This window comes from Hevea brasiliensis, chromosome 16 (assembly GCF_030052815.1).
Source record: "Hevea brasiliensis isolate MT/VB/25A 57/8 chromosome 16, ASM3005281v1, whole genome shotgun sequence".
Taxonomy (NCBI): Eukaryota; Viridiplantae; Streptophyta; class Magnoliopsida; order Malpighiales; family Euphorbiaceae; genus Hevea; species Hevea brasiliensis.
Window position 1 is genome coordinate 39,683,571 of NC_079508.1, and position 72,089 is coordinate 39,755,659.

Consider the following 72,089-nt stretch of genomic DNA (forward strand, 5'->3'; position numbering starts at 1 on the left):
ACACAATTTCATTTATGGCCTAAAATGTACACTGCCCTCAATAAACACAACCTGCAGAAAATTGACACTTCCAAAACTCAATCTCCTCCAACTTCCTTACTTCAATTTGCATGCAATACACTTCTATAAGCAATAATCTCATCCCAATTAGGTCAAATTTCAAGTATTTAAACAAAATCTCCAAGTCATGTACACAAACCCTAATTTCCAAGTTTCAAACTCAATCAATTCAATCCCTTTTCACTTCTCATACATATAATCATATCAATCATCATCTCTAAACTCATTTACATTATTTGAATACAATAAAGCCCAACACATTTCATGGCTGCCAAAATTTAGGGACATCATGGGTTCATGAATTTCTTGTTAATTTCTTGAAATTTCCACTTATCTCAAGTCACTTTCAAGTATTAAAGAAGAAGGAAGGGAGAAAAGCACTAACCTCTTGTGACCCAACTTGAAAATTTTCCCAAAACTTCAACTTTTCTTCTTCTTTTCACTATCAATGGCTTCCTTATGGAGTGGGCTAAATTTTTAATGAAGGAGACTATGGGTTTTGGAGAGTGAAAGCTTGGGAAATCAAGCTTTAAGCTTGATAACAACGGTGGGGAGGGAGAGACCAAGGGAGACGGCAAGGAGGGAGAGAGAAGAGGAAGAAGAAGATGGTTGGTGGGGTTTTGTCTCTTGTGGGTATTTATATATATACATTTATGTGTACTTTATTGTTTTTAAATTTCATAAATCTATTTTCTTTCTTTTCTTTTCTTTCCTTTCTTTTCTTTTCTTTTCTTCTTCTTTCTCTTCTCATTTTTCAATTTCAAATTCATAAAATTAATTTATGTTAATTATTCTATTTCCAAATTTTAATTTGACATTTAAGTCAAAATTCACCTCTAGGGGTGAAATGACCAAAATGCCTTCATGGTGCCCATCGGATTATTTTTATTTTTTTATACCAATTAATAAATTTTCTAAATTTTATTTTATTTCTTAAAATTTTTCCTATATTTTTTTAATATTTATTTAATTAATTTATGCCTCCTCACTATAGTTTAAGTGTAGTTCAGACATCACAGTGGTCAGCAGGACATTAGTCGTCGGAACAGTAAAATGTACGGACTACCTACGGTGAGGGCGTTACAATTCTTCCCCTCTAAATAAAATTTCATCCTCGAAATTTACACAGTGTAATTAATCGAGGGACCGCTATCTCCTTGTCTTTTCACCTTTTTTTGTTATAATACTTTACTTTTTCTTTAGTCTGTCTTATTAATCCTATTTTTACAATATTATCCTTATCTCTATTTACTATTGGAAATACGTAGCTCTACACAATAGTCCCAAGTTGGTACTGTAATCTGCAGCTTACAGCACAAACATGAAGAGCATTGCATAGTTACTACGGTATATTCCAATAAACTAACTCTTTTTTTTTTTTTTTTCAACCAGTTCTGTACTCATCTTCTTTCATCTCATATACAACCTCCTTCTCATTTCCATTTATTATCTTTGATACGATCCTTTTCGGTTGATAATCTACCATAACCTTATGGTTCAAAGGGTTGGTGACAAACATGTCATCTTCTAACTCATCTCTCGGTATCCTCTTTTTAATAGGAGGTACAATGCATATATAGGGGTGAACATAGTTAGGGTCCATCAATACATACTTAAAGGTATTATAATTAGGAAATATACCTCTGATAACGTCTACTGGATTTGGCTCCTCTCTAGCCATAGCGTACACGCGGGATGCTACTTTAGCCTCAGGGTGTTCTATAGTCTTAGAAGCTCTCTGTGATGTACCAGCTATCTCTGGTCTCATCGGTCTTCTACCCCTCTGTACTGTCGGGGCAGACTTCTAAGTCTGTGGTGGAGCTGTGGGAGCACTCCTCCATGGGCAATCTCTCAAAAAAAAAAAAAAAAATGCTCTATGGACCCACATCTGAAACATCCACCCGTTAGTAATCTACACTTTCCTCTGTGGTTCTTCCTATAATGTGTACAAACTGGCATCGGGATTGATCTCCGTGCTATAGGACCCACAGAATTGTCAATTGATACACTCATCTGACCTGCTCTCCTCGGGGCAAATAGGAACCTCTGCCTCTGTTCTCTGCTCTGAATCTAACCCAGAGACCCCCTGGGTCTCTTGCTCTCTGTAGCAGCTGCGCTGGACTGGCCAGGTCCAGACCCTCTCTTGCACTGCCTGTCTCTCCTAAACTGCTCATCATTTCTAACTCTCTCTACTGGGGTCCTATATACTAGCTGGGGAGGTGGTGGCATAGCTCGATGACTGTGAGTAATTGAGTCATTTGCTCTAGGAAGGCCTGTTGTGTCCTTACTAAAGTACCCAATGATGGTTTTGCTCTACTGCTACTGCTCCCCCGACTAGGAGCAGGTGAGTGACTCTCTACTTCCTCCTCTATCGGTCCTGGAATTTCATGCTCTGAAGGATCAGATGCCATCGATCCTATAAAACAGATAAAGAACAGATCTGCATTAGTGTCACCTCGACTCTATCTACAGGCCCATGCATGTGATGCAACTATTTCTTTCTATCTATCTAGGTCTAGGACTGCCAAAACCTTTGCTCTGATACCACAAATGTAATGGCCCAGCCCACTAGTGATATTGTCCGCTATAGGCTGAAGCCCTCACGGTTTTTAAAACGCGTCACTAGGGGTTACGGACCTCCAACTTATAAACCCAGCATCTCTCCCGTGTTTTGCCGATGTGGGATTTGCCTAGGGTGTTACAAAAAATTAGATGTGATAAAAAAATATTTCTACAGATAAGATAATATAATTAAATTAATATTGTACATTACAAGATAGAATGGGGTACTCCTGCACTGTAGACGGATAAGGGGTGTCACAAAACTGATAGATAAAAAAGAAAGCACTAGAAAAAAAAAAAGAAGCAAAACAAGGCAAAACAAATCGTAGATGACTTCAAGTAATTTATAATGATAACATATCTTTGGTAGTACATATATACAAGGAAAAATATTGATTCAGTAGGAGAAAAGTTCAATGCTTGACATGGGTTAATGCTCTCTTTCATTTTGGTTTTTTCACAATAAAAACAGGGCACTTGGCATTATTCAGGCAATAGTTTCTTACACTACCTAGACAAGCCCTGCATCGACAATTGTTACTTTGCAAGAAAAAGATCAATCAACACTAAAACTTGTACAATCATCCTGTTAGAAATGCAGATTACCTAATGGATTTTCTTGAAATTAGTCATATATATTGTTCATTAAGGAGAAAATGTACCAAATACTAGCCTTTTTAAAGCTCCACCTTCATTTCCCAGACCAAGCAGATTAATTTTCCAATTTTTAACAGGATTGTATATCAACTCTATGGCTCCCTAGTTTCTATAATTGTCTCCACTTTTATTTTTTGGAGTTTGAAAACAAAAATCCCTCATTATTGAATACAAAATTGAAAAAATAAAAAATCAATATACATATATAAAGTAGAGAGGTTTTTCCTTACTACTGTCATGTGACATTCTAAATTTTGATACTGCCACGTGACATTATAAAGTGATAAGATTTTCCTTTCCTACTGCTACATGGCATTATAGATTTTGATATTGTCATGTGACACTTACCATATAGAAATTATTATATTTAATAATTATAGTAATTAATGTAAGTATTATTACCATTATTATTACCATTAAATATAGATACTATTACTATTGTTACTATAATTTTTATGGCTAACTAATTGAAAATATTAGATATATTTCAATAATTTTAAAAATTTCTCATTTAATAATTCTTAAATTTTTAATTATTTCATTTAATTATATATCTTAAAATTAATAAAATAATTTAAAATTATACAATAAAAGTAGTCACATGAAGTTAAATACTTTGCTCTCTCTCTTTTTTTTATATATTTAATAAATTTTAATTTACTTTAATGTTGTTTTATTTTTATTTATCTTATTCTAGTACATATTTAATGAAGACATATTTTCAATTATATATTGAATGCTATATATATAATGAATTATGAAAAAATAAAATAAAATTTTATTTTCATAATTATGGTAAGCAAGAAATTTATATTAATATTTAATTTTCATTATTTTTGATATTTTTATAGTATAATCAATAAATAAATAATATTATTACTTTGGTTAATATTAATTTTTTAAATTATATATATGTCCCAAGTAATTTCATTAAATTTCCTTTTTTTTATTAATTAATTATATAATTTCTTTAAATTATGATTAAGTTATTAATTCCCTAATTATCTACATGTAAGTTATAAATTATTTAATTATTACACTTTAATATTACAATAAGTAATTATTATTATTATTATTATTATTATTATTATTATTATTATTATTATTATTATTATTATTATTATTATTATTATAAAGTAGGAACATATTCTAGGGAATATCACATTCCACAAATAACTCTCTTTTATATTAATTATTATTTAATTTTTTTTTATTTCTTTTTTAATTATCATTATTATTTATAATACTACTTTAACATTTATTATTTAAATTATTATTTTCTTTAAAATTTGATTTTAAAAAATTAAAACCTGTGATTGAATGCAATATTTATAAATTATTTATATTATTTTTTTATAAATTTATTTATGTAAAAGTATTATTTACCGCATGTCATCCTTAGTAATAATAATAATAATAATAATAATAATAATAATAATAATAATAATAATAATAATAATAATAATAATAATAATAATAGGTCACTCATGGCCACCAATTTAAAGAAATTTGACCATTATTTTATGATCTCATAATCAACTATCATATAATTTAATCAACCTTAAATTATTCATATCTTTAATAAATATTTGTATTATATTGCTATATTTATTTATTTTTATTATGAAATTTTTTAAAAAAATTTTGAGAGACAAAAATTGTGGTCCAGATAAAAGTTATAAATATAAAATATAAAAATTTGACTTATTTATAATTTGTATGTATTATTTTTTGTGTTAACAGTTTAATATTCTTTTTATTTCACTTTCTTAGTTAAATTGAAACAGTTAAGTAAATAGGAAATATTTTACTGTTAAAAAAATAAATTTGAATATTTTTACTAACTTTTTCAATTAAATAATATTTAGTTATAAAATTAAATTTTTATTTCAGTGGTTTTCATTTGTTTGTTAATATATAGTATGTCATATGATACATTTGATACATATTAACCACTCTCCTCTCACTAAGTATTTTCATTCCGCCTAAGTGCTCTCAAATCTTTTTTTAATTTATTCTATTTTTTATTATTTTCAATTTTAATTAAATATCTAAATTTTTTATGTATAAATTATCTCTCAACTATCTTTTTATATAGAAGTAAAATTTCAAAATTAGATTGTAAATATAATTATATTAAAAATTTAGCTACAAGTAAAGATGATTAAAACAAGAAATTAAAATTACAATATCAAAATTATGGGATCGGTCTTTTTAATTAATAATAATGTTATATATTTTCACTATTATTAAAATTAAATAATTTAATTCATTATTAGTAATTTAATATATTTTTTATTATATTAATAACAAAAAATATTATATTTATATATTTTTAAAGTAATATTATTTTTTCATTAATCTAATATATTTTCTGTAATCTATAAAAAATAAATATCAATTTACATAAATTATGAGATAAAATATAAAAATTTTATGAAATTTAAATTATTTTTTGAATAAAGTAATTTTATTACATTTAAAACAAAGTAATCATGTAAACTACTATATATATATATATAAAGAATTAAATATGTATTTTAATTAATTACACCATAAATTAATTAAAAATTTATTATTATAACATGTAAAAATTTATTCAAATTAAATTAAATAAGAGAGAAATTTTAGTTGAAAATTAATTTAATAGTAATAATATATCTTATTTAGACTGTAATTAAAAATTAAATTAAAAAAATAGAAATTATAAATTATTCATGCATAGCATTGGCATTATGCTAGTAAGATTGAAAGTGAAAATAAGGTAGAGATAGCAAAGATAAATGAGCCCTCAACTAGCACACATGTTCTTAGCTTTCTCCAAAAAGACCTAATATGACTTTCTTATTTCGTTCTTGAACATTGCTAATAATGTCCATGGACTTGCTTTCAATCTATGGCCACCATCACTTTACTATCACACCCCTTTTATTCTTTCTCCATTTTGAGAAAGAGAGGAAGCAAGTTAGCCTTGAGTTTATAATTTAAACAGAATTTGTTGTTGGAGAAAGCAATCTTAACCTAAAGTTGACATTTTATCTATGTTTTGAAGAACTTCCAACATGACACCATAAAATTATAGCACTTATAATTTTACCACATAAATATGAAATTGATTCCAAATGAATTTACTTTTTCATCTATGACTTGGTTTATTTCTCACAAAGCATGCATAATCAACACCAATTATGGTGGTAAAATAAAAATGGATTAAAGCTCAATTACACAGGAAGTTCAATTTAGTCTATTTTAAGTTTTTATCCAATTTAGTGTAGAAGTTTCAATTTATGGTCAATTTAGCCCAAAACTAAAGAAAATCAAGAAATTGAGCTCCTTAATTTTTGGGTTAAATCAAGAAATATCAAGAAATTTAGTCCCATAATTAAGAAATTAAACTTCTTGATTTTTTATTTAAATCAAAAAATTAAGAAACTTAGCCTATAAATTTAAATTTTTGACCTAAATTGAGCTTAAATTGAAACTTTTGGACTAATTTGGGCAAAAAGTTAAAATGAACTAAATTGAACTTGCCCAATAAGTACAGGAGCTAAATTGAACATTTTACCAAATAAAAATGCATTAAACAAAGAGTTAATCAAACATTAATTTCAATTTAGATAAGAATAGAAAAATATTTTTCATATACGAGTTACTTTCCACAAACGAAATGAATCCTAAACCTTAGAACTTTTTACTATTACACTTGCAAGGAATTTCATGCATAGTTTGGTTTGCCTTTTACTCCAATTTCAAACATCAATGTTGAATTCTTCTCCATTCCTCTTCCCACTAAACCTTTCACTCTTCTAATCTTAAATTGAAGACATTATCTCCATTTGCAAGTATCTTTTTAAAAGCTAAAGAGCTTTACAATATGATAGAAATTTTATAGCTAAAATTCATTTGATTTAAATTTTATAATTTCAAATCTTTTATAAATATAAAACCAAAAAAAACTTTTTAAGCCCTTGACAATTACTCTAAGAGTCAAATAATTCTTTATCAATTTAGTTGATCCATTTAAGCCCTTGACAATTATTCTAGAGTCAAATAAACCATCTTCAATTTATTTAATCCATTTAAGCCTCTTGACAATTACTATTTGTCACGACCCAACCTATGGGCCGGACCGGCACTAAGACCTGGGCCAGCCTAAAGCCCCCGAGGCCCGTAGTAAACCTAACTATTCCTTAACCTAACTCTAAGGCCCATTTGGGCCCAATTTCAAGAATTCAACCGGACAGAGGCCGGCCATAAAATGGACATTTCAACGGGGAGTTTTTGACTCACCCAACTTGTAAACACAATATATATCAATTGGGGAGCTCAGCTCACCCTCCATATACTCATAACAACATAAAATAAATGGGAGCTCAGCTCCCTCATCTAGTCCATCAACATGCATAAAATAATAAGTTTACAGGTCCAAAATAACAGTTTACATTACAGACCCAAATCAAATAAATATTTCTAACACATGCGGAAATTCTAGATGTTTATAGAATTACACAAATATGAGTAGACGACCTGCGGTTGAGAAAAGCAGGTAAACCTAAAAAATATCCTCCTGTGGCCTGGAAAAATATTGAACAAGAGTGAGCGTTCGACTTAGAGAGTAAAATATCAATTTTAACCATAATCTCTATAACTATCTAAAGCTAATGCATCATGTAGAGTGAAATGCAACATCAGCAATAAATTCACATCATAATAGCAAAAAGGTAATTTGGAGCACTCACACACCCAGTAATATCAATTATAATATATGGGAGCTGATCCCCTATACAGCTCTCTTAAATCCAACCTGTGCCAGCGAAGAACTCAAGCCGGACTTTCGCTTAATAAACCAAATCGGGGTCCCAGCGAAGAACTCAAGCCGTGTCTACCTCGAAGGACTGGGTCCCAGCGAAGATCTCAAGTCGTGTCTACCCGTCCTATCCATAGTCCACACCACATCACACGCACGCCAACGCACGCACACTGCTCCAAATTACCACAACAACATCCATGGCACTTTAACAATTATGAATGCAACATAAAACATGCCTAGAGTTTAACTACATAGATATATACGTATAAGTGATGCATGGGCATGCTTAAACATGTAATAATATCGAAATTACAATTAAAATTAATATTTTACTCACAGACTTGATAAAGAATCACTTTGTGGGCGGCGGAGGAAGAAGGCATCGCTCACGACAATTACATTACAATTATTTAATACAAATGACTCAATACAAATCAAGAAAAGACCAAATACGTCCTAAGTCGTGCCGAAAATCCGGCAGAGTCTCCCCTATACCTAGGACCTGCCCAACCTTCAAAAGGGCTCAAAACACACTTCTATATTCACAACCCATATATTCACAACTCAATCACATCACACAGCCCCTCCTGGGCCTATCAAATCAGTCATCCATCACAATATGTAAAATTTCAATTTAGTCCTTATAATTGATCATTTTTGCAAAAACTGTCCAAATAAGCTCTAAAAATTCTAAAAATTTGCCCCGCGGTCCTTAGCAATATTACTAGGCTATTGCAAAAAGAATCATAATTTTCTGAGCTACCACGAATATTTTATGGATTTTTAATCCTATTTAAGCACTAGAAAATTACGAAAAGCAAGGTTCGGGTTTACCTTTGCCGATTCCGACTCCGGGGATGCACTCGGGACGTCTGAAAATGGTGGGGTAGCCAAAACCTCGATTCAATTTGGAGACTTTTTTCCGGTAGCCTGTCTGTCTTGTCAGAAATTCACAAACTCGGACAACTGTCGAATTTCCGCGAATTGAAGATACCTACACGAAGCCCACAATACAGGGGTTAGTACATAAATTTTACGAAATTTTCTAAGCTTATTAAATGCTCGGAAAAACACTGCGAAGTTCCGTGGGACCCAATAAAAAACGGTGTCAGAAAATTTCAAAATTTATATTGCCGCGAAGCTCTTGACGAGTGGAGCGCTCTTGTACTCTCGGTTTTCTCGTGGGGTTCACGGTTTGCGAGAAATCTAGCCCAAAAGTCAAAATAGGCTAAAACTTTCGGGATAAAAATTGGACAAACCGCTTGATGGATTTCGGTGTTCTTGGTGTCTATGGAAAGCTCTCGACGAGTAGATGAATTTAGACACAAGACCCGGTTCAATTGGTGGCCGGATCGGCCAAAATTCGGCCTGGAAGACGAAGCGGCGCGCTTGCGCGTCGCGTCGCTTCAAGCGCCTTTTTTCGGCGTTTCAGGCGGCGGCCGGCAAGGGGAGGTGGTTGGGGAGGCACGCCGGCGGATTGGCGTAGCAGGGGAGGCGGCGGCACGGCAAGGGGAGGAGGGAGGAGAGAGAAAACGGAGAGGAAGAGAAGAAGAAAAACGCGCGCGGGAGAGGAAGAAAAAGGAAGAAGAAAGGCCGGTCCGATCCGACCGGTCCGGTTCGATTCGACCGGTTTCAGAATACAAAATTTTAAATTTTTACTCTGCCTTGGGACCGAAAACGAGGTCTAAAAATCCCGAAAAAATTCTAGAAAACTCAGAAAAATTCGTAGACTCCAAATATATTTTTAGTTTTGCCACGTGGTCTTTAAATTAATTTTTAAAAATCATCAAAGTTTATATTTTCGGAAAATCAAACCCGATTTCGAAAATCAGAAAAATTTCAAATAATTTCCTAAAATTTAAATAAAATTAAAACATCCATATTTGCCCAAAAATAATAAATTTAAAAATTAGGGGTATTACATTCTTCTCCCCTTACAAAAAATTCGCCCTCGAATTTTACACAAGGCAGAATAAAGTACAGGATTACACATTGAACAGATAAGGGTACTTGCTACGCATGTCCCGTTCTGACTTCCAGGTGCACTCTTCCACTGACTAGCTCCTCCACAAAACCTTAACCATAGGGATTTGTTTTGATCTTAGCTGTCTCACTTGGTAGTCCACTATGGCTATAGGTTGCTCCTCAAATGTCAAGTTTTCTTTTAGCTCTATTACATCCGGCTGTAGTACATGAGAAGGATCAGGAATGTATTTCCTGAGCATAGAGATGTGAAACACAGGATGAACTTGAGAAAGGTTGGGTGGTAGCTCCAACCGGTAGGCAACTGTTCTAACTCTATCAGTAACCTCAAAAGGTCCAATATACCGAAGTGCCAACTTGCCCTTCTTTCCAAATCTCATGACTCCCTTCATCGGAGAAACTTTCAGGAATACATAGTCGCTTACTGCAAACTCCACATCCCTCCGTCTGGGGTCTGCATAACTCTTTTACCTACTGAAAGCTGTTTTCAATCGTTCCCTGATTAAAGGAACTATCTCTGAGGTGTACTACACTAGGTCTACATCATGCACCTTCGCTTCTCCCACTTCCATCCAACACAGAGGAGACCTACACTTTCTTTCATATAGTGCCTCATAGGGTGCCATCCCTATGCTGGAATGGTAACTGTTATTGTAGGCAAACTCCACCAAAGCTAGCTGATCATCCCATTGACCTCCAAAATCCAAAACACTCATGCGAAGCATGTCTTCCAGTGTTTGGATTGTCCTTCTGACCGTCCGTGCATGCGAGGTGGAAAGCCATACTGATGTTCAACTGTGTGCCAAGTGCCTCCTGCAACTTTCTCCAAAATCGAGAAGTGAACTGGGGCCCCCTGTCAGATATTATGGAAGCCAGAACTCCATACAATCTGACTATCTCTCGAATGTAGAGTCGGGTGTACTGTGCAACAAAATATGTAGTCTTCACAGGCAAGAAGTGAGCTGATTTGGTTAGGCGGTCTATAATTGCCCATATTGAATCATATCCTCACGTGGTACGAGGTAACCCAGTCACAAAATCCATAGTAATCATCTCCCACTTCCATTCTGGGATAGGGAGCTCTTGCAGCTTCCCTGACGGTCTCTGGTTTTTAAACTTCACTTTCTGACAAGTCAAGCACTTGGACACAAAATCTGCTATGTCTCTCTTCATGCCATTCCACCAATAGCTATCTTTCACATCATGGTACATTTTAGTGGAGCCTGGGTGGACATTGTACAGTGTATAGTGTGCCTTTCACATGATTTCATTTATGAGATTGTCCACATCGGGCACACATATCCTAGAACCTTGCATAAGGGCGCCATCATTGGTGAATCTAAACTCACCACCTTCACCTTGCTGTACTCTTTCCATGATCTTCATCAATTGTTGGTCTCTGTGCTGGGAAACTTTGACCCTATATCGTAAGTCTGGCCTCACTGAAAAATGAGCCAATAATACCCCCTCATCTGAAAGATCTAGGATTAAACCTTGATCCATCAACTCATGTACTTCCTGAATCAACGGTCTCTTCTCTGCTGAAATGTGCACCAAGCTACTAGAAGATTTTCTGCTCAAAGCATCTACTACTACATTGGCCTTCCCAGGGTGGTACTAGATGGTGCAATCATAGTCTTTCAGAAGCTCCATCCATCTTCTCTGTCTCAAGTTTAAATCCCTCTATTGGAAAATGTACTTCAAACTCTTGTGGTCGGTGCATATCTCGCACACTTCACCGTACAAGTAGTGTCTCTAGATTTTTAGTGCAAAGACTACAGCCGCCATTTCCAAATCATAGGTGGGGTAGTTCTGTTCATGCCTCTTTAGCTGCCTTGAAGCATAAGCCACTACTTTTCCATTCTGCATCAAAACACACCCTAGGCCAACTCTGGAGGCGTCACAGTACACGGTGTATCCTTCACCACTCATAGGTAGTGTCAACACAGGGGCAGTGGTTAGACACTCCTTAAGCTTCTGGAAACTCTCCTTACAGTCATCTATCCAAATGAATGGAACATTCTTCCGAGTCAACTTAGTTAGGGGAGCCGCTATCTTGGAAAAATCTTGCACAAAATGCCTATAGTAGCCAGCTAGGCCTAGAAAACTTCGCACCTCAGTGACTGTTGTAGGCCTAAGCCAATCAGTTACAGCTTCAATTTTCTTGGGATCCACTTGAATACCTTCACTAGAAACCACGTGTCCCAAGAATGAGATGCTTTCTAGCCAAAATTCACATTTTGAAAATTTGGCATATAGCTGGTGCTCCCTTAAAGTCTGCAACACCATCCTCAAGTGCCACACGTGCTCTTCCTCGGTTCGAGAGTATACCAAAATATCATCTATGAATATGATGACAAAACGGTCAAAAAATGGCTTGAACACCCTGTTCATCAAGTCCATGAAGGCTGCTGGTGCATTAGTGAATCCAAAAGACATCACTAAGAACTCATAATGACCATATCTTGTCCTGAATGCCGTTTTGGACACGTCCTCATTCCTGATTCTCAACTGATGGTAGCCTGATCGCAGGTCTATCTTGGAAAAGAATCTAGCCCCTTGGAGTTCATCAAACAGATAATCGATCCGAGGAAGTGGATACTTGTTTTTTACAGTCACCTTGTTCAGCTATCTGTAGTCAATACACAACCTCAATGACTCATCTTTCTTTCTCACAAATAGAACAGGAGCATCCCAGGGTGAAGTGCTCGGACGTATGAAACCTTTGTCTAAAAGCTCCTGTAGTTGCTCCTTTAACTCTTTCAATTCTGCTAGTGCCATCTTGTAAGGCGGCATTGATATGGGGTTTGTACCCGGCACAATATCAATGCATAACTCTATTTCCCTTCCCGGTGGCAACCCTGGAAGCTCCACAGGGAAGACATCCATGAATTCTCTGACAACAGGAACATTTTCCATGTTGACACCTTCTACAGATGTATCTCTCACTAATGCCAAATACCCTTGACATCCACGCCTCAACATTTTTCTAGCACTAATTGCTGACACCAAATTATATGGAGCCACGCTCCTGTCACCATCAAAACTAAATTCTTCCACACCCGGTATGTGGAAATACACCTTTTTGTTCCTGCAGTCTAAAGTGGCATAATGAGTTGCCAACCAATCCATTCCCAAGATTACATCGAAATCCATTACTGGTAGAGGAACCAAGTCTGCTGGGAGGATCCTTCCATCCACTACTACTGGGCTACCTGGAAAAACCATATCTACATCTATGTTGTCACTAAGTGGGGTAGCTACTGACAAAGGATATTCTAAAGTGGTAGGGTGTCTACCCAATCTCATAGCAAATACAGGGGAGACAAATGAGTGTGTAGCACCCGGATCTATCAAAACACGAGCCTCATAGGAACAGACTAAAAGAATACCTGCCACAATTGCATTGGAAGCCTGAGCATCCTGGTGGGTCAGGGTGATAACCCAAGCTTGACCCCTACCCTGGGTGGCAGAACCCTGATACTGACTTCTACCTCCTGATCTGCCTCTAAATCCACGTCCCCCTTTGTCCTCGGCCCTGTTGGCCTCTGAACTAACTGCCTGCCATGCTGGAAGCACCAGGATACAACTGACGAGGAACATTTGCAATAGAACCTTGTGACCCCATCTGTGGCTCGCTGAACACGGGGCATTCCCTAGCAACGTGACTTGGTTGGCGACACTCGAAACATACTCCTGAACCCATCATACAAGGTCCTAAATGTCCTCTTCCACACTGTGCACAAGGTGCCAAGGAGGATCCTGAACCAGACCTAGAACTGTTGTACCCCGAACTGTGACCACTGCTAGATCCGTACCCTGGTCTGAACCCTCGAGGTTTGTGTCTAAAACCACTCTTCTTGTTCCTACTTCTTCCTCTGTAATTACTCTGGCCACCACTATCTAGAGTACCCATATGGGGAACACCTGAAGAACACTCTGCTCTATTTTTCTTTGCTCTTCCGTTGTCATCTGCAGCATAGCTAATCTCAATCTGTCTGGCTTGATCAACCACCACATCAAAAGACTGATCCGACATCATGGCCAGGTTTGCATACCTCCTGTCAAGCCCCTTTAGGAATCTCTTCACCTTCATAGTTTCTGTAGCTACTGCTGTAGGGGCATACCTGCTCAATTCCAGAAATTCTGTAGCATATTCATCTACAGACCTGCCATTCTATCTTAAGGCCTCAAAGGCCCACTGCTTTTGATCTCTGAAGCTTTCTGGCACAAACTGATTGATGAACAGTTCCACAAATTGAGTCCACGACAAACCCTCCATCCGAGGTAATATTTAGTCATTCATCCATTGTTTAGGCATAGGCCCCATGACATGCTGCATACACTCTATAAGTCTTCTATCAGTCAACTGCAACTCTCTTCCTGCTTGTCTGCAGGAATCCAAAAATCGATATGCATCGTCTAACACATCATAAGTACCAAGCACCAACTTCTTGAAATTGATGATCTGTTTGTAAGGTTCCCCTCTTGGTGTGGTGGACTGCTGCTGCTGTGGAGGGTGGACCATATACTGCGCCATCATATCGATGGTTCTCTGCAACCTAGCTAGAGTAGCTGCCATTGGGTCCATGGGACCCTGTGCCATAAAAGACTGATCCTGTACTGGTGGCAGCTGCTCTTTTACTTGAGTAGCTCTAGGCCTCCTACCCCGCCTCCTCGGGGCAGGCGCCTCATCCTGTGCTGACACCTCGTCAAGCACATCTGGTTCTGGTGCAGTGGCAGCTCTCCTGCTTCTACGCATTTTCCTGAAATTCAGCAGCATTAGCTCACAACATTCAAAACAGCATGTTACACAGCTCTATAGACTCATATTACACACAATTATATGCAGCAGAAACTAGAAGCAAAGACGACAATGCAAGACGAATGTGGACCCTATTTTTCGCATGTGACTCCTATTAGACTCTTTCCAACATTTTAGACAAACATTCCCTAAGAATCTGGAGCCTAAGCTCTGATACCACATTTGTCACGACCCAACCTATGGGCCGGATCGGCACTAGGACCTGGGCCAGCCTAAAGCCCCCGAGGCCCGTAGTAAGCCTAACTATTCCTTAACCCAACTCTAAGGCCCATTTGGGCCCAATTTCAAGAATTCAACCGGACAGAGTCCGGCCATAAAATGGACATTTCAATGGGGATTTTTTGACTCACCTGACCTGTAAACACAATATATATCAATTGGGGAGCTCAACTCACCCTCCATATACTCATAACAACATAAAATAAATGGGAGCTCAGCTCCCTCATCCAGTCCATCAACATGCATAAAATAATAAGTGTACAAGTCCAAAATAACAGTTTACATTACAGACCCAAATCAAATAAATATTTCTAACACATGTAAAAATTCTAGATGTTTATAGAATTACACAAACATGAATAGATGACCTGCGAGGGAGAAAGACAGGTTAACCTTAAAAATATCCTCCTGTGGCCTGGAAAAATATTGAACAGGAGTGAGCGTTCGACTCAGAGAGTAAAATATCAATTTTAACCATAATCTCTATAACTATCTAAAGCTAATGCATCCTGTAGAGTGAAATGCAACATCAGCAATAAATTCACATCATAACAGCAAAAAGGTAATTTGGAGCACTCACACACCCAGTAATATCAATTATAATATATGGGAGCTGATCCCCTATACAGCTCTCTTAAATCCAACCTGTGCCAGTGAAGAACTCAAGTCAGACTTTCGCTTAATAAACCAAATCGGGGTCCCATCGAAGAACTCAAGCCGTGTCTACCCCGAAGGACCGGGTCCCAGCGAAGATCTCAAGCCGTGTCTACCCGTCCTATCCATAGTCCACACCACATCACACGGACGCCAACACACGCACACTGCTCCAAATTACCACAATAACATCCATGGCACTTTAACAGTTATGAATGCAACATAAAACGTGCCTAGAGTTTAACTACATAGATATATACGTATAAGTGATGCATGGGCATACTTAAACATATAATAATATCGAAATTACAATTAAAATTAATATTTTACTCACAGACTTGACAGCAATCACTGTGGTGGCTGGGCGGAGGAAGAAGGCTGTCCCGGCTCACCTGACAATTACATTATAATTATTTAATACAAATGACTCAATACAAATCAAGAAAAGACTAAATACGTCCTAAGTCGTGCCGAAAATTCCTCAGAGTCTCCCCTATACCTAGGACCTACCCAACCTGCAAAAGAGCTCAAAACACACTTCTATATTCACAACCCATATATCCACAACTCAATCACATCACACAGCCCCTCCTGGGCCCATCAAATCAGTCATCCATCACAATATGTAAAATTTCAATTTAGTCCTTATAATTGATCATTTTTGCAAAAACTGCCCAAATAAGCTCTAAAAATTTTGAAACTTTGCCCCGCGGTCCTTAGCAATATTACTAGGCTATTGGAAAAAGAATCATAATTTTTTGAGCTACCACGAATATTTTATAGATTTTTAATCCTATTTAAGCACTAAAAATTACGAAAAAGCAAGGTTCAGGTTTATCTTTGTCGATTCCGACTCCGGGGACGCACTCGGGAAGTCTGACAATGGTGGGGTAGCCAAAACCTCGATTCAATTCGAAGACTTTTTTCCAGTAGCCGGTCTGTCTGGTCGGAAATTCACAGACCCGAACAACTGTCGAATTTCTGCGAATTGAAGATACATACACGAAGCCCACAACACAGGGGTTAGTACATAAATTTTACGGAATTTTCTAAGCTCATTAAATGTTCGGAAAAACACTGCAAAGTTCCGTGGGACCCACCAAAAAATGGTGTCGGAAAATTTTGAAATTTATATTGTCGCGAAGCTCTTGATGAGTGGAGCGCTCTGGTACTCTCGGTTTTCTCGTGGGGTTCACGGTTTGTGAGAAATCTAGCCCAAAAGTCAAAATAGGCTAAAACTTTCCGGACAAAATTTGGACAAACCGCTAGATGGATTTTGGTGTTCTTGGTGTCTATGGAAAGCTCTCGACGAGTAGATGGATTTAGACACAAGACCGGGTCTAATTGGTGGCCCGATCGGCCGAAATTCGACCGGGAAGACGAAGCGGAGCGCTTGCACGTCGCTTCGCTTCAGGCGCCTTTTTCCGGTGTTCCAGGTGGTGGCAGGCGAGGGGAGGTGGCTGGGGAGGCACGCCGACGGGCTGGGGTGGCAAGGGAGGTGGCGGCGCGGCAAGGGGATGAGGGAGGAGAGAGAAAACGAGAGAGGAAGAGAAGAAGAAAAACGCGCGCAGGAGAGGAGGAAAAAGGAAGAAGAAAGGCCGGTCCAATTCGACCGGTCCGATCCGATCCGGTTCGATTTGGCCAGTTCGATTCAGAATATAAAATTTTGAATTTTTACTCTGCCTTGGGACCAAAAACGAAGTCCAAAAATTTCGAAAAAATTTCAGAAAACTCAGAAAAATTCGTAGACTCCAAATATATTTTTAGTTTTGCCACATGGTCTTTAAATTAATTTTTAAAAATCATCAAAGTTTATATTTTTGAAAAATCAAACCCGATTTCGAAAATCAGAAAAATTTCAAATAATTTCCTAAAATTTAAATAAAATTAAAACATCAATATTTGCCCAAAAATAATAAATTTAAAAATTAGGGGTGTTACACTATTAGAGTCAAATAAGTATTTGTCTACTTGGTTGATCCATTTAAGCCCATAACAATTATTCATAGAGTTACAATGTTGAAAATTTAGGTTAAAGAGGCCTAATCTCTATCACTTGACTTAAATGTGATAGACAAACATTTAGTTGACATCCACTTTTATTGCATAACCTAAGAGCTAAACTCTTTACTGCTCTCTCACTCTTTCTTTCTATAACTTAATTTTATCAATAAGAGAAAATTATTGAAAATATGGGTGTTGTGTATTGTTATCATCATTTAGCATGTCTAGTGCTGAATTCAATGCTCATACTAGATATAGAAGAGGAGCTTTAGGTGCTGCATGACCTAGTAACACTGGATAGCTGGACTCAGGTTTAACGGAGCAGATATCGTGTCAAAGAGGGGGCTTGCAAAAGCGAATTTTTTATTCATAGTGGCTTAAATGAATCAATTAAATCTACAAAAGCTTATTTGACTGAAAGAATAATTATCAGGGACTTAAAAGAATTAACTAAATTGACAAAAACTTATTTGACTTTAAGAGTAATTATTAGAGCCTTAAAAGGACTTTTTGCCTAAACATAATTCTATCAAGAGTCCCATTCGATCCTTATTGGGATTTCATTAATTAAAATTTTTACTAGCATTCCCATGCCTCTACAACCTCTACTATGAGTAACGAGGTTGACCTCTATAAATGGAAGTTGACCATATGGCCCATGCCTTCATTGTAAGACCTACTAACATTTAATAACCTGTAGAGAGCATTAAATACCTCGGGATTTCATAAAAAGCCTCAGAGGTCTCTTCTAGCAAAATTACTCCTTTTAAGTCTAAATCATTGCCATTAATGAGCATTTTGTCAAAAATGTGTGTTAATTAAAACTAAAAGGACCAACAAGAGCTCGAGCTCATATGAGAGTAAACTCATTAACCGTTAAATTAAATATTTACATAGAGATTTGTGCAACCTATATACACATTTTAATTAATTTTGAACACACCTCAATATAATATTTAATCTAATAGATGTTAAACTTGTTCTCATATAAACTTGAGTTTATATTAGATGCACAAAAAAAAAAAGACACTTTTATGTGTGAGTGAGAAATAAATTTCTAAATTAAGGTGGATTTATTGGTAAGGTCAAGTCACATACTGCCATTCATACTAGCGTATGTATGATAAGGGAATTTTTACCTAGATTTGGTCCATCATGAAATTAAGACACAAACTTGCTAGTGAGAACCTAAGACACAAACATGTGAGATCCATGTATTTAATAGATGAGTCTCATCATACATCTTGTGTCTTGGTCTACGGTGGACTGGGTGTAAATAAGAAAAATCATGTATGACATAGTATGGAAGCAACCACTATGACACCTTATTCTTTGTCCAAATCAAATTAAAGCAGCTCAATTTCAACAAATACCACAACTTAGGTAAGGTCTTTCTTTCAAAACCATCATGATCAGGGCACTTTTGAGATTTTGAGTAAGATATGGAGTTCCACTAATAAAATTGGTGTTGAAAATGGTAATTTGAATCCAAGGTGACAACAATGCAAGCCAGCATGGCAACAACAAAGCCGTGAGAGGAGGTGGTGGGGGACTTGGATGAGGTTCTTGTTGTTGTTGAAATGTAAAAGGAAGGTGCTAGCCAAGACACTTGTTCTTAATTTTTGGATTATAAAGATTTTTCTTATTTTTACTGTAATTTTTTTTCCATTTTGAGTTATGTTGATTTTTCGGTCTCAAATTGTTAGATATTTGATTTTTGGTCATGTTGAATTTGGATTTATTGTTTTGAAGTTTCAATTCTTTGATCGAATGATGTTTGTGAATTAGGATTGAATTTTGTTTTCTTTGATATGATTTTTGGTTTAGAGGTTTCTCTCAGATTTTTTTTTTTAATTTATGACTATTCCTTAAAATCTGAATATTTATTAGTCATTGAGTAATGCTTGAGATTAAATGATTATAATTAGTGTTTTTTTTTAACTGCAAATTAAATTTCCATTGCGTGGTCCAGTGTTACAAAAATTAGGCTCAAAGTCTAAGAAGCTATACCTAATCACCCACCTACAAAATAAGTCCAAAAAAGCAAGCTCGGCCACTAAACTAACAAATTAAAGGTAACATCTATTGTTAATTTTTTTTTACAACTCATTATTATCTATATTGGTTAGAAACCTAGCAAACTACAATACTTTTTATATATTAATTCAGAAAAAAAAATTCTATTTAATATAAGCCATAAAATCAATAGAAAAAAAAGACAATTATTATATATTATATTATAAAAAATAATTGTAATTAATATAAGCCATATAATCAATAAGAATTAATTATTTTAATATATTAAAAATATCAAATAAATTATGCAATCGCACGAGGATAATACTCTACTTGGAGAAGAATTGCTATTCACATAGCTATGCTTTAGTGCAAGATTTATCTATCTCTATATTTATAATTCAATAAAAATAAATAACATCAATAAAAGTGGAAAAAGGAGAAATAATGGCATAGCCAAAAATACTCATTAACAATAAAAAACTAATTTTATTTTATTTTAATTGGCTAATAAAATTTAAATTAATCAATATATTTAGTGTAATTTTATAATTATAATTCTAAATTTTTAAAAGTTCATAATTTAATATAACATATTAATAATTTTAGATTTAAGGTTCGTGAATTATCTTCCTTCTACCTTAGCTACTATAGCATAATTGAGCCGTGTAATCAAGTGGAATATTAAATGATAATTGGTCTTTGGAATAGATATTTTTGAATGAACATATTGTTTCTGATTAAGCAGGTTCCTTTTCATGTGTGTGAGCCTGCCTTAATTTTGAGCTTGTATCCCTTTGCACCTTTGTGCAGATTAATAATTTTTTTTTTTGTCTTAAAAAATAAAAAACTGCATAAACTGGCATAATAAAATATGCTGATGGGAGGTAGGCTTTGTCATTTCATTCTAGAATTTGCACAATTATGGGTGTCATATTCCTTTATTAGCTGTTTATGTGTATATTGCAGCAATGTAAGAGAGAAGGTGTTAGAACAAAAGAGGGTATCTATTAGGTACATACAAGTATTGAAAGATATGTATGAAGGAACAACTACTATTGTGCGCACAGTGGGAGGGGATACAAGAGATTTTCCGATCTCAATTGGATTACACCAAGGATCAGCCATAAGCCCTTACCTTTTTACATTAGTTTTAGATGAACTGACGAAACATATATAAGATAGTATTCCTTGGTGCATGATGTTTGCAGATGATATTGTTCTGATAGATGAGACACGAGAAGGAGTCAATAGGAAGCTAGAACTTTAGAAAAGTACTCTAGAGTCAAAGGGTTTTAAGTTAAGTAGAACGAAGACAGAATACATGCATTGCAAGTTCAGTGAAAGCCAAACTGGTGATAGGGAAGGAGTTAGTTTGAATGGAGTGGTACTGTTCCAAAGTAATCACTTTAAATATCTAGGCTCAGTCCTTCAAGTAGATGGGGGATGTGAGGAGGATGTTAGTCATAGGATTAAAGCCGGATGGTTGAAGTGGAGACGTGCCACGGGAGTTTTATGTGATCGTAAGATTCCCAATAAATTAAAAGGAAAATTTTACCGCATGACCATACGACCGACTATGTTATATGGTAGTGAGTGTTGGGCACTGAAAGAGTCATATGCATCTAAGATAAGAGTTGCAGAGATGAGAATGTTAAGGTGGATGAGTGGCCATACTAGACTAGATAAAGTCCGTAATGAAAGTATTAGAGAAAAGGTAGGAGTGGTGCCAATTGAAGATAAGTTGAGAGAATGGAGATTAAGGTGGTTTGGTCATGTGAAGCGTAGACATACGGAGGCTCCAGTTAGACAAGTAGAGCACATTAGGTTAGAGGATAGAAAGAAAAAAAGGGGTAGACCTAAATTGACTTGGAGGAGAGTAGTACAACATGACTTAGAAGCATTACACATTTCTGAGGATTTAACCCAAAATCGTTCAGAGTGGAAAAAGCGAATCCATATAGCCGACCCCAAATTTTTGGGATAAAGGCTTAGTTGAGTTGAGTTGAGTTGAGTTGTAAGAGAGAAGGAAAAAGAATGACATTGCTAAGTAATCGATATTTTCTTCTTCATGGCATGCTTTACCAGGGGTGGGTTTCCAAAGTCCATATCATATCTCTCTGTCTCTCAATTATATTTTATTCCTTGCAGCTAGTGACACATTCAATTTTGCCTCGTGTCCATGGATTAGCACTAAAAACAACCGTAGCTGCAGTATGCTTGTTTCTGTATTTATTTATCATTCATATTCAATTATTTTGTTTTGATCTTTCTGCTAATGTAGCTGATTCTAAGGAGTTGGTCTGTTCATGTGAACACCTAAAGAGAAAACTTGCACCTGTGAGAGATTTTTGATGCATCCATGCTTTTTGGGTGAATTGCATATATTAATCAGAAGCTTGGAATTTGTTTCTATTATAAGTAAGAGTCAATGCTCTGTTATGCTTTGGGGTTTTTGTTCATACACTCGATAAATATGATGTTCTAGAAATCTTGCAAACAATTCAATGTTGTACAGCTGTTGACTGTCGTGCTCCTACCCTTATGTGTACCCCTGAAGTTGCAAATTCAATTTTTAAGCAGGTAATAGAGTTTCCTTACACGAGTATTAGTTTCCCTTCATTGGTTATATGTAGAAGAATCTGAGTCATTGTCCTTTTGCTTAATTCTTGTCAGTATGGAGTAGAATTTGTGGCAGAGTATGTCCTTCCTCTACTTGTCCTTCTTCTCACTTTCCAACAATTAAATCTTCAGCAGTTTGCCAAATATATGCTCTTTGTAAAGGATATCCTCAGGTACAACAATAATTTTTTTTTTACCATGAATTCGAAAAATTCTTTCCTCTCTGCTTATATCCACATGCAAGTTAAATCGCCATTTTAATCAACTCAACTCAACTAAAACTTTATTTCAAAAATTTGGGGCCGGTTATATGGATTCTCTTTTTCCACTCTAAACCATTTTGGGTTAAATTCTCGGAAATGTGTAATAATTCTAGGTTATGTTTTACTACTCTCCTCCAAGTCAGTTTAGGTCTATCCTTTTTTTTCTTTCTATCATCTACCCTAATGTGCTCTACTTGTCTAACTGGAGCCTCCGTATGTCTACGCTTCACATGACCCGACCACCTCAATCTCCCTTCTCTCAATTTATCCTCAATTGGTACCACTCCTACCTTTTCTCTAATACTCTCATTACGGACTTTATCTAGTCTAGTATGGCCACTCATCCACCTTAACATTCTCATCTCCGCAACTCTTATTTTAGACACATACGATTCCTTCAGTGCCCAACACTCACTACCATATAATATGGCCCGTCGTATGGCTGGTTGTATGGCACGTCTCCACTTCAACCATCCAGTTTTAATCTTATGACTAACATCCTCCTTACATCCCCATCTACTTGAAGTACTGAGCCGAGATATTTAAAGTGATTACTTTGGCACAATATCACTCCATTCAAATTAACTCCTTCCCTATCTCCAATTCGGCATTTACTGAACTTGCAATGAATTTATTCTGTCTTCGTTCTACTTAACTTAAAGTCCTTTAACTCTAAAGTACTCCTCCAAAGCTCTAATTTTCTATTGACTCCTTCTTGCGTCTCATTTGTCAAAACTATATCATCTTTAAACATCATGTACCAAGGGATACTCTCTTGTATATGTTTCGTTAATTGATCTAAAACTAATGTAAAAAGGTGCTTACAGCTGTAAATCACCATTTAATCGTTTTTTTTATTTAAATGTTAGTAATATCTTTATGTCTATTTGCATATACTAATGACATTATCATTTTTATTTTATTAATTTTTATAATGGTTTGAGCTTATTATAGGATAATAGAAAAAATAAAAAAAGGAGTTACAGTTACTGATTCTGGAATTCCAGAGGTAAAGACGGCTCCTTTTCCCAATGGGCTTCAGTCTCAAGCCTTGAGTAAAACAAGTGGAACTGTTGCTCCGGCTTCAAAAAGTAGCTCTTCATAGGATGAGGATTGGGGTCCTGTCTCAAAAGGACCTATCGCTGGAAACCAGCCTTCAACAAGCAAGCCATTGTAAACTACCTCTGTTTTGAGTAATCAGCCAAGTCAATTAACTTCTTTGCAATCAGAATCTTCCTTGATCTCTGCTGTACCTGGTCAGCAAACAACTGCATCATGCCCTCCAGTTGACATAGAATGGCCTCCTCAGGCATCTTCAGGTGTAACCCCTCAGTTACGTGATGCTGATAAGCAATTGAACATGGGAGCATCATCTTCTTCAAGTTTTGATGGTCTAGATCCTTTTGCTAATTGGCCTCCAAGACCTAGTGGTACTTCCAGTGCATCTGGAACTTCTAATAATGTTTCGTTGGGATCAATGGGAAACAATTACAGTACCAGCTTGAATGCGAGCACGCCCAACAGTATGAACTTCCAAGCTAATGGAAATAATAGCTGGGCCTTCAGCAACCAAAGTTCATCTGAGCTGTTGAAATCAAACCAAGGGATTTCTACAATGAGTGCTTGTAGTTTGAGTAGTGGTCATAATCCTCAGAATTCAATTGGTTTCATGAAACAAAATCAAGGTATATCTACTTTGGGTCCATATAATGATAAGAAATCAACAGATCTTGGATCAATATTTGGTTCCAGCAAAAACGAGCAGCTTGCACCTAAACTTGCTCCGCCACCATAAACTGCTGTGGGCAGAGGAAGAGGAATAGGAAGAGGGGCCACTTCTACTTCAAGATCTACCCATGCCAAACCACAGTCGGAACAGCCATCCCTTTTGGACTTGCTGTAATGGACTGGATTGCCTCTACCACATGCAAGGAGGGGTAAGAAAAGAAAGGAGAGGTTCAAGTAGCCATGAGCCATTCTATGCAGTGAGGCAGTTGGATTTTATGTTAAAAACGATGGATTCTAAGTTCATTTGGGGCGAGAATTGTCGATGGCCATAGTGAATGGATGGCATGGTGTGTCGAGTGATTTTTGTGAGTTTGTAGCTTATTCTGACTGACCCTTTTCTTTTCTTTTTTTGTTAGTCTTTTTTTTTTTTTTTATAAATTATGTTATGCTGTTTAGTTGGAACAGTTTGGCTTTTTGATGTTTGGAAATAGTTTTTGCTGGAAATTTATTTTTCAAAACAATTCCAGTTGGTTTAGAAATGATAAAATGAACAATGAAATATTTCTTTATTCAACTAATAATTTCTAGCTTATATAAAAGTTGATAATATCAAATTACTTTTCTCCATATTTTTAAGGCAAAATGTTCAATTTTTTTCCTTTTAACTTTTTGTCTAAATTAATTGATAATTTTTAATTTAAGTTTAATTTTTTTTTTAAATTAACGCAGAAATTTAATTTAATAAAAAGTTAAAATTTATAAGTAAATTTTTTTATTTCTTATTTAAATTTAAAAAGTTTAATTTGATTTAAATTTAAAAATAAAAACTTAATTTTTGAATTAAATTGAGTTTCAAACCTTTAAATTAATTTAAATAAAAAAATTAAAAATAAATTAAATTAAACTTAAAAATACTTTTAATATATATATATATGGACTCTCTTGAATATCAAATATGAAATAAATTATCATTACAAACAGAGAATAATAGAATTAGCTGATTTTAAATGAAATCCTATCAAAATCCTATCAAGATAGGAGATAGGTCTCTAAAGTGATTTGACAACTCTTTAAATCTTTTATGCAAAAGAAAAGATACAAAAGGATTGACTCGCTAATTTCGCAGAGGAACATACCGCACTATGTAAATTAAAATTTGTAAAACAATACAGGCGGCGTAACTATCAAAAATAATAATAATAATAAATACTGCATACAGTAACAGGCCTCCACTAGGGAGGGGCAGCATTTGGGCCCCTGGAATTTCATATACAAGGGTATGTTAGTAATTTGGCAAACTCATTAAGTTTCTCTAGTCCACCGGCATAATTGCAGAGTTAATTTCCTCAACAAAACCCAGGGACTTTGCCTCTCCAAAGTATAAAGAAATTCTATTTTTTTGAGATGATTAATGACTTGGGTACAATTGCATACTTGTTTATGAGCTTTCTTACTTCAATTACACAGCTATATATTTGAGTGTGTGTGTATATATATATATATATATATATATATATATATATATATATATATATATATATATATATATATATATATAATTTCTATTAAAGATTTAAGAAATTTGTTGCTTAAGCCCGATACTCTTTAAATTAAAATATAAAATATATAATAAAATATATCTCTTTGTTGTTTCAGATATTCAATTTTGAGCATTAGAGATTGTGTTAAGATTTCATAATAGTTTAGGATAGAAGTAGTGTATCTCTTATATAGTCTTGGACACTCTTCTCTTTTATAGCTTTTTAGAGATGAGTTAGTCAAGCACACTCCTCTCTTATATGCTCGTTTTTTTTTTAATTGCCTAACAATATTATTAACTAATTTTTGTCATTCTAGTTCGATCATGCTGAAATTATGAAATATATAGTAATAGTTTTATGAAATGTTTAGTTTACTTTGTAATAAAATGAGAAATGAGCTACTGAATGATTATTTGGTAAGTCATATTAAAATAGATGTATTTAAAAGTATTGATAATAAAGTTATTATGAATAAATTTTATTTAACAAAATTATAATTCAATTAATTGTAACAATTTATTAATTTTTTATTAAAAATTCTCTTATTAACTTATATTTATTTTATGTGTATTATTTTTATAGATAATATATTTTAATTAGACCTTTAACTAAATTTATATGTCTGTCATTGACTCTATATAAGATAAAAAAAATATTAAAAATTAATAAATTAATAAAATTAATAATTAATAAAATGTCTCTCAATCAAGGATCTTCAAATCTTTTTATATAACTCGAATCAGATTATTGTGAAAGAGAAGCAATTATTCATTGAAAATATATATAAAAAAAAGATAATAATAACTTGACGAAAATATGAGAGCTTTCCGAACGAGACTGTGTTACATATTCAATAAAAAATATTGAATATAATAATGAAGTGTACGGTGATCCTTCGTATAGATACTTGCTGTCAGTTTTTAGCCATATATAATCCTTGGGTTTTATTGTTCCTTTCAGTACTTCAACTACCTGTATCACAAAACATGCAATCACTGATTGATTAATATATAAATTTATAATATATGATACCGTATACTTACCGGGCTCATTTTTGGCCGTGATGTCATAGGTTTATATACACAGGCTGCAATACAATAAATCATTTGATTCATTTGCATTTTATCATAATTTTTTAGCAATTTAATTAGAATCAACAAGACCATTATAATTTTTCGAATCCAAATTTGCTATGTCTGTGTCGTTCAAAACTTTTTTCAGTCGAGAAACTGCCTGAAATTTAAAAGACACAAAAATATAAAATGAATGAGAATCTCAATGGATACACAAAGATTACTTAAGCATTTCATTAGACAGAAAAAAAAAAAATAATCTGTACTGTATTTTTTAAAAATATGATGATGACAATATTATTTTTTAAATATTACAATGATCACTATTTTTTTAGACAAATAATGATGATCACTTGCAAATATTAATTTTAATTTTTTTTTTTTTTGTAGTTACTATGATGGCAAAAGGGCAATTTTAGACTTTTATTAAATCATTCAAACTTTTTTTCTACTGTAAAAAAAAATGTAATGATTTGAATGAACCAAAATGTTAATAAAATGAAACTATATTATGAAAGCAGTCCACCGATTAGTAATTATGATATAAGCGAAAAATGATATATCTTTTTATAAATTAAAATTTATCAGGTTGTAATTATGAAAAGCTCAAGCTCATATAAGTATAAGTTTATTAATCATTAGGTTAAATTTTTATATCTAAATTCATGTACTCTATGTATACACTTTAATTAGTATTACACATATTTCAATATAAATATCTAATCTAACGATCGTTAAACTTATTTTCATATGAGTTAAACTTATATTAGATGCATCCAATTTATCAAGTAAAGTAATAATATAGGCAAGGCCCATATATAGGGTATTGTCCTAGAGTAATATGGATGTAAAAAGAGTACGTACCCAATCAACTAAGCGAACATTATTTTCGAGTTGGGCAAATTTCCCTCTAATTAATTTCAAAAGTACAACACCAAATGAAAATACATCGGACTTATCGGTGAGTTTCCTTTTTAGATCGTCTTCATAATATTCATGAGGTTCATAACTGCAGTTGGAGAGAGTGTATATGAGAAGAACCTAGCTAGTTACCCGGCGAATGTTCTTTGAGAATATGAAAATTAAGGGAGGTAGTTATGCTTAGCTAACAAATTAACAGAATGAATCTTACAAATAGGTTCCTCTTGGGCCAGTAGAAACGTAAGTATCAGAAATCATAAATTCTTTGGCAATTCCAAAATCTCCAATCCGACAAGAAATTAAGAATTAATTGATTAATGCTATAGGATCAAATTATCCGCATTTATTCCCGATTTATTATATTCAATATTTTTAAAATAATAAAATAAATAGTATAATTTATTACATATTTGATTACGTAAACAGCCTTATTTCCATGATGCTCAGAATAACATAACACTCTATTAATTTAGTTAAAATTACTAAAGAGGCTGTAATTTAGTTAAAATTAGCAGCCGTCAGCAGCCTTATTTCCGTGACGGCTGCTAAAATAATAAATAAATAAATAAACTTCTTGAGCACCTCGTTTTCTGTTTTTTGGACTGCTTTCTCGTCTTGCGGCTCGCTCTTCGGTCAGCTGATACGTAAGGCCCAAAGAGGAAAGCTCACCTAATACGTCATCACTCCATCGCCCAGCCAAGATTCTTCCAACTTCCAACTACTATATATATTGATGGGCACGAACCCCCCTAGTCCATCACCAGAAGCTAGCATTCAAGCTATCTGCTTTCGACTCATCTACAAAGCTCTTTGCTAGTGCATTTTCCATCTAAATTTCATACGAAGAAAAATGGTAGCCAAATTGCCAGAGGAAGAGCATCCCAAACAGGCATTCGGATGGGCTGCAAGAGACGAATCTGGTGTCCTTTCTCCCTTCGACTTCTCCAGGAGGTTCTTTTTCTCCTTATAATTCCATAAATCTTTCTTGTGTCCCTTTTTAAATCAACAAATCTTCCTTTTCTTGAATGTCTGAGAACAAATTTGATAACCCAGTTCTTTTTAATTATTCATAAATGACATGTTTGTGCAGGGCAATAGGAGAGAAAGACGTTTGTTTCAAGGTTCTTTACTGTGGAATGTGCCACTCAGACCTTCACATGGTCAAGAATGAATGGGGCACTTCCACTTACCCTCTCGTCCCTGGGTACGTATTCTGATCACGTTAGCAATTAAGATGTTTAACGGTGTAAAGTTAAGTGTTGGAACCCCATCAACCAATATGAAAAATGATCATTTCCGGTGAATTTGTAATGCAGGCATGAGATTGTGGGAGTGGTGACAGAGGTTGGCAGCAAAGTGGAAAAATTCAAGGTGGGAGATAAAGTTGGTGTGGGCACCATTGTGGGATCATGCCACTCCTGCCATAACTGCACAAACAATCTTGAAAATTATTGCGCAGAAACGATACTCACCTATGGTGCAAAGTACTATGACGGAACCATCACTTACGGCGGGTACTCTGACATCATGGTTGCTGATGAGCACTTCATCATTCGTATTCCAGATACCTTGCCTCTTGATTCTACTGCCCCTCTCCTTTGTGCTGGAATCACAGTGTACAGCCCCTTGAAATATTATGGACTTGACAAGCCCGGTATGCATGTGGGCATCGTTGGCCTTGGTGGGCTAGGTCATATGGCAGTGAAATTTGCCAAGGTTATGGGGGTTAAGGTGACTGTGATTAGCACCTCACCAAGCAAGAAGCAGGAGGCTGTTGAGCATCTTGGTGCTGATTCATTTTTGGTTAGCCGTGACCAAGATCAAATGAATGTACGTATAATTTATAATTTATACTCAGAGAAGTTTGCTTATGGGCATGTATACTTAATTTCTGATCTTGATAAATCTTACTGGTACAGGCTGCAATGGGCACAATGGATGGTATAATTGATACAGTGTCTGCAATGCACCCTCTAGCACCTTTGATTGGGCTATTGAAGACTAATGGAAAGCTGGTTTTGGTTGGTGCTCCAGAGAAGCCACTTGAGCTAGCAGCCTTTCCTTTGATAATGGGTAATTGTTCATTCCTATATGTCTATTTCTTACCCATAATTCAAATGAAGATTAATTAACAATGTCAAATATATATTTACTATTGACAGGAAGGAAAATGGTGGGAAGTAGTGGCACTGGGGGAATGAAGGAAACACAAGAAATGATTAATTTTGCAGCCAAACACAATATAACAGCAGACGTTGAAGTTATCCCAATTGAGTATGTGAGCATTGCCATGGAACGCATGCTGAAAGCAGATGTTAGATATCGATTTGTCATTGATATTGGCAACACGATCAAGTCTACCTACTGAATTTGATATATAAATGTATTTCAATTTTTAAGTAATTGTTACATTCGAGGATTTTGTAGTCTGTGCCCTCATAATATAATATGACGAGGAGCATTGTTTAATAAATTGGATTTGAGTGAATGACATTTTTTTTTCATAAATTTTAATTCCAAAAATAAAACGAAGCATAAGCATTGCAAAAGTCCAAGAGATCAACTCTTCTATCAACATGAAAAATATTGATTCAACATTTAGTAAACTGATAGATAAAAAAGCAAGCACTAGAAAAAAAAAAAAAAAAAGCAAAACAAGGCACAACAAATCTTGGCATGGGTTAATGCTCTCTTTCATTTTGGTTTCTTCACAACAAAAACAGGGCACTTGGCATTATTCAGGCAATAGTTTCTTACACTACCTAGACAATTATTATTTTACAAGAAAAAGATCAATCAACGCCAAAACTTGTACAATCATCCTGTTAGAAATGCAGATCACCTAATAGATTTTCTTGAAATTAATCATATAAATGGTTCATTAAGGAGAAAATGTACCAAATACTAGCCTTTTTAAAGCTCTACCTTCATTACCCGGAACAAGCAGATTAATTTTTCAATTTTTAACAGAATTGTATATCAACTCTCTAGGTTCCCTAGTTTCTATAATTGTCTCCACTTTAATTTTTATGGCTAACTAATTGAAAATATTAGATATATTTCAATAATTTTAAAAATTTCTCACTTAATGATTCTTAAATTTTTAATTATTTCATTTAATTATAAAAATTTAAGAATTATATATTTTAAAATTAATAAAATAATTTAAAATTATACTATAAAAGTAGTCACATAGAGTTAAATAGTTTGACATCTCTCTCCTTTTTATATATGTAATAAATTTTAATTATATTTAATAAATTTTAATTTACTTTAATGTTATTTTATTTTTATTTATCTTATTTTAGTAAGTATTTAATAAAGACATATTTTTAATTATATAATAAATGCTACATGTATAATGAATTATGAAAAAATGAAATAAAATTTTATTTTCATAGTTATGGTAAGCAAGAAATTTATATTAATATTTATTTTTTTTATTTTTTGATATTTTATAGTATAATTAATAAATAATTAATATTATTACTTTGGTTAATATTAATTTTTTAAATTATATATATATATATATATATATATATATATATATATATATATATATATATATATCCCAAGTAATTTCATTAATTTCTCTCTATTTTTATTAATTAATTATATAATTTCTTTAAATTATGATTAAGTTATTAATTCCCTAATTATCTATATATAAGTTACAAATTATTTAATTATTGCACTTTAATATTATAATAAGTAGCTATTATTATTATTATTATTATTATTATTATTATTATTATTATTATTATTATTATTATTATAAATATAAAGTAGGAACGTATTTATAAAGGAATGCCACCTTTTATAAATAATTATCTTTTATATTAATTATTATTTAATTTTTATATTTCTCTTTTAATTATTATTATTATTTATAATACTACTTTAATATTTATTATTTAAATTATTATTTTCTTTAAATTTTAATTTTAAAAAATTAAAACCTATGATTAAATCCAATATTTACAAATTATTTATATTATTTTTTTTATAAATTCATTTATGTAAAAATATTATTTACCACATATAATAATAATAATAATAATAATAATAATAATAATAATAATAATAATAATAATAATAATAATAATAATAATAATAATAATAATAATAATAATAATAATAATAATAATAATAGGTCACTCATGGCCATTAATTTAAAAAAATTTGGCCATTAATTTGTGATATCATAATCAACTATCATATAATTTAATCAACATTAAATTATTTTATATTTTTAATAAATATTTTTATTATATTGTTATATTTTTTTATTTCTATTATGAAATTTTTGTTAAAAAATTTGAGAGACAAAAAATGTAGTCTAGATTAAAGTTATAAAAGATAAAATATAGAAATTTGACTTATTTATAATTTGTACGTATTATTTTTTATGTTAATAATTTAATATTCTTTTTATTTTATTTTCTTAATTAAATTGAAAGGGTCAAGTAAATAGAAAATATTTTACTGTTAAAAAAAAAATAAAATTTGAATGTTTTTACTAACGTTTTTCAATTAAATAATATTTAGTTATAAAATTAAAATTTTATTTTAGTGGTTTTCATTTGTTTATTTATATATAGTATGTCATATCACTACAAGAAATTAAAAAAATAGTTACGAAAATTACTGACCAAATATACTGAAATTTCATAGGTAATCAGTGATTACCGACGAATTACCGACGAAATTTTTTCGTCCACAAATACTAGCATAGGTAATTTTTACTGACGAAAAAAATATTATCGCTAAATTTATCGATAAAAAAATGTTGTCGCTAAATTTACCGACGAATTATTTCGTAGGTAAATTTAAATTTTTTTATAGGTAATTTCATAGGAGATTTTACTCTTATTAATTATCGACTATTTACTGACAAAATTTTTCGTTGGTAATTACTGACGAAAACAAATTTTCGTAGCTAATTTTTATTTAATATTTTTTAATTTAGTCTTTACTTTTTAAATTAATTTAAATTTAAATTTTTTAAATTTAAATTAAATTTTAAATATAATTTAATTTTGTAACACCCTAGGCAAATCCCACATCGACAAAACACGGGAGAGATGCTGGGTTCATAAGTTGACAGTTCGTAACCCCTATTGACGCGTTTTAAAACCGTGAGGGCTTTAGCCCAGAGCGGACAATATCACTAGTGGGCCGGGCCGTTACATTTGTGGTATCAGAGCCGCTCTGCGTGCAACCTTGAACGATGGTTGGGCAAACCTCAGCGAGGACGCTGAGTCCCATAAGGGGAGTGGATTGTAACACCCTAGGCAAATCCCACATCGACAAAACACGGGAGAGATGCTGGGTTCATAAGTTGATAGTTCGTAACCCCTATTGACGCGTCGTAAAACCGTGAGGGTTTCGGCCCAGAGCGGACAATATCACTAGTGGGCCGGGCCATTACATTTGTGGTATCAGAGCCTGGTTTCGATCCAGGGACCTGTGGGTTATGGGCCCACTATTTTCTCCTCACCCATTTATGTCCAGCATAAGGGAGTTCTACATCTCCTCCCATACAACGCTTCATATGGAGCCATTTTTATACTGGCTTGGTAGCTGTTGTTGTAAGCAAACTCTACCAAAGGAAGATACTTCTCCCAACTTCCTTCAAAATCAATGATGCAGCTTCTCAACATATCCTCCAATACCTGACTCACCCGTTCTGACTGTCCATCCGTCTGTGGATGAAAAGCCGTACTGAAGTGTAGTCGAGTGCCTAAAGACTCCTGTAGTCTCTTCCAAAACCTCGAAGTAAATCTCGGGTCTCGGTCAGATATGATCGATGTTGGCACTCCATGTAGCCGGACTATCTCATCTATGTAAATTTCTGCAAATCTCTCTAATGAGTATGGTTCTAGCGGTAGGAAATGAGCTGACTTGGTCAATCTATCCACAATCACCCATATAGTATCATGCTTCCTCTGTGTCAATGGTAGCCCAGTCACAAAATCCATGGTAATGCGGTCCCATTTCCATTCTGGTATGGATATAGGTTGCAACAACCCTGATGGAACCTGACTCTGGGCCGAAACCCTCACGGTTTTACAACGCGTCAATAGGGGTTACGAACTATCAACTTATGAACCCAGCATCTCTCCCATGTTTTGTTGATGTGGGATTTGCCTAGGGTGTTACAATCCACTCCCCTTATGGGACTCAGCGTCCTCGCTGAGGTTTGCCCAACCATCGTTCAAGGTTGCACGCGGAGCGGCTCTGATACCACAAATGTAACGGCCCGGCCCACTAGTGATATTGTCCGCTCTGGGCTAAAGCCCTCACAGTTTTAAAACGCTTCAATAGGGGTTACGAACTGTCAACTTATGAACCCAGCATCTCTCCCGTGTTTTGTCGATGTGGGATTTGCCTAGGGTGTTACAATCCACCCCCCTTATGGGACTCAGCGTCCTCGCTGAGGTTTGCCCCACCATCGTTCAAGGTTGCACGCGGAGCGGCTCTGATATCACAAATGTAAATGGCCCGGCCCACTAGTGATATTGTCCGCTCTGGGCCGAAACCCTCACGGTTTTACAACACGTCAATAGGGGTTACGAACTATCAACTTATGAACCCAGCATCTCTCCCGTGTTTTGTCGATGTGGGATTTGCCTAGGGTGTTACAAATTTTAATTTAATTTAATTTAAAATTTTCAAATTAATTTTTTAATTTTTAATTTGTTTAACTTTTAAATTAAATATTAATTATTAATTATTTTAATTTATAATTTTTTAAGATTTAATTGACTTAAAAAAAATTACTAGTGGGGCTCAAAGTAGGCCTCATATATGTGACTATGCCACAATTGCTCTATATTAGAGAGTAGTTTTCCTTTTATAAACAAACTCACTACCCTCCAATCTATTCCCAAACGATGTGGGAATTTCACATTTTTTGTGATTTACCGACGAATTACCAACTAAATATATTTCGTTGGTAATTATCGACGAAACATTTTTCGTAGGTATTTTTTTAAAATTTTATTTTCTATTTTCTTCTTAATATTACCTACGAAAATCGTTTCGTTAGTAATTATAGACAAAAACAATTTGTAGCTAAAATTTTTTAAGTTTTTAAAATTTTTTTTTCGTATTTTCTTCTTAATATTACCTACGAAAAGTGTTTCGTTGGTAATTACCGATGAAATACTTTTCGTAGGTAAAATTTTTTTAGTTTTTTAGAATTTTTTTCTCTATTTACTCCAAAATATTACCTACGAAAAGCTTTTCGTTGGTAATTACCAACGAAAAATTTTTCGTAAGTATTTTTTTTTAGTTTTTTAGAAATTTTCTTATCTATTTTTTCTTAATATTTCCTACGAAAAGCTTTTCGTTGGTAATTACCGATGACAAATTTTTCATTGGTATTTTTTTAAAAAAATTTATTCTATATTTTTTTCTTAATATTACCTACAAAAAGTGTTTCGTTGGTAATTACCGATAAAAAAAATTCGTAGCTAAAATTTTTTTAAGCTTATTAGATTTTTTTCTTCTCTATTTTCTCCTTAATATTACCTACGAAAAGCATTTCGTTTGTAATTACCGACGAAAAAAATTCGTAGGTAAAATTTTTTTAGCTTTTTAGAAATTTTCTTCTCTATTTTTTTTCTTAATATTACCTATGAAAAACTTTTCGTTGGTAATTATCGACGAAAAATTTTTCATAAGTATTTTTTTTAATTTTATTTTCTATTTTTTTCTTACTATTACCTACGAAAAGCGTTTCATTGGTAATTACCGACGAAACATTTGGTCGTTATTTTTATTATTTGGTCGCTAATTTTGCCACTAATATTAGGTACAACTTTTACCTACGAAATTATATCGTCAGTAAAGTTTTGGTCGGTAATTAGTTGATAATTTCGTCGGTAAAAATTAGTTTAAATTTTATTTCTCTTTTTTGTCGGTAAAATGTTGGTAATTCGTCGGTAAATTACCAACGAAATTCTATAGTTGATAATTTTCGTAGTTATTTTTAACATTTATTTTAGTGTATGATACATTTGATACATATCAACCACTCTTTTCTCACTAAATATTTTCATTTCACCTAAGTGCTCTCAAATCTTTTTTTTTTTAATTTATTCTATTTTTTATTATTTTCAAATTTTAATTAAATATCTAAATTTTTATACATAAATTATCTCTCAACTATATTTTTATATAGAAGTAAAATTTCAAAAATAGATTGTAAATATGATTACATTGAAAATTTAGCTACAAGTAAAGATAATTAAAAAATTAAAATTACAATATCAAAATTATGGGATCAGTCTTTTGAAAAATAATATATACTTTTAAAATTTATTATATTAATAGAAAATGATGATATTTTAAATTTTTAATTTTTATAAAATGTATTTATTTTATATCATAAATTTATATAAATCGATAACCGTTTTTGTAAAAAAAAATATTTTATAAAAAGTATATCATATTAATAAAAAAATTACACTTTAAAAAAATTTAAAGATGTAGTAATTTTAAAAAATAATATAATAAAATGTTATTTTTAATTAATAATAATGTTATATATTTTCATTATTATTAAAATTAAATAATTTAATTCATTATTAGTAATTTAATATATTTTTTATTATATTAATAACAAAAAATATTATATTTATATATTTTTAAAATAAAATTATTTTTTCATTAATCTAATATATTTTCTGTAATCTATAAAAAATAAATATCGATTTACATAATTATGAGATAAAATATAAAAATTTTATGAAATTTAAATTATTTTTTAAATAAAGTAATTTTATTACATTTTAAACAAAGTAATCATGTAAACTACTATATATATATATATGTATGTATTTTAATTAATTACACGATAAATTAATTAAAAATTTATTATTATAACATGTAAAAATTTATTCAAATTAAATTAAATAAGAGAGAAATTTTATTTGAAAATTAATTTAATAGTAATAATTTATCTTATTTAGAATGTAATTAAAAATTAAATTAAAAAATAGAAATTATAAATTATCCATATATAGTATGGGCATTATGCTAGTAAGATTGAAAGTGAAAATAAAGTAGAGATAGAAAAGATAAATGAGCCCTCGACTAGCATACATATTCTTAGCTTTCTCCAAAAAGACCCAATATGACTTTCTTATTTCGTTCTTGAACATTGCTAATAATGTTCAATCCATGGACTTGCTTTCAATCTATGGCCACCATCACTTTACTATCATACCCCTTGTATTCTTTCTCCATTTTGAGAAAGAGAGGAAGCAAATCAGCCTTGAGTTTATAATTAAATAGAATTTGTTGTTGGAGAAAGCAATCTTAATCTAAAGTTAACATTTTATCTATATTTTGAAGAAATTCCAACATGACAACATAAAATTATACCACTTATAATTTTACCACATAAAGTATAAAATTGATTCCAAATAAATTTACCTTTTAATTTATGACTTGGTTTATTTATCACAAAGCATGCATATTCAACACCAATTATGTTGGTAAAATAAAAATAGATTAAAGCTCAATTACACAGGAAGTTCAATCTAGTCTATTTTTAAGTTTGTATCAAATTTAGTGCAGAAGTTTTAATTTATGGTCAATTTAGCCTAAAAATAAAGAAAATCAAGAAATTGAGCTTCTTAATTTTTGGGTTAAATCAAGAAATCAAGAAATATCAAGAAATTTAGTCCCATAATTAAGAAATTGAACTTCTTGATTTTCAATTTAAATCAAGAAATCAAGAAACTTAGCCTATAAATTTAAATTTTTGAGCTAAATTGAGTTTAAATTGAAACTTTTGAACTAATTTTGGGCAAAAAGTTAAAATGAACTAAATTGAACTTACCCAATAAGTACAGGAGCCAAATTGAACATTTTACCAAATAAAAATGCATTAAACAAAGAGTTAAGCAAACAATAATTTCAATTTAGATAAGAATAGAAAAATATTTTTCATGTACTAGTTAGTTTTCACAAAAGAAATGAAGCCTAAACCTTAGAAAATTTACTACTACACTTGCAAGGAATTTCATGCATAGTTTGGTTTGCCTTTTACTACAATTTCAAACATCAACGTTGAATTCTTCTCCATTCCTCTTCCCACTAAACCTTTCACTCTTCTAATCTTAAATTGAAGATATTATCCCCTTTTGCAAGTATCTTTTTAAAAGCTATAGAGCTCTACAATATGATAGAAATTTTATAGTTAAAATTCATTTTATTTAAATTTTATAATTTCAATTTTTTTATAAATATAAAGCAAAAAAACTTTTTAAGCCCTTGACAATTACTCTTAGAGTCAAATAAGTCCTTATCAATTTAGTTTATCCATTTAAGGCCCTGACAATTATTCTTGAGTCAAATAAACCATCTTCAATTTATTTAATCCACTTAAGCCTCTTGACAATTACTATTAGAGTCAAATAAATCTTTGTCTACTTGGTTGATCCATTTAAACCCATAACAATTGCTCATAGAGTCAAAATGTTGAAAATTTAGGTCAAAGAGGCCTAATCTCTGTCACTTGACTTAAATGTGATGGACAGATATTTAGTTGACATCCATTTTTATTACATAACCTAAGAGCTAAACTCTCTCCTGCTTTCTCACTCTCTCTTTCTACAACTTAATTATATCAATAAGAGAAAAATTATTGAAAATATGGGTGTTGTGTATTGTTACCTTCATTTAGCATGTCCAGTGCTGAATTCAATGCTCATACTAGAAGTAGAAGATGAGCTTTAGGTGCTGCATGACCCAGTGATTGTTAGTAGTATGCCTTAGAGCATATCATTTAATATGTATCTTGTACATCTTTTATTAATAAAAGGCATTTTCACTTTTCCGTTTACATAATATATTTATGTGTAATAGAAAAGGTCCATTGATATTTTGTTAGAAATTCTATTCTTAAGTTATTAAGAATATGAGTGACAGTATTTCTAGTACAAAGTATTATAAATAAGTTCACAATCGAGGATACTTCACAATAAGGACATGACTTATCCAGAAAGATTGTATTCATGTTTGTTCCCAAGTTATTTATATGAGATATAAATAAGATGGAATGGTGAGTCTCATGCTATATGACAAACATGATAGGCACTTATACATGATAAGTAGGTCGAACCAGTAACACTTATGACAAGCACATGGAGTTTACTCTTGTCAATGTATTGTCATAAATCATATTAGTGCATATAATCTTTAGACCTGAGATAGCATAGTTATCTTGTATATAGATGGTTTAAGTTTGATACTGCTTTAATACTTATACTGTGTATGGGTATATGGGCATGTGTTGGCTCCTAGTAGTTATATATGGAGGTAGGTGTTGATCAAGATGGAATCTGTTCCTCTAAGTAAATAGAGATAAAATCCTATATTCATTTAATTGTTCTTGATGTTTTAAGTTCCTGGCCAGGACAGATAGATTTAATCAGAAAAGAGTTTCTGATGAGAAAATCTTTTAATCAAGAACTGGAATTAAAAGAGAACATAATATTTATAGCAAATAGGGTTTGACATAAACCATGACTCCAGCTCGAATTGGGATCTTGTAACAGAGAGATTCTAGTGCATGGTAACATATGATTATAGGTTCATTTAAGGTAATCTTTATTACTAATTGGGTGGCCATGGCATGCTATGCTAGGTGTTAACCATGGTCTATGAGGTGCATAAAATGGTTTAGAGAAATCATTTATGGTAAGAAAGAGTTCTGATGATATTAAGAGTTAATATCATATCTCATTGCCAATTAGTGATGAGCCTAGTAAGTCACACACATACACAAGTAATCACCAAATTAAATATGATTTAATTAATTAATTAAAGAGTTTAATTGATTAATTAAATAGGTTTAGTTTGCAATTAGATTGTAAAGTCCCTAGCATGACTTGAAACCAAATCTAGATTATTGGATGTATAGTATAAGTTAAATTTATATTTAAAGGTTTTAAATATGAATTTAATTAATGGGAAATTAATTAATAAAGATTAATTAATTGATTTATATTTGATATAAATTGATTAGAAGAAGAGAAATAATTACTTTGGATTGAGAACTCAAAATTAAGACACAGGAGCATTTTGGTCATTTCACAAGGTGACATGTGGCACCATGAGATGGTAACACATGGCACTACACATAAGCTTGCCAAATATCTTTTAATGATGTAAGATGATTAAAATTAAGATTAAATATAAGTTTGACACTTGGCACAATGTGATTGGGTCAATTAAACCTAGAGCCAATCAGAAGGTGACATGTGGCAAGGGTTTTAAGTGGTGACATAGCTATATAAGTGTAAGGATGAAAGAACAAAATACAACCAGCTATTGCCTCCCTTTGTGCTGCCACCCTTGAGGCTGCCATTCTCTCTTTTTCTTCATCTCTCATCAATTCCAAGAGATTAGCAAACAATCTCTTGAATTAAATTAGTGTCCTGTTTACATCTTTAATCTCTTAAAAGGTAAAACTTGATTTTCTAATTAATAGAAAAAGCTTTAGAAGCTGTTCAAGGACTGCCATAGGTGATCTTGGTGTGGACAAGCTAGAGAGACAACATCTGGTGTTCTAAAAATGCATCCCAAAGGTGCCAAACACACTACAGTGCATAAAGAGGTTAGTGCACTTATTCTTAATCTAATCTAGGGTTCTAAAATTAATCTGATTAATACTAAAATCTTAAATGGAAAATACAGATCCAAAAACATATTAAAAGAGTTTTAATATGTTGTTTATTATTGAAATCAAATAAATAAAAATAAATTTTGCATGATGTAGGTGACCCTAGGTGAAAATTTTTGAATTCAATGATATAAACTTGTGTTTTTCATGCTCTGCTCCTTCAATTGGTATCAAAGCCACTATATTTGCCATTTAGATTATTCAATATGAGATTTGATTGTGTGATTTGATCAAAAATTGATCAATTCATTGCTGGTTGGAATGAACATAATGGCGGCATGGTGGAGTGCACCATGGGTGCGCATGGTTTGGCTCCTTCCATGGTGCGCGTAAGGTTTGACTTTTTAATTTGCAATTTTTATATGATCTAAAAGCTCATCCTATATCTAATTAAATTGTTTAATTAGAGTTTTAATCACACAATTAAATTTTGATTCAAATAAGAATTTTAAAAATTGTTTGAATGTGATTCAAATCTGAATTTTTAAAGTTGTTTGAATCATATTCAAATATGAATTTTTAAAGTTGTTTGAATAATATTCAAATCTGAATTTTTAAAAATTGTTTGAATGCGATTCAAATATGATTTTTAAAATTTGTTTGAATGTGATTCAAATATGAATTTTTAGGGTTGTTTGAATGTGATTCAAATCTGAACTTTTAAATTTGTTTGAATGTGATTTAAATCTGAATTTTTAAATTTGTTTGAATCATATTCAAATCTGAATTTTTAATGTAAGTATGTATGTTTTATTTAATTGTTAAATAGTGATATGCATGATGGATGATCATGGACTAAAAAAGACCAATGTGCTTGGATTTATTTCTTTTATATTTCTTTGGGATTGTAAATTAATTAATTAATTTTAATTTATTTTGGGCATGTATTCTTAAGGTTCTAATAATTTTAGATTGTAATTTCATTTATTTAAGTTCTTGTAAATTCGCCATGGTATGCCAAGGATTACTATGTAATATTGGATTGCAAGAAGATCAAGGAGGTCAAGAGCATTGGTGGGACCAGTGAGAGGAATTCAATATCAAGTGTTGATTATGTACTCCTTTAGCAACTCTTGTAATATGAATGAATGAAATGCACCTAGGAATGCCCTGATCAATTCTTGGTGGCTCAGAATTGAATCCCTTAGAAAGTCCATGATCATACCATATTTATTATTATCCATGAATGCATGAGATGCATGAGAATGTATGCAATTATATGATATATGCATGCTAATTGGATAATGTACAAAGTGAGACCATAATAGTAATTAGGACAACTACAAAATCTTCTAAACAAATGATTAAGTTGGATATGCTATAATTAAAGTAATTATAACATGGGCCCTCCATTGAGGCAATTATTTTAAGAAATTTTAAATACTTGCATAAGATACAATTAATTTAAGAGATTTTCTTAAGAATAATTGTTAAGCATGAGATGTTGTAAATATGTAAATGGTTTGGTGGTCAATATTGGATGTACCTGAGGACATTAAAATTATTTGCATAATTACTAGCTCAATGGGATCAACTTAACTAATGCAAGATAAGTCAATAATGGATGAACCTGAGATTTTGAACATTAGGGACTAGGTAAAGGATTGAACCTCACATGAGATGTGATGGGTAAGCAGTTGCTCACTTATAGTTTATTGTAATTCCAATAATGGATGTACCTGAGGATGATCAATAGAATTATAAGAATTCAATCACCCACTAGAAATCCATCCAACTAGGATTTCCGTTTTCTACTTTGGAAGTATAGGATTCGCTAAGTTAGTGTGAGGACCAATTTGATTAAAAGACCATAATCATTTTGGTTAATCACATGATACATTTACTAATTAATCTAGTTATTTTTTGCAGTTAATTTTCTGATAATAATGAGCACAGAACAACCACCACCATCCAATATCTTTGCAAGCATACTTGATCGCAATAGGTTAACAGGACCTAATCTGTCTGATTGGCTAAGAAATTTGAAACTTGTCCTGAACCTTGAACATGTAGGATATATTCTAGACTCAAATGTTTTTGGTCCCTTACCTCTAGAGGCCACCCAAGAGGAACATGAAACTTTAGACAAGTGGAAGGAGCATGATATGAGAGCTAAGTGTTACATGCTTGCTTCCATGAGTAATGAGTTATAGAAGAAGCATGAGAACATGCAGAGTGCGAGTGAGATCCTCCTTCACCAACAGGAGTTGTATAGTGAGCACAGCAGGATTGCTAGGTATGAGATATCTAGGCAGTTGTTCCGCATGAGAATGTCTGAGGGACAGAATGTTGGGGATCATGTCCACAAGATGATTCCGCTAATTGAGTAGCTAGAACATCTTGACTTTAACATGGATTTCCAACTGCAGACGGATTTGATCCTTCAGTCCCTTCCTGAGTCTTTTGGAAATTTTGTGAAAAATTTCCCATATGACTAAACAGGAATGCACCTTGGCTGGTTTACTCAACATGCTAGTTATTGCCAAAAGAATATGTTGGGTAATAAATAAAAAGAGGTAGCTTTGATTGCATCTTCTTCTACTGGAAAGTCTAACAAGAAGAAGGGCAATAAGAAAAAGAAACCTTAGATTCCTGGTCCTTCCAAGAAAATAGCTAAATAGAAAGGAAAGACTAAAGCTGATGGAGGCAAAGGAAAGTGTTTCCACTGCCAGAAGGATGGGCACTGGAAAAGGAACTGCCTAGAGTATCTTGCTTCTTTGAAGGAAAAGAAGGATACACCTTTGGATGGTATATCTATATCTTGTTATTTAGATTCTAATGATACTTATAGTTCATCTACAGCTTGGGTTTTAGATACTGGTGCCAGTTCTCATATTTCTTATGATATGCAGGAACTAGCAAAAAGTAGTTGTTTGCGTTCTCGAGATGTTAGACTCCGGATTGGCGATGGCTCAACTATTGAAACTTTAGCCATAGGATCTAAATCTTTTTACATGTCTGGACATATTTTGTGTTTGGATAATATTTTATATGTACCTGATGCTTTTAAGAACATCATTTCTATATCTAGTTTGACTAGAAATGGCTATGAATTTCAATTCACAGATGATGTTTGCAATATTTATTTTGGAAATAAATATATTAGTTTGGGTTATATGAATGATGGTCTTTATTATTTGGATAATAATGACAAACACAAAATGAATGCAAGTGATCTAAATAAATACAATGCCATGATGAAAATCAACTCAAGTTCAAAATATATTTGGCACTTAAGGTTATGTCATGTTACAGAAGATAGGATTGCAAAACTGGAGAAAATGGGGATTCTATCCTCATTGGGCTCTGAGCCTACTCTAACTTGTGAATCTTGCCTTCAGGGCAAAATGACTGGATCACCCTTTGTTGGACAAGGGCTAAGAGCTGAAAATATTTTGGAGCTAATACATAGTGATGCATGTGGTCCATTTAAGGAAATGGCTAGAGGCGGTTTTCATTACTTTATTACCTTTACTGATGATAAATCAAGGTTTGGGTATTTGTATTTGATGAAATACAAACATGAATCCTTTGAAAAGTTCAAAGAATTTAAATCTGAAGTAGAAAATCAAACAGGAAAGAGTATTAAAGCTCTTCGATCAGATCGTGGAGGTGAATATTTGAGTACTGAATTTGATGAATACTTGAGAGAGCACGACATTGTTTCCCAGCTGACTCCTCCAGGAACACCACAGCTGAATGGTGTATCTGAAAGGAGAAATCGTACCCTATTGGATATGGTACGTAGTATGATGAGCTATACTGATATGCCAATCTCCTTTTGGGGATTTGCATTAGAATCAGCTTTGTATATTCTGAATAGGATTCCATCAAAATCAGTTTCTTCCACACCTTATGAGATATGGCATGGAAGAAAACCAAGTCTTAAGCATGTTAAGATTTGGGGTTGTCCAGCTTATATCAAAAAGCTGAACACTGATAAATTGGAAACCAGATCAGAAAAGGGTCAATTTGTTGGATATCCAAAAGATAGTTTTGGATATTATTTTTGTTTGCCTATATCACAAAAGGTTGTGATAAGTAGAGATGCCACATTTCTTGATCAATAGTTTGTTCAAGAAGGAGGCAAAGGAAGGCAAATAGAGTTAGAATTGGATAATTCTGACCAACCAACATATCAGATGGATATAGATCCATCTAGTCAACCTACACCCATTGATGAAACATCTACAGCTGTTCCTCGTAGAACAACCAGGGTATCTCACGCACCAGTGAGATATGGTTTCCTTCATAAAAAAGAATAAGAGTTGTCTACTCATGAAGAAGTAGATCATGGAGATGATCCACTTACCTATGAAGAAGCTATATTAGATATAGACTCTTCAAAATGGATTGATGCCATGAAATCCGAGATTGATTCCATGTACAAGAATCAAGTTTGGGATCTTGTTGAGCCACCTGAAGATATTGTACCTATAGGGAATAAATAGGTTTTCAAGAAGAAAATTGGTTATGATGGAAAGCTAGAGACCTATAAGGCAAGGCTAGTAGCAAAAGGGTTTTGCCAAAGGCAAGGAATCGACTATGAGGAGATTTTCTCGCCTGTTGCCATGCTTAAATCAATTAGGATTCTATTAGCAATAGCTACATACTATGATTATTAGATTTGGCAGATGGATGTCAAAACAGCTTTTCTCAATGGATACATTGAAGAAAACATTTTCATGGAACAACCTAGGGGTTTTGAATCCCAAGATGGTTCCAAGGTATGCAAGCTAAAGCGATCCATTTATGGGTTGAAACAAGCTTCGAGGAGTTGGAACTTCCATTTTGATGAAGCCATTAAGTCATTTGGTTTTATAAAAAATGAAGATGAGCCATGTGTATATAAGAAGGTTAGTGACAGTGCTATCACTTTCCTTGTCTTATATGTGGATGACATACTGTTGATGGGTAATGACATAGGTATGTTGACAACTGTAAAGGTATGGTTGTCAAATACATTCTCCATGAAAGACTTAGGGGAGGCAACCTATATTCTTGGAATTTGCATCTATAGAGATAGAGCGAAAAGAATAATTGGTTTATCCCAAAGTCTATACTTGGAAAAGGTGTTAAAGAGGTTTAACATGCTTGATTCCAAGAGAGGATTGTTGCCAGTGAGACATGGTATCCACCTTTCTAAAGAGATGTCTTCAAAGACACCTGAAGAAAGAGATAAAATGGCTAGGATTCCATATGCTTCGGCTATTGGTAGTTTAATGTATGCAATGTTGTGTACTAGGCCGGATATCGCATATGCTGTAGCAGGTATCAATCCAATCCAGGTTTGGAACACTGGATAACTGTCAAGAATATCCTTAAGTACTTGAGAAGAACTAAGGATTTATTCTTGATCTATGGAGGTAGAGACTTGCAATTGGATGGTTATACTGATTCTGATTTCCAATCAGATATCGATGATAGAAAGTCTACCTCTGGGTATGTGTTCATTTATAATGGAGGTGCAGTCAGTTGGAAGAGTTCCAAACAGAGCACAACTGCAGATTCCACTATCGAGGCTGAGTATATTGCTGCATCAGATCTACAAAGGAAGTTGTTTGGATAAAGAAGTTCATGACAAACTTGCAGTAGTTCCTTCCATTGAGTTAGCAGTTCCACTTCACTGTGACAACAATGGAGTAGTCATACAGGATAAGGAACCCCAGTCTCACCAGAAATCCAAACACATAGAAAAGCGCTATCACATTATCAGAGAAATAGTTGGATGAGGCGATGTGGCCATGCAGAAAATAGTATCAGCTGAAAATCCAGCTGATTCATTCACTAAGCCTATGTCACAGACTCAGCTAGATCGACATCTTGAGAAGATGGGTCTAAGATATTGTAATAAATGGCTCTAGTGCTAGTGGGAGATTGTTAGTAGTATGCCCTAGAGCATATCATTTAGTATGTATCTTGTACATCTTTTATTAATAAAAGGCATTTCCACTTTTCCATTTATATAATATATTTATGTGTAATAGAAAAGGTCCATTGATATTTTGTTAGAAATTATATTCTCAAGTTGTTAAGAATATGAGTGACAGTATTTCTAGTACAAAGTATCATAAATAGGTGCACAATCGAGGACATTTCACAATAAGGACATGACTTATCCAGAAAGATTGTATTCATGTTTGTTCCAAAGTTGTTTATATGAGATATAAATAAGATGGAATGGTGAGTCTCATGCCATATGACAAACATGATAGGCACTTATACATGATAAGTAGGTCGAACCAGTAACACTTATGACAGGCACATGAAGTTTACTCTTGTTAATGTATTGTCATAAATCATATTAGTGCATATAATCTTTAGACCTGAGATAGCTCAGTTATCTTGTATATAGGTGGTTTGAGTTTGATACTGCTTTCATACTTGTACTGTGTATGGGTATATGGGCATGTGTTGGCTCCTACTAGTTATATATGGAGGTAGGTGTTGATCAAGATGGAATTTGTTCCTCTAAGTAAATAGGGATAAAATCCTATATTCATTTAATTGTTCTTGATGTTTTAAGTTCCTGGACAGGACAGATAGATTTAATCAGAAAAGAGTTTCTGATGAGAAAATCTTTTAATCAAGAACTAGAATTAAAAGAGAACATAATATTCATAGCAAATAGGGTTTGACATAAACCATGACTCCAGCTCGAATTGAGATTTTGTAACAGAGAGATTCTCGTGCATGGTAACATATGATTATGGGTTCATTTAAGGTAATCCTTATTACTAATTGGGTGGCCATGGCATGCTATGCTAGGTGTTAACCATGGTCTATGAGGTGCATAAAATGGTTTAGAGAAATCATTTATGGTAAGAAAAAGTTCTGATGATATTAAGAGTTGATATCATATCTCATTGCCAATTGGTGATGAGCCTAGTAAGTCACACACATGCACAAGTAATCATCAAATTAAATATGATTTAATTAATTAATTAAAGAGTTTAATTGATTAATTAAATAGGTTTGGTTTGCAATTAGATTGCAAAGTCCCTAGCATGACTTGAAACCAAATCTAGATTATTGGATGTATAGTACAAGTTAAATTTATATTTAAAGGTTTTAAATATGAATTTAATTAATGGGAAATTAATTAATAAAGATTAATTAATTGATTTATATTTGATATAAATTGATTAGAAGAAGAGAAATAATTATTTTGGGTTGAGAACTCAAAATTAAGACACAGGGGCATTTTGGTCATTTCACAAGGTGACATGTGGCACCATGAGATGGTGACACATGGCACTACACATAAGCTTGTCAAATATCTTTTAATCATGTAAGATAATTAAAATTAAGATTAAATATAAGTTTGACACTTGGCACAATGTGATTGGGTCAATTAAACCTAGAGCCAATCAGAAGGTGACATGTGGCAAGGGTTTTAAGTGGTGACATAACTATATAAGTGTAAGGATGAAAGAACAAAATACAACCAGCTGCTGCCTTCCTTTGTGCCGCCACCCTTGAGGCTACCATTCTCTCTTCTTCTTCATCTCTCATCAATTCCAAGAGATTAGCAAACAATCTCTTGAATTAAAAATACTAGAAATTGTTTCTAGTGTCCTGTTTACATCTTTAATCTCTTAAAAGGCAAAACTTGATTTTCTAATTAATAGAAAAAGCTTTAGAAGCTATTCAAGGGCTGCCATAGGTGATCTTGGTGTGGACAAGCTAGAGGGACAACATCTAGTGTCATAAAAAAGCACCTCAAAGGTGCCGAACACACTGCAGTGCATCAAGAGGTTAGTGCACTTATTCTTGATCTAATTTAGGGTTCTTAAATTAATCTGATTAATACTAAAATCTTAAATGGCAAATACAGATCCAAAAACATATTAAAAGAGCTTTAATATGTTGTTTATCATTGAAATCAAATAGATAAAAATAAATCTTGCATGATGCATGTGACCCTAGGTGAAAATTTTTAAATTCAATGATATAAACTTGTGTTTTTCATGCTTCCGCTCCTTCAGTGACATTGGACAGCTAGACTTAGGTTTAATGGAGCACATATAGTGTCAAGTGGGGGCTTGTAAAAGCAAACTTTTGATTCATAGTGGCTTAAATGAATAAATTAAATCTACAAAAGCTTATTTAACTCAAAGAGTAATTATCAAGGGCTTAAAAGGATCAACTAAATTAACAAAAATTTATTTGAATTTAAGAGTAATTGTTAGAGCCTTAAAAGGACTTTTTGCCTAAACATAATTCTATTAAGAGTCCCATTTGATCCTTATTGGGATTTCATTAATTAAAATTTTTACTAGCATTCCCATGCCGCTACAACCTCTACTATGAGTAACGAGGTTGACCTCTATAAATGGAAGTTGACCTTATAGCCCATGCCTTCATTGTAAGACCTACTAACATTTAATAACCTGCAAAGAGCATTAAATACCTCGGGAATTCATAAAAAGCCTCAGAGGTCTCTTCTAGCAAAATTACTCATTTTAAGTCTAAGTTACTGCCACTAATGAGTATTTTGTCAAAAATGTGTGTTAATTAAAAATAAAAGGATCGATGAGAGCTTGAGCTCATATGAGAGTAAACTCATCAACCATTAAATTAAATATTTACATAGAGATTTGTGCAACCTATATACATATTTTAATTAATTTTTAACACATCTCAATATAATATTTAATTTAATGGATATTAAACTCATTCTCATATAAACTTGAGTTTATATTAGATACACAAAAAAAGATACTTTTATGTGTGTGTGAGAAATAAATTTCTAAATTAAGGTGGATTCATCGGTAAGGTCAAGTCACATACTCATACTAGCATATGTATCATAAGGGAATTTTTACCTAGATCCGGTCCATCATAGAATTAAGACACAAACTTGTTAGTGAGGACCTAAGACACAAACATGTGGGATCCATACATTTAATACATGAGTCTCATCATGTATCTTGTGTCTTGGTCTATGGTGGACTAGGTGTAAATAAGAAAAATCAAGTATGACATAATATGGAAGCAACCATTATGACACTTTATTCTTTGTCCAAATCAAATTAAAGCTTCAATTTCAACAAGTATCGCAACTTAGGTAAGGTCTTTCTTTCAAACCATCATGATCAGGGCACTTTTGAGATTTCGAGTCAGATATGGAGTTCCACTAATAAAATTTGTGTTGAAAATGGTAATTTGGATCTAAGGAGACAATAATGCAAGCCAACATGGAGACAGCAAAGCCGTAAGAGGAGGTGGTGGGGGACTTGGCCGAGGTTCTTGTTGTTGTTGAAATGTAAAAGGAAGGTGCTAGCCAAGACACTTGTTCTTAATTTCTTGATTATAATGATTATTCTTATTTTTATTGTATTTTTTTTTTCATTTTGAGTTATGTTGATTTTTCGCTCTCAAATTGTTAGATATTTGATTTTTGGTCATGTTGAATTTGGATTTATTGTTTTGAAGTTTCAATTCTTTGATTGAATGATGTTTGTGAATTAGGATTGAATTTTGTTTTCTTTGATATGATTTTTGGTTTAGAGGTTTCTCTCTGATTTTTTTTATTTTATATATATCTTTTATGGGTTTTGGCTTTCTAGGCAAATCAAGTGAAGGAGGAAGAGAGACAAATGTGTGTGAGAGAGAGGAGGGAGAGAGTAAGGTAAAATGTGTGCATGTGACAAAGAAAGAGAAAGAATGTGCGTGAGAGTGAGAGAGAAGAGAGCGAGAGAGAGTCAATTATGTGGCATAGTTGATCTACTGTCAATCTGACGAAAATAAAATATTCTCATAATTTCCCATTAACACAACATAAAATATATTTTTTTCAATCATTACTTTTAGATCGTTGTTGTATAATATAATAAATTAATATTAAATAGAAAAATATAAATAAGAAATAAGTTTTGTAGTAAATAATTATCAATTAATTTGACCATAAAAATGCGAGAGAGAGGGAGAAAGTAAAAGGAGAGAGGGAGAAAGAGAACAGAGAGATGAGAAAAATTCATAATTTCATTTTTTTAACTTATAATTCGGATATGGTAGGTTAGAATGACTTTTCAAAGATAAAATAAAATAAGGTAATTGTATTGTAACAAATTAAAGTTGATGGGTACTTGTTGATAATTTGGCAAAAAAATTTAAAATGATAAACCTTTTAGTAGAGCCTTTGTATTTTTGACAAGGCATGCTTACCATAAAGGAAGGAAAGTTCACCTTGTATGGAATTAGTTTTGATGTTCGAACATATATATATATATATATATATATATATATATATATATATATATATATATATATATATATATATATATATATAAAGCAGGAATGTATTCCATAAAGTTTGCCACATGGCATTCTCTTCAATGGTATTGCTATGTAGGTAATACGTGGCAGAGTCTGACACATGATAGTCTCTTCCATGGTATTGCCACGTAATTAATATGTGAGAGAGTGACATGTGGTATTATCTTATTATATGTAAGTTATAAATTATTTAATAGTTACCCTATTAATAATATAATAAATAACTATTACTAGTAATAGTTACTTATTATATTATTAATAGGGTAACTATTAAATAATTTATAACTTACATATAATAGAAAATTTCATGCCACGTGATAATACTGTAAAAGAGAATGCCATATTTCAAACTCTTTTATTAATTATTTCAAATTTTATTTTTATTATTTTTTTTTCAAACTTTTTAATAAAGATTTCATAATAGAAATATATTGTAAGTATATATACATATATATTAAAATTTGAAATAATTAAATTTTTTTTAAATTACATTATATTTATATGTTAAAATTAAAAGAAAATATATGAATTAAAATTATTAATAGAAGTACATTAGCATGGTAATTCCCTAGTTACTTGGAAAATAAAGCCTTTGGGAGCTATCCACCTATTTAATCATTAATTATTAAAGTTTAATTTTTATAGCAAATGATGTCACATAGAAATTTTATAGATCTTTAACATAGATATGACTTTTATATTTACACATTGAGCTTTTCTTCAGTCTTCGATTATTAGTATGTTTGACTTAACTTATGAAATTAAATTTATAAAATAATGCTTATAATCGAACTTGAACTTATAAGCATTTAAAATTTTAATCAATTATGTGTTTAATTAAAGTATTTATAAGTTATTGATAAATAGTTGATGTGCTTAATGTAAAATACCATCTCCATCCATATTGATTTGTTACATTTAAGTTTTGCATGGTGATTAAGGAAATAATTTGATAGCCTCATTTTCATAAAAATACACCAGTAATTGATTAAATTATCATTTATTTCATCTAATTACTTATTTTATAAACATATACTGTATTTAGTAGAAAAAAAGGTAAAATTGGAAAAAAAAAAGTTAATACTCTTTGGTTTTCTGAATGCAATAGATAAAAATAAATAGAGGGAGTAGCTTATAAGCATATTTATAATTAAAATGACTAAAAGGAATATTATACAAGATCTGTAATAAAATTTTAAAAATTAAATAAAAATAATATGGTAAAATACTTGATCAAACTAATTTGTAAGCATTAAAATAAAAAGGCTGATCCCTTAATTTTTTAGCTTCTAAGTGCAAAAAATATTATAAGCAAATATGTATTTTTGTTTTAGAACTTACTGGCTTATAAGTTAAGATAAACACCTTTTATAAATTATTATTATTATTATTATTATTATTATTATTATTATTATTATTATTATTATTATTATTATTATTATTATTATTATTATTATTATTATTATTTAATTTAATAAAAGCACTATAACATCCTCAATTTCGTAGTAAATCACGCCCTCGTTCCGATAACTAATGTCCGCTTGAAAGTTAGAATGTGCGAACTGCATCAGAATGACAGTGAGGAAGTATAAAATAATGAAATATGTGATACAAAAAATTAAGGAAGAATAAAAGAGATAAAATGTGACTAAGTTAAACGAGCCGAACCCGTAGCGATAGGTGACCGCACCGGGAAGTTACGGCGATGACCGTTGACTAGCCCTGGACAGCGGGGAACCTGGGAAAATATTTTCGGGACATAATTAAAGGTCTACTGAGGTGTAATTGACATTGAAAATGTCAAAGAAAATTTAGTAAGTCAATATAAACAAAAATGAAAATTTAAGGAATCAGCGGTACAAGGAGTAAATCGGTAGCACCGAAAAAGTCCAAATTTGACCCGAAGAGGGGCATTTTGGTCAATTGACACATGGAGTTGACTTTTGACCTAAATGTCCATTAAAAATAAGTAATATTAAATATTGAAAATGTCATGAAAAATAAGAAATGAGTATATAATATAAATAGTGGAAGAATTGTGGCATAAGTGCAAATTAGGAACTTTAATTAATTAATTCATTAAACTATCTTAGTGCTCCACTAACTAAGTATTAAAGGACCTATATAAAGCTATTAGGACAGAAAATAAACTCATCTTCAACCTCCTCTCAAACCAGCCGTACCACTCCACCATTGAAACTCCATAGCCAAAGCTTGAACAAACCTCCATGCACCTTAGTTCAAGCCATGTTTCTTCAAACTCTCTTCACTAAAGTTGGTCTACACACCATGGATAACATATAGACAGCAAAAAAGAGAGAAAATTCCATGCATTTGTGAAGCTCAAGTTGAGGTTAGTGCTTAATCTTTCCAATTTCCATCACTAATGTAACACCCTAGGCAAATCCCACATCGACAAAACACGGGAGAGATGCTGGGTTCATAAGATGGAGGTTCCTAACCTCTAGTGACGCATTTTAAAACCGTGAGGGCTTCGGCCCAGAGCGGATAATATCACTAGTGGGCCGGGCCGTTACATTTGTGGTATCAGAGCCGCTCCGCGTGCAACCTTGAACGATGGTGGGGCAAACCTCAGCGAGGACGCTGAGTCCCATAAGGGGGGTGGATTGTAACACCCTAGGCAAATCCCACATCGACAAAACACGGGAGAGATGCTGGGTTCATAAGATGGAGGTTCCTAACCTCTAGTGACGCGTTTTAAAACCGTGAGGGCTTCGGCCCAGAGCGGACAATATCACTAGTGGGCCGGGCCGTTACATTTGAAGCTCAATTGGTAAGAGGCGAGTAAAACAGTGAGGTGATATGAGTTCGAATCCTAGCTCTGCAGGGCCAAGGGATTAACTCCACCAAAGCGGGCGATCGATTTGAGTTGCGGCCGGCCTCTAGAAGGTGCTGGCAAGAAGGCTCACTAGAGGGCTTGGTGGGGCCCACTAAGCGGGGTGTGCAATTAAAAGGCGCCTTTTTTATTGTCACACCCCGGCTTAGGGGGCCCCACCGCAAGCCCCTCTAGTGAGCCTTCTTGCCATTCTTCTAGAGGCCGGGCCTGCAACTCAAATCAGTACTGTCCGCTTTGGTGGAGTTAATCCCTTGGCCCTGCAGAGCTAGGATTCGAACCCATATCACCTCACGGTTTTACTCGCCTCTTACCAATTGAGCTGGCCTCTAGAAGGGTACGCTGGCAAGAAGGCTCACTAGAGGGGCTTGAGCTGGGGCCCCCTAAGCCGGGGTGTGACAACTAATCCTTGTGTTGAGCTTTGGGTAAGTTGAATTGCTAAGAAAAATTGAGAAAATGATTGAGTATTGGTGAACCTTAGTTTTGGAAGCCATGAAAATGCATGGTTAGTGACTTATTCTAATATTTAATGGATGGAAATTAAGGTTGATTAACTCAAATGGAAGTTGTAGTAGGTTAATGTTCAAGTATGTGCATGTTAGTGCTTGAATTAAGGGTTTGAAATGGGACCTTGATGCTTTGGCAAACTGCCATGTTTAGCAGCTTATAATATCATAAATTTGTGTGTGTGAATATGAAGTTTATTAATGAAATATGATAGTGTTAAATTGTGGGCAGCATGTGTAGTTGATATTGAGGTATGAGTATATGGAAGTCTATGTGTAATATTGATATTGAGGTATGTTGAATTTTGGTGGAAGTGAATGGTGAACTTGAATAGTGTATTGTGTGCATTGAGCACTTGAGTGTTCTGCCCAAAATGCTTGCTGGAATTGTGTACAATATATATAGAAGTGCTATGATTAAATGTTGAAGTATTGGAAGGAGGAGGATTGTCAAAATTAGAAGTGTGATGTTCAAATGAAGGTTGTGTATATTGACAGCACCTAAATTAGGTCATAAGTGCAAAACTGTGAACCCAAGTAGTATGAGGCCAATGGAGGGTGAAACTAGACACTAAATAGGCCAACTTTCATGTAGAAATGTTACCAAAATTCTGCCTAAAAACTGACCTTAAAAATGACCAAATCCGGAATGGCAACCTTGCAAACCCAGATTTTTGACCATATGAATAGTAGTCATTGGGATGACCATAACTCACTCAATACAGGTCCAATTGACCTGAAATTTTTACCATGGATAGCTTAGATATAGAGCTACAATTCTTATGAAGACATCAAAGCCCATAAATGGCCAGAACCAAGTCAAATAGCTAGCACAATTTCGAGTACCAAAACTGCCAGAACTAAAAGTGACCTAAAATTGACCAAATTTTGCACTAAAGGTGCAATCTGTTCAGCTTTAGTAAATTGACCATATCTTGGTTTATTCAACTCAGAATAACCTGAAATTTTGCCCAGAGTGCAATAAGACATAGAGCTACAATTTTGCTTCTTTGACCATAAGCTAAAAACCAAGAGAAGTAGGACTTTAAGCTAGACCAATCTAGCACACAAAAATTGAGAACTTGACATTTATATACAATGATGCTTGAAGTAATTTGGCAATGAATGCCAACTTGTAAATATGGTAAATTGCACTATATTGGTAGCATATTGAAATGCAAAATGTGACAGATTGATAACATTAAAATTTATTCCTCTAGAGTACATTAAGGGTCAACATTATATGTTGACCAAGGAAAGCAATAGTATTAAATAAATTAATTATTGAACCTTATTGTCAGAGACGGTTTAAACGAGTACTGAAACACTTTAAATTGTGTTTTTCAGTTAGCAAAGACTCAGGAAAGGGGAAGGAAACACTGAGTCAGGGCCAAGAGGTTACTCTTCAGAGGTTTGTGCACAACTAGTTTTTAATTGATTTTGTTCTAAATATTTCATATGATTAAATGAAGTTATTTTCCTTACGTATTATGTTTATCAAGTATTGAATTTAATTCAATGATTATTGAAATTGTTATAGTATGTATGAATTTAGCTTTGTGAAATGGTATTTCAACAAGTATTAAGCATTGTTGTGGATTGAATAAATTTTGTTTTGAAAAATTGTGATAGAATATGTTTTGAATTGTGATAGAATATGTTTTGAATTGTGATGAGCACTTTGCATGGAAAAATACAAATTTATATTTTGAATTGTGATGAGCATAAAAAAAATTATTGGATATTGAAATTGACTTTGAATCAAATTGTGTTGTGATTTATGCTCACAAAAAGGACAAAGAGATTGATGATATTGTTTTGTATCTCACTATAGATGCTTGACTAGGTTATTATCCGTCTCTCTCATTTGTTAAGGAGACAATGGAGTTAGCTTTGTTTTGATTACCATGGTACATGCACAGGCTTAGATTCTCCTCTTATTAGAGGTTAGATCTAAGTTTTTATTTGTTATGGCCCTTTCGGAAGTTTCATTATTGTGGTGTGTACTGTGCACGATAATTCGACCTCCCCGACCATAGGGAGTTAGAATCCGATTTGACCTCCCTGACCATAGGGAGTTAGAATCACCCCGAAGATGGCCCTTGCGGATTAGTCTTGCATAGTTTGTGAGATAAAGAATGGTTTTTGAATAGTAAAGAATTATGATTTCAATTATGATTTATATATAATTGATTTTGTTGGAATTACCTTAAATGTTTGGTTGTGATTTGATAAATTGAATTTCGTGATCAAAGTCATTTCATACAAATGTTATTAGCAATGAATAATTTGATTTTTGGAATTTGATGAGTATCATGATTTTTAAATTATTTGCTGTAATTTTGCTAAGGTATATTGAACTATGTTTTAAGTTATAGTTGTGCACCACTGAGTTCACCACTCAGCGATAGCTTTGTATGCTATTGCAGGTGAAAAGAGCATAAGCAGTTGAGTAAGCTTCTTTGAAGACACATTCAGATCAGCTCCAGGTATATCATAGGTATACCCATGTACATAGTTTTTGATGTATGTATATAATAATATGTATGTAAATTATTTGAGCAATTGTATAAAAACTCTTGTAAAATATTTTGGTATGTAATTAAATGTAAATTATTGTAAATGTAAATTTGAGATTTCATTTACCTGAATAGTTTTGTAATATTAATTTTGAGTCTTATAATCAATGAAATGTTTCTTTTATGATGAGGTTGGTTTGAAAATAAATTGATTTGATTATTGAGATTGAATTGTGAGATGAAATGAAGTTTATTGGAGTTGTATTTGAGAAATCATATTGGAAGTGTGCTTCTTTACAGGTTTTGAAGAACTATTTTTTCAAAATACTGCTAGAACTCTGCCAAAATTTTGAAAAATTTTTATAACACCAGATTTTAGTTGATGATTTAAATTTCAAGAAAATTGATTTAAAATCCCTTGTAGTATATTTAATGGGTTACCGATAAGCGAAATACGGTAATTCATTAGGTGTACTACGAGATCATGTTACATCTTACGAAGGAGTAGGGTGTGACAAGCATAATGTGCTAATTACAATTAATGAGCTACATATCTATAAACAAGCCTCTCCCTTTATGAATATATATCTATATCTACATCTATATATAAAGTAGACATTTATTCTCATAATGATGCCACGTGACACTTTCCTTATAGAACTTGCCACATATTACTATCCATAAAGAACTCTCTTTTAGACTAATTATTATTTAATTATTTAATTTTTCTTTTAATTAGCATTATTACTTACATTACTATCTTAATTTTTTATATTTAAATTATTATTTTCTTTAAAATTTGATTTTTAAAAATTAAAGTCTTTTGTGATTAAATGCAATATTTAGAAATTTTTTTATATTTTTTTATAAATTCATTTACGCAAAAATATTTTTTTGTCACATTTCACCCTCCATAATAATAATAATAATAATAATAATAATAATAATAATAATAATAATAATAAAATATTACTAATGACTATTAATTTAAAGAAAAGTGACTATTAATTTGTGATTTCACATTCTTGAAATTAATATATATTGTAATTTATATAATTAATTAATAAAACAAAGTAATTATTTTAGTCATAACATTGATTGTCATTCAATTATTATAATTATTGTTATCATTTAAAATAAAAGTAATTTAGCTTAATATTATAATTATATCTAAACAAAAAATATATAGCTATATTTATTCAATTAAATTTGAATATTTTCAAAATTATTTATCCACTTATCATGATGATAATATATATATTTTTAATCTTTTTTTATTTATTTTTGTGAATGATGATATATTTAAATTATATATATTAACTAATTTTATTGAAAATCTAAATTGAATATATAAATATTAAAAATTAAGTATTAAAATGAAAGTATTATAGTTACATTATATAAATATTAATAATCAAATTATAAAAAATATTAAACAATTTTAATTAAAATAAAAAATATAATTTCATTAAATTTTTATTATTTTTTATTATAATTATTCAATTACTTTCGATTATTATAAAATTATTAATTCTTTGGTTAGAAAATATTTTTGTTCTCATATTTGGTTTTACTTGTGCTAGGAATATTTTCAGGACAGTATAACAATATCTTATGCTAATATTTTGATTATCCATCATTTTATTATTTTTTCTTATTTTAGTTAATAATTATAATTTTATGTAGAAATTATTTCTCAATTATATTTTTACATAATTGTAAAATTTCAAAGATGAATAATAAATATGATTATAAGTACGAATACAATTTATTAAAAAAATAAGTTGTAGTATCAAAATTATGAATATATCTTTATAAAATTTATTAAATTAATAGATGTAAAAATATTCATATAGGAATCTCTTCGATGTCAACTATACATTATATAAATATTAATAATCAAATTATAAAAATATTAAATAATTTAAATAAAAATAAAAAATATAATTTCATTAAATTTTTATTATTTTTTATTATAATTATTCAATTACTTTTAGTTACGATAAAATTATTAATTCTTCAATTAGAAAATATTTTTGTTCTCATATTTTGTTTTACTTGTGCTAGAAATATTTTCAGGACATCGTAATCACATCTCGAACTAATATTTTGATTATTTATTATTTTATTATTATTTTTATTTTAGTTAATAATTATAATTTTAGGCAGAAATTATTTCTCAATTATATTTTTACATAATTATAGTTTTTTAAAAATAAATAATAAATATGATTATAAGTATAAATATAATTTATTAAAAAAAATAAGTTATAGTATCAAAATCAAAATTATGAATATATCTTTATAAAATTTATTAAATTAATAGATATAGAAATATTCATATAGAAAATCTCTTCGATGTCAAATATACATTATATAAATATTAATAATCAAATTATAAAAAATATTAAATAATTTTAATAAAAATAAAAAATATAATTTCATTAAATTTTTATTATTTTTTTATTATAATTGAATAATAATTATTAATTCTATAATTAAAAAATATTTTTGTTCCCATATTTTATTTTACTTGTGCTTGGAATATTTTAGAACAGTTTAACTACATTTTGGACTAATATTTTAATTTTTTATTATTTTATTATTTTTTTTATTTTAATTAATAATTATAATTTTATACGGAAAGTATTTCTTAATTATATTTTTATATAATTATAGAATTTTAAAGATAAATAATAAATATGATTATAAGTATAAATATAATTTATTAAAAAAATAAATTATAATATCAAAATTATGAATATATATTTAAAAAATTTATTAAATTAATAGATATAAAAAATATTCATATAGAAATCTTTTCAATGGCAAAGAAATATATATATATATATATATATATATATATATATATATATATATATATGTAATTTTTTATTTATTTTATTTTTTCACTCGAGAGTTCAAAGGTAGATTAGGCGTCCAGGAACCGACTTATAAGGCGGGAGACAACTAGTTCTATTTTATACCGTTGACGGTTAGGGTTAACAGTGCAAGTCCATATCCTTGTAGGATACGAAATCTACTAAATTACTCTCTTCTTCATCTTCTTCCGCTTCTTCTTGTTCTTCGCACTATTCTCTTTCACACAATCTGTCAAGCAAGTCATCTTCCTTTTCTTTCTACTTCTCCTTCTTCTTCTTCGTACTGCTTTCGAAAATGTCTCAGTTATTCTCTACTCTTCTCTTCGGGGATAACGAAAAATTTGAGTCTTTCTTGGGTGACGAGCTTAAGGGTTTCATGGGGCGACTATCAGGTTCCCAAGAGTCCTCCCCTGCTTTACGCTTACCGCTACTGGTTTTGATGGGCAACGAGGAAGATGCTTTGGCGATGGTGGAATTAGCTACTGATGAAGATGGTCCAAATACACAGCCCGCCAGTGCCCAACTCTTTGAAAAGCTCGAGGTGATCAGAATCGAAGAATCGGGTTTGGTGTGCTCGATTTGCTTGGGCCATTTGTCGATAGGGTCGGAAGCTAGGCAGTTGCCATGTTCTCATGTCTACCATGGCAACTGCATCATGGAGCGGCTGAAGAAGAGTAAGAGTAAGACTAAGACATGCCCTCTTTGTCGATTGTGTTGATCGATCGCTGGATAAGTGAATTGGATGGTAATGATTACTTGTAATTGATTAATTACTTATAAATGATAATTGATTATTTGCAGAGATGCAATTGACTTAATTATGTGACCAATATCATATTTTTTGATTTGTCAAAGACAATCTCTTCATTAATAAAAGGGATTAGTATGTTGTCAAAGTTCATCAATTATGGTGATTGCAATAGATTAGTAATATATGTAGTTAATAAGTGTGATTGCAAGAGCATGCCTCAGTTATTCTTGGATTTGATTGTAATTTAAAGATGATGTATGCTTCTGCGCATAGTTAGTCTTGAATGTGATTGGGAAGTTAGTTATTGCTGATTGCATTTATGCTTTTGTTGATGACTTCAATTACTAATATAAATTCCTGATATTTAAAAACTTTGCTTTCTGCCTTTCCTGATGTTTAAAAATTTTGGCCTTGCTGCTATAAGATTGTAGACATGAGTCTCGAGATCAGCTTATTGCGAAAATGTTGGTTATAATATCTCTTCCCTAGGATCTTTATTTGCAGGACATTGTCCCTGTAATTTTTATTTTTCAAACTAAAAAGGGTTTTTAGGCTCCTAGGGCTTTGGTGCTAAAATTTTATAATCATGTCAACTTATGAAAATTTAGTCTCTAAAATTCACCTTCTAAAGGAGCAAGCTTAATTAATGTCAATATTATGTTGACATGTATCAATGAACATGGCTGGCTTATGGATTTATTTTCTCTTATTCTATATGGGAGTTTCTTAGCTGAATCACGGATTACAAAATTTTCTTTGTAAAAGCCCTTTTCCTTCAGTGTCTGACTTTCTGCCTCTCCCCTCCTTTATAGCATTTACAAATATTTTTGCCACCATGAATCATACTCAATACTGATGTTGTGCCATCTCTAATTGTTGTAGACTACTCAGGAGAACTTAATATTCCATGTCCTGCCGTTGCTCGTTCGAGCTTATGATGATACTGATCTGCGCATACAAGAGGAAGTCCTGAAAAAATCTTCGTCTCTTGCTAAGCAACTCGATGTTCAGGTGATTGCCATTTGTATGGATTTGTGTGCCTGCATGTGTTTATGCAGACAACATATTCTATTCATGTATGTGAATGCATATTTTCATTTTCATATATTGGTTGCTTTCATCCTTGCCTTGGAAGCTGGAGAAAATTTGCAGCAGTGTCCTAATATCACAATTACATGGTGATTGACAGTCATAATCCAGAAACTTTAAGTAAAAATTTGCAGCAGTGTCCTAATATCACAATTACATGGTGATTGACAGTCATAGTCCAGAAACTTTAAGTGAAAATTGATGCCATAAAGCGGAAATGAAAAATTCTTTTATTTAATTTCTAAAATGTAACAAATATTTTTATTGGGGATCTATTCAATCTGTTGTTCATTTCAATTGCATTATTGTTTTTTTTTTTATATGACTTTTTTTTTTTAAAGTATTGTCAATATGCTTTCTTTTTTCCCCAGTGAAGATGGTAGATTTTAGTAGTTTCTGTAAGTTGATTAAAAGTGTTTCATGGCATATAAGGAACATCTTAAAATATCAAAGGAGAGAGAGAGAAAGAGAATAAGAAAAATGATGGAAGGAGCAAAGTGATATAATCCAATTTGAATAGCAACAAATAAAAACGCCTAAAAGACATTATTCGAGATTGCAAAGAAAAAGGCATCATAATCGATGATTAATAAGAATGGATTTTTTTATAGTATTTCAAACTCTTAATTGTATTTTTTAGAGAATCTCTTATCAAGCCTCAAAGATAGAACAAGATCCGTTTTGCATCATTTCTAAGGGACTTTTAGTCAGGCCCAGGAAGCAATGTCACTGATCATTATCAAATTGAGCAGCAATCATTTTTGGCATCTTAATAACAAAAGTTCAATGTTTGCCTAGGCTTTTCCTTCATATAGATTTCACATATGCATACTATAGCAAATAGTATGCAATTCTTCAAACTGATTCTTGTTCATGGTGCTTGACATATTAATTCATGTGTGATCCTTTGACATGTTAATTCACATGCGATCGTTTGGCTGTTTGGCACATTAAAAATGTCTGACCTGTCAAGGCTATGAAAGCTATTTGTGGAGGAAGGTTGTCACTGAGAAGTTTAATAGATGGATGTCCAAACTAGGTGTCGATTTTCTTTGAGATGGGGGCTCAGCTCTATATTTTGTTTTCTGCAATGATATTCATCATATTGATCCCACTTTTAAATTCAAATCCAATAATTTTTTTGCTCGCTATTAGGAGAACTTGAACAGTTTTTGCACGATTGTTATAAACAGGAATATATCCCAGGATGCCAGTCTTAACTGAATACAATATTGGGAGCTTTATTTCTTCTCTAGTTTTTCCAGTTGTGGATATTATGAAAAGTTAGTGGATCAGGGAGGATACTGTTAGGTGGACAATGAAAAAACAGAATGGTTTTATTTTAAGCCCTCCACTCATAAGGTAAGTGAGGCTTTCAATCCTGATGGAAAGCTTAATTTTTCATGGAGACGCATTTGAAATATAAGAATCCATCTAAAGTAGCTTTTTTCTGTGAAGCATCTCATAGAGGATCTTAATCACTGACAGTCTCCATAGAAGGAAGCAAGGTGTTTTTTTTTTTTTTTGGTCTTTGGAACAGATATTTTTTAATGAACATATTGTTTCTGATTAAGCAGGTTCCTTTTCATGTGTGTAAGCCTGCCTTATTTTTGAGCTTGTATCCCTTTGCACCTTGGTGCAGATTAATAATATTTTTTTTTGTCTTAAAAAATAAAAAACTGTATAAACTGGCATAATAAAATATGTTGATGGGAGGTAGGCAGGCAGGCTTTGTCATTTCATTCTAGAATTTGCACAATTATGGGTGTCATATTCCTTTATTAGCTGTTATGTGTATATTGCAGCACTGTAAGAGAGAAGGAAAAAGAATGACATTGCTAAGCAATGGATATTTTCTTCTTCTCGGCGTGCTTTACCAGGTATGGGTTTCCAAAGTCCATATTATATCTCTCTGTGTCTCAATTATATTTTATTCCTTGCAGCTAGTGAAACTTTCAATTTTGCCTCGTGTCCATGGATTAGCACTAAAAAGAACCATTGCTGTGGTATGCTTGTTTCTGTATTTATTTATCATTCATATTCAATTATTTTGTTTTGATCTTTCTGCTAATGTAGCTGATTCTAACGAGTGGGTCTGTTCATGTGAACACCTAAAGAGAAAAGTTGTACCTGTGAGAGATTTGTGATGCATCCATGCTTTTTGGGTGAATTGAATATATTGTCAGGTAAGAGTCAATGCTCTGTTATGCTTTGGGGATCTTGTTCACACACTCGATAAACATGCTGTTCTGGAAATCTTGCAAACAATTCAATGTTGTACAGCTGTTGACTGTAGTGCTCCTACCCTTATGTGTACCCCCTGAAGTTGCAAATTCAATTTCTAAGCAGGTAATAGCGTTTCCTGACATGAGTATTAGTTTCCTTTCATTGGTTATGCGTACAAGAATCTGAGTCATTGTCCTTTTGCTTAATTCTTGTCAGTATGGAGTAGAATTTGTGGCAGAGTATGTCCTTCCTCTACTTATCCTTCTTCTCACTTCCCAACAATTAAATGTTCAGCAGTTTGGCAAATATATGCTCTTTGTAAAGGATATCCCCAGGTAAAACAATAAATATAATTTTTTTTTTTTACCATGAATTCGAAAACTTCTTTCCTCTCTACTGATATCCACCTGCAAGTTAAATCGCCATTTTTATCATTTTTTGATTTTCTTGTTAAATGTTAGTAATATCTTTATGTCTATTTGCATATACTAATGACATTATCCTTTTTATTTTATTAATTTTTATAATGGTTTGAGCTTATTATAGGATAATAGAGAAAAAAGAGGAGTTACAGCTACTGATTCTGGAGTTCCAGAGGTAAAGACGGCTCCTTTTCCCAATGGGCTTCAGTCTCAGGCCTTGAGTAAAACAAGTGGAACTGTTCCTCCGGCTTCAAAAAGTAGCTCTTCATGGGATGAGGATTGGGTTCCTGTCACAAAAGGACCTACCACTTGAAACCAGCCTTCTACAAGCAAGCCATTGTATACTACCTCTGTTTTGAGTAATCAGCCAAGTCAATTAACTTCTTTGCAATCAGAATCTTCCTTGATCTATGCTGTACCTGGTCAGCAAACAACTGCATCATGCCCTCCAGTTGACATGGAATGGCCTCCTCGGGCATCTTCAAGTGTAACCCCTCAGTTACGTGATGCTGATAAGCAATTGAACACGGGAGCATCATGTTCTTCAAGTTTTGATGATCTAGATCCTTTTGCTAATTGGCCTCCAAGACCTAGTGGTTCTTCCAGTGCATCTGGAACTTCTAATAATGGTTCGTTGGGATCAATGGGAAACAATTACAGTACCAGCTTGAATTCGAGCATGCCCAACAATATGAACTTCCAAGCTAATTGAAATAATAGCTGGGCCTTCAGCAGCCAAAGTTCATCTGAGCTGTTGAAATCAAACCAAGGGATTTCTACAATGAGTGCTTGTAGTTTGAGTAGTGGTTATAATCCTCAGACTTCAATTAGTTTCATGAAACAAAATCAAGGAATGTCTACTTTGGGTCCATATAATGATAAGAAATCAACAGATCTTGGATCTATATTTGGTTCCAGCAAAAACGAGCAGCTTGCACCTAAACTTGCTCCGCCACCATAAACTGCTGTGGGCAGAGGAAGAGGAATAGGAAGAGGGGCCACTTCTACTTCAAGATCTACCCATTCCAAACCACAGTCGGAACAGCCATCCCTTTTGGACTTGCTGTAATGGACTGGATTGCCTCTACCACATGAAAGGAGGGGTAAAGAAAGAAAGGAGATGTTCAAGTAGCCATGAGCCATTCTATGCCGTGAAGCAGTTGGATTTTATGTTAAAAACGATGGATTCTAAGTTCATTTGGGGCGAGAAATTGTCGATGGCCATAGTGAATGGCATGGTGTGTCGAGGGATTTTCGTGAGCATGTAGCTTATTCTGACTGACTCTTTTCTTTTTTTTTTTTTTTCATCTTTTTTTAAAAAAAAAAATTATATTACGTTAGGCTTTTTGATGTTTGAAAATAGGTTTTGCTGGAAATGTATTTTTCAAATCCAGCAACTGGTTTAGAAATAATAAAATGAAAAATGAAATATTTCTTTATTCAAATAATAATTTCTAGCTTATATAAAACTTCATAATATCAAATTACTTTTCTCAAGGCAAAATGTTAAATTTTTCCTTGAACTTTTTATCTAAACTAATTGATAATTTTTAATTTAAACTTAATTTAATTTTTTTTAAATTAACGCAGAAATTTAATTTAAATTTAATTTAGTAAAAAGTTAAAGCTTATAAGTAAATTTTTTGATTTTTTATTTAAATTTAAAATTTTTAATTTGATTTAAATTTAAAATAAAAATATAATTTTCTTGATTTTTGAATTAAATTGATTTTCAAACTTTTAAATTAGTTTAGATAAAAAAAATTAAAAATAAATTAAATCAAACTTATTGTGAAATTAAATTTTAAGCAATACTATATATGTATGGACTCTCTTTAATATCAAATACGAAATAAGTTATCATAACCAACAAAGCATAATAGAATTAGTTGATTTTAAATGAAATCCTATCAAAATAATTTAGAAGATGAGGATGATAAGAGATAGGCCTTTAAAGTGATTGGACAACTCTTTAAGAAATAACTCGCTAATTTCGCAGAGGAACATACAGCACTACGTAAATTAAAATTTCTAAAACAATTATTGAACAGACTGCGTACCTATCAAAATAATAATAATAATAATAATAAATACTCCATACAGTAACAGGCCTAGGGGGGGGGGAGAGTTGGGAAGCATTTGGGCCCCGAGAATTCCATATTTTTACAAGGGTATATTAGTAATTTGACAAACTCATTAAGTTTCTTTGCTCCACCAGCATAATTGCAGAGTTAATTACCCCAACAAAACCCAGCGACTTTGCCTCTCCAGAGTATAAAGAAATTCTATTTTTTAAGGCAAAATGTTCAATTTTTTTCCTTTTAACTTTTTGTCTAAATTAATTGATAATTTTTAATTTATCTTTAAAATTAACGCAGAATTTTAATTTAATAAAAAGTTAAAATTTATATGTAATTTTTTTTTTATTTTTTATTTAAATTTAAAAAGTTTTATTTGATTTAAATTTAAAAATAAAAACTTAATTTTTTTAATTTTTAAATTAAATTGAGTTTCAAATTTTTAAATTAATTTAAATAAAAAATTTAAAAATAAATTAAATTAAACTTAAAAATACTTTTAATATATATGTGTGGGCTCCCTTGAATATCAAATATGAAATAAATTACCATTACAAACAGACAATAATTGAAGTAGCTGATTTTAAATGAAATCCTATCAAGTGATTGGACAACTCTTTAAATCTTTTATGCAAAAGAAAAGACACAAAATGATTGGACTCGCTAATTTCGCAGAGGAACATACCGCACTATGTAAATTAAAATTTATAAAACAATACAGCGGCGTACCTATCAATAATAATAATAATAATAAATACTGCATACAGTAACAGGCCTACACTAGGGAGGGGGAGCATTTGGGCCCCTGGAATTTCATATTTTTACAAGGGTATATTAGTAATTAGGCAAACTCACTAAGTTTCTCTAGTCCACCAGCATAATTGCAGAGTTAATTTCCTCAACAAAACCCAGCAACTTTGCCTAGTATAAAGAAATTCTATTTTTTTGAGATGATTAATGAATAATGAGCACCAATGGCTTGGGTACAATTGCATACTTGTTTATGAGCTTTCTTACTTCAATTACACAGCTTTAAACAATAGATTTCTTAAATCTTTAATAGAAATTATATATATATAAAATATAAATATAAAATATATATTTTCTTTAAATTACATAGCTTTAAACTCGATTTTTTTAAATTAAAATATAAAATATATAATAAAATCTATATATTTGTTATTCTAGATATTCAATTTTGAGCATTAAAGAATGTGTTAATAATTAATAAAATGTCTCTTAATCAATGATCTTCAAATCTTTTTATAGAACTCAAAGCATAAGATTATGAGAGAAACAATTATTTATTGAAAATATATAAAAAAAAAAGATAATAATAACTTGACGAAAATATAAAATCTTTCCAAACGAGGTCGTATTACTTTTTTATGAAATCTAATTTATTATGAAATATAATTATTATTTTATTATATTCAATATTTTTAAAATAATAAAATAAATAATATAATTTATTACATATTTGATTACTTGATGCTCAGAATAACATAACACTCTATTAATTTAGTTAAAATTACTAAAGAGGCTGTAATTTAGTTAAAATTAGCAGCCTTATTTCCGTGACGGCTGCTAAAATAATAAATAAATAAATAAACTTCTTGAGCACCGCGTTTTCTGTTTTTTGGACTGCTTTCTCGTCTTGCGGCTCGCTCTTCGGTCAGCTGATACGTAAGGCCCAAAGAGGAAAGCTCACCTAATACGTCATCACTCCGCCCAACCAAGATTCTTTCAACTTCCAACTACTCTATATATTGATGGGCACGTACCCCCCTAACCCATCACCAGAAGCTAGCATTCAAGCTATCTACTTTCGACTCATCTACAAATCTATTGCATTTTCCATCTAAATTTCATACGAAGAAAAATGGCAGCCAAATTGCCAGAGGAAGAGCATCCCAAACAGGCATTTGGATGGGCTGCAAGAGACGAATCTGGTGTACTTTCTCCCTTCAACTTCTCCCGGAGGTTCTTTTTCTTCTTATAATTCCATAAATCTTTCTTGTGTCTCTTTTTAAATCAACAAATCTTCTTTTTCTTGAATGTCTAAGAACAAATTCGATAACCCAGTTATTCCTAATTATCCATAAATGACATGTTTGTGCAGGGCAACAGGAGAGAAAGACGTTTGTTTTAAGGTTCTTTACTGTGGAATGTGCCACTCAGACCTTCACATGGTCAAGAATGAATGGGGCACTTCCACTTACCCTCTTGTCCCTGGGTACGTATTCTGATCACCTTAGCAATTAAAATGTTTAACGGTGTAAACTTAAGTGTTGGAACCCATAAACCAATATAAACAATGATCATTTCTGGTGAATTTGTAATGCAGGCATGAGATTGTGGGAGTGGTGAGAGAGGTTGGCAGCAAAGTGGAAAAATTCAGGGTGGGAGATAAAGTTGGTGTGGGCTGCATTGTGGGATCATGCCGCTCCTGCCATAACTGCACAAGCAATCTTGAAAATTATTGCGCAGAAATGATACTCACCTATGGTGCAAAGAACTATGACGGAACCATCACTTACGGCGGCTACTCTGACATCATGGTTGCCGATGAGCACTTCATCGTTCGTATTCCAGATGCCTTGCCTCTTGATGCTACTGCTCCTCTCCTTTGTGCCGGAATCACAGTGTACAGCCCCTTGAAATATTATGGACTTGACAAGCCAGGCATGCATGTGGGCGTAGTTGGCCTCGGTGGGCTAGGTCATATGGCAGTGAAATTTGCCAAGGGTATGGGGGTTAAGGTGACTGTGATTAGCACCTCACCTAGCAAGAAGCAGGAGGCCCTTGGGCATCTTGGTGCTGATTCATTTTTGGTTAGCCGTGACCAAGATCAAATGAAGGTGCGTATAATTTATAATTTATACTCAAGAGAAGTTTGCCTATGTGCATGTGTACTTAATTTCTGATGTTGATAAATCTTATTGGTACAGGCTGCAATGGGCACAATGGATGGTATAATTGATACAGTGTCTGCAATGCACGCTCTACTACCTTTGATTGGGCTGTTGAAGACTAATGGGAAGCTGGTTTTGGTTGGTGCTCCAGAGAAGCCACTTGAGCTCGCAGCCTTTCCTTTGTTAATGGGTAATTGTCCATTCCTATATGTCTACTTCTTACTCTTAATTCAAATAAAAATTAATTAACAATTTCAACTATATATTTACTATTGACAGGAAGGAAGATGGTGGGAGGTAGTGGCATTGGGGGAATGGAGGAAACGCAAGAAATGATTAATTTTGCAGCCAAACACAACATAACAGCAGACATTGAAGTTATTCCAATTGAGTATGCGAACACAGCCATGGAACGCATATTGAAAGCCGATGTTAGATATCGATTTGTCATTGATATTGGCAACACAATCAAGTCTACCCACTGAGTTTAATTTATATATGTATTTCAATTTTTAAGTAATTGTTATGTTTGAGGATTTTGTAGCCTATGCCCTCATAATATAATATCATGGGGAGCAATGTTTAATAAATTGGATTTGAGTGAACAGCAAATTTTTTTTTTTTAATTTCAATTCTAAAAATTAAACAAAGCACAAGCATTGCAAACGTCTAAGAGATCAACTCTTCTATCAACATGAAAAATATTGATTCAACGTTTAGTAAACTGATAAATAAAAAAGCAAGCACTAGAGAAAAAAATAGCAAAACAAGGCACAACAAATCGTTGATGACTTCAAGTAATTCATAATGATAACATATCTTTGGTAGTACATATATACAAGGAAAAATATTGATTCAGCAGGACAAAAGTTCAATGCTTGATATGGGTTAGTGCTCTCTTTCATTTTGGTTCCTTCACAACAAAAACAGGGCACTTGGCATTATTCAGGCAACAGTTTCTCACACTACCTAGAAAAGCCATGCATCAACAACTGTTACTTTGCAAGAAAAAGATCAATCAACACCAAAACTTGTACAATCATCTTGTTTGAACATATAGATTACCTAATGGATTTTCCTGAAATTAATCATATATATGGTTCATTAAGGAGAAAATGAACCAAATACTAGCCATTTTAAGCTCCACCTTTATTACCCAGAACAAGCAAATTAATTTTCTAGTTTTTAACAGCATTGTGTATCAACTCTCTAGGCTCCCTAGTTTCTGTAATTGTCTCCACTTTTACTTTTTGGAGTTTGAAAATAAAAATCCCTCATTATTGAATACAGAATTGAAAAAATCACAAATGTATATATATATATATATATATATATATATATATATATATATATATATATATATATATATATATATATATATATATATATATATATATATATAAAGCATTAGGTTTTTCCTTACTACTGCTATGTGACATTCTAAATTTTGATGCTGTCACGTGGTATTATAAGGTAAGAAGATTTTCCCTTGCTACTACCACCTGACATTATAGACTTTAATGTTGTCACGTGATACTTACCATATATAAATTATTATATTTAATAATTATAGTAATTAATATAAGTAATTGTTGCCATTAAATATCTTTTACTATCACCGTTGTTACCATAATTTTTATGCCCAACTAATTAAAAATATTAGATATTTTTTAATAATTTTATAAATTTCTCATTTAATGATTCTTGAATTTTTAATCATTTCATTTAATTACAAAAATTTAAGAATTATATATCTTAAAATTAATAAAATAATTTAAAATTATACTATAAAAGTAGTCATATAGAGTTAAATATTTTATCTTCTCTCTGCTTTTTATATATTTAATAAATTTTAATTTACTTAAATGCTATTTTATTTTTATTTATCTTATTTTAGTACGCATTTAATAAAGACATATTTTGTTATGGATGCATATTTGTGGGTAAGACTTGATCCACAAGAGAATCCAGTCGACGGTGATAAGAATGACAATAAATAAATTGACATCAAAAGTGGATTCACCAGCAACAACTAATTAGTAAAAATAAATATCCTAATTAAAATATTACTATAATTGTCATTATCTTATATTATAACCTTAAATGTTGATTTCCAATAATAGAGAATTCCATATGAAATTATATAATAATCTTTTTATAAGGAGATCAGATTATGAATAAAATATCAAACAAAATTATTTTAATTATTCTGTGAGATTTGAGATTCTCTCTTAATGAGTTTTAAGGTTTTGGGCTCCCTCCGACGAGTCTTACTTTTCTATCACTATAGGTCCATCAAGAGGGAGAAATTGCAATAAGGGAAAGGCTACAAGTTTTGAAGAAGACTTCGTAGTTCATCGCCCTATGACTTGATCCTTGACTCATGAATATTACAAATTGGAATCAGAACAAAATTATCTCAATTGTTTTGTGAGGTTTAAGACTCTCTCTTAATGAGTCTTGAGGTTTTGGGCTCCCTCCGATGAGTCTTACTTTTCTATCACCATAGGTCCATCAAGAGGGAGAAATCGCAACAAGGGAAAGGCTGCAGGTTCTGAAGAAGATTTTGTAGTTCATCGCCCTGTGACTCGATCCTTGACTCGTGAAAATAACAATCACGAGTTAAGGATTGAGTCACGAGGCAATGAACTATGAAATCTTCTTCAGAACCTACAGCCTTTCCCTTGTTGTAGTTTCTCCCTCTTGATGGACTTATGGTGATAGAAAAGTAGGACCCGTCGGAGGGAGCCCAAAACCTGAAGACTGGTTAAGAGAGAGTCTCAAATCTCACAAACAATTGAGATAATTGTACTTGATATTTTATTCATAATTTGATCTCTTTATAAAGAGATTATTACATAATTTCATATGAAATTCTCTATTATTGGTAACCAACATTTAATGTCATAATATAAGATAATGACAATT

At 32.2% G+C, this 72,089-nt stretch overlaps 4 protein-coding genes and 1 pseudogene across 4 annotated transcripts; all 5 read left to right on the top strand.

Annotated features, from left to right (window-relative positions):
* The first annotated feature begins 23,628 nt into the window (after positions 1–23,628).
* Positions 23,629–24,907, top strand: LOC131168876 (SCY1-like protein 2 B). Its single transcript, XM_058138595.1, has one exon. The coding sequence runs from the start codon at positions 24,036–24,038 to the stop codon at positions 24,468–24,470; it is 435 nt and encodes a 144-aa protein (XP_057994578.1). The 5' UTR covers positions 23,629–24,035; the 3' UTR covers positions 24,471–24,907.
* A 3,772-nt stretch (positions 24,908–28,679) lies between these two features.
* LOC131174737 (probable mannitol dehydrogenase) lies at positions 28,680–30,446 on the top strand. Its single transcript, XM_058138592.1, has 5 exons — positions 28,680–28,889; positions 29,029–29,142; positions 29,255–29,768; positions 29,858–30,011; positions 30,101–30,446. The coding sequence occupies exons 1-5, from the start codon at positions 28,789–28,791 to the stop codon at positions 30,304–30,306; spliced, it is 1,089 nt and encodes a 362-aa protein (XP_057994575.1). The 5' UTR covers positions 28,680–28,788; the 3' UTR covers positions 30,307–30,446.
* A 29,529-nt stretch (positions 30,447–59,975) lies between these two features.
* Positions 59,976–60,398, top strand: LOC131168908 (E3 ubiquitin-protein ligase SIRP1-like). Its single transcript, XM_058138367.1, has one exon. The coding sequence runs from the start codon at positions 59,976–59,978 to the stop codon at positions 60,396–60,398; it is 423 nt and encodes a 140-aa protein (XP_057994350.1).
* LOC110671777 (SCY1-like protein 2 A) lies at positions 60,277–65,619 on the top strand (annotated as a pseudogene).
* Positions 65,620–68,058: 2,439 nt separating this feature from the next.
* Positions 68,059–69,766, top strand: LOC131174736 (probable mannitol dehydrogenase). Its single transcript, XM_058138591.1, has 5 exons — positions 68,059–68,229; positions 68,369–68,482; positions 68,594–69,107; positions 69,198–69,351; positions 69,441–69,766. Exons 1-5 carry the CDS (start codon positions 68,129–68,131, stop codon positions 69,644–69,646), a joined length of 1,089 nt encoding a protein of 362 aa, XP_057994574.1. The 5' UTR covers positions 68,059–68,128; the 3' UTR covers positions 69,647–69,766.
* Positions 69,767–72,089: the final 2,323 nt, after the last annotated feature.

Coding starts and splice junctions, on each gene's coding strand:
- LOC131168876 (XM_058138595.1), top strand. CDS start 24,036: ATGGGAGCATCATCTTCTTCAAGTTTTGATGGTCTAGATCCTTTTGCT.
- LOC131174737 (XM_058138592.1), top strand. CDS start 28,789: ATGGTAGCCAAATTGCCAGAGGAAGAGCATCCCAAACAGGCATTCGGA. Junction 28,890..29,028: donor CCCTTCGACTTCTCCAGGAG/GTTCTTTTTCTC, acceptor ATGTTTGTGCAG/GGCAATAGGAGAGAAAGACG. Junction 30,012..30,100: donor AGCCTTTCCTTTGATAATGG/GTAATTGTTCAT, acceptor TACTATTGACAG/GAAGGAAAATGGTGGGAAGT.
- LOC131168908 (XM_058138367.1), top strand. CDS start 59,976: ATGTCTCAGTTATTCTCTACTCTTCTCTTCGGGGATAACGAAAAATTT.
- LOC131174736 (XM_058138591.1), top strand. CDS start 68,129: ATGGCAGCCAAATTGCCAGAGGAAGAGCATCCCAAACAGGCATTTGGA. Junction 68,230..68,368: donor CCCTTCAACTTCTCCCGGAG/GTTCTTTTTCTT, acceptor ATGTTTGTGCAG/GGCAACAGGAGAGAAAGACG. Junction 69,352..69,440: donor AGCCTTTCCTTTGTTAATGG/GTAATTGTCCAT, acceptor TACTATTGACAG/GAAGGAAGATGGTGGGAGGT.